The sequence below is a fragment of the Ornithodoros turicata genome, chromosome 1, assembly GCF_037126465.1.
Source record: "Ornithodoros turicata isolate Travis chromosome 1, ASM3712646v1, whole genome shotgun sequence".
NCBI classification, from domain to species: Eukaryota; Metazoa; Arthropoda; class Arachnida; order Ixodida; family Argasidae; genus Ornithodoros; species Ornithodoros turicata.
The window spans coordinates 62644402-62708968 of NC_088201.1; the positions used below are offsets into that span (position 1 = coordinate 62644402).

Consider the following 64567-nt stretch of genomic DNA (forward strand, 5'->3'; position numbering starts at 1 on the left):
ATTTCCATCCTGTTCTGACGGATCTAATGTGCCCTCAACCCACAATTGCATATGTTTAAAAGTTCGGTGACCATTGTCTAACTGCCCTTCTACGTATTGTTCTGATTTCACTCCTACTCAAATAGTGTTGTTTAATTGAATAGAACCTCTATAGTATCTGACAATTGTTTTGAATAAGTAAATTGTTGTGTTATGAAGGTCACACCTGTGTTTGCCCTCCAGTTCATTCCGCTCCCGCTTCTCCAGAAGTGCTCACTGCACCTGTCGCCCGTCCAAAACCCCAATCTTTCTTTTGCGCACACAGTTTGGACTCAGTCAGAGTAGGGTACGACCCTCGAGAAATTAAGTACTTGTTCTCGGGAAGATCGAAGCTCCTGAGTTCCCCCGCTGTGTGTGACATACTGCGAATTCGGGTGGTCATTTCGTGGTAACACGGCCTAGCGCTCGGAAATTGCTAGGTCGGCGCCCGCGCTGGATCACGTGACCTTTGCCACCCGATCATGAGTGCCAGGAATCTAGCGGTTTTGGACGCTTGGGTCATACTAGGGGCATCGCGGTCACTCGTCTTCGGGTTCTGTCATCTCGTATCCAACGTGAACTTCGACGTGCGGGCTAATCGGGGCCCTCACCACTCTCGCGAAACGGATGTGACGACACCGGATATAGTTGGGCAATCCACAGCCCGGCTATTTCGAGGCTGGGCGAAAAAAGAGCTAGCTGGCAAATTTCTGGCGCTCGGAAGGCGCCACGCGAACATGTGAGATCTGGCAAAACTGGCGAGAACAAGCGGGATCTGGCAAAAAAAGTTGCCACGAAATGATCACCCGCATTCCCCATTAAGGTTAGTCCAAGTTCGATCTTTGCATTTGTATGTGCAGATTAGTCTAAGTTCGCTGTTGGCAGTTTCCCGCGCGCGACTGTGCATTTTATAGTCGGATAACATTTATTTACAGTAGTTTATTTTACAACGGGGATTTCGATCCTTTATTTTGAGGCACACCCTGCGTAGCCAAGGGTGGTGTCTAGGGGCGTCGTACCTTTGGTAATGCATTTGGGAGAGGGAAACAAGGGGGTAATCGCCCTCCCCAATGTAAAGTCCCCCCCCCCCCCCCGAAATATTTCTCTGGCAACCACCCTGCTGGCACCACATCTGCAGAAAGAATGCCGCCGGGATTGCTACCCAGAATGTGTTCAACAGAACGGCGTAATATGTTACTCTGAACTGTGGATTCGGATGGATCGTCAATGAGGTTGCGGGCCGTGTCAGAGGATGTCTGAGTTTGCGTCCGCGGTTCTTCCATAAGATCACATTTGGGTTACCAGAGGAGGTGGCGTCCCTGTATACATGATCGTCCAGGATAGGATAAACCGGAACGTCGTATCTCCCCGCGCGATAGCTGAAAGACGTGGTCACTAGAGCCCTGCGCGGATGAGATTTTTGGCATCCGCATCGGACCCACATCCGCGCACACGTTATCCGCATCGGATCCACATCCGCAGCATACACAACAGTTTACATCCGTATCCGATCCGCTGAGCAAAACGCACCACCGCATCCGATCCGCAAAATCCGCACGTTTCGAAGGACGCGTAAAGACCGCCAGAAGCATGTTGGTATAATTTCGGATGCCTCCATGCTGTTACGGAAGGACTCACGACGACAAGCAAAGGTAAACAACAAAAGCGATATGGAGAGACTTCTGGAACGCGTGGAACGCTACCTCGTGAGTGCTCGCGCGGTTCGATACGCCAGAATGCCTCCTCTCCCGTCTTGGCCGTGCATGGTCAAAGGTGAACCCGAGCATGCGCTCGCTGTCGGCGCGCAATACAAATAAATTGCTGGTGGAAAAATTACAGCACGCGGTATATCCGCATCCGATCCGCTGCCTTCGCATCCGCATCCGACCTCGTGCCATCCGCATCTGATCCGCACACCGCAGAAAGTGCTAAATTTTCATCCGAATCCGCAAGTATCTTGCGGATATCCGCTTCCATCCGCCTTCTTCGAAATTGACACGACTTATACAAGTGTCCAGGACCGCATATAGGATCGTCTTCACTGCTTGATCTCTTCGAAACGTGTACTCTCTGTGGATACTCACACTTGAGTAGCTTTAAGTGCAGGAAGCTACCCGGGATCATCTTCTGGTCGACTGGTGCTTGGCACTTGGTGGGTGGCGATGATGGTGCTCTTAACAGCTTTCACTGGAAACATGAAGGCAAGCTTCTTGGTTGGTCCCGCTGGGGACCGCGTCAACAGCATCGTGGACGTAGCACGAAGGCCGGAACTCCGACCCATCCTATGGAAGGGCACCGCCTACGAAAGTCTCTTCAAGGTAATACTGTACATCAATTACTGTTCCATAGCGCTTGGAAGACAAAATTGCGCTCTTACTCTGTATCCTCGTATATGGGGCTACTCCTAATTTGTGCCTTTATTTTGCAATAACACGCAAATGCAACGGAACTGCTATCCCTTGATTTGACTAACACTCGCATTTTCCTACACAAATAAAGACGTTAATGACATTAGCCATGAGTACTGTAGTAGCTTCTGTTTATTACGCTCAGTCAATTGTTGTCAAAGGAGATCTTCTTCACTGCAGAAGTCTCCACTCGATGTGTATCGAGATATTTACCGACGGGTGGAGAAATACGGAAGCAACGTTCCTGGATCGAAGCTCTACTCAGAGTAAGTAACTCACATCATTTGACGGCAAAACTATTCTTCTCAAGGGACAGCCGCAGCATCTTCGTTAAGGGAGAATAAAGAGTTCACGCGCACGAGTTTTCCCTCAGATTTTGTCCTGTCCGTTACGTGCGTTTGTTACCACAGATATTTTTTTAGGAACCGTGCAGACAGCGTTTACACACGCGCAGCGGCGTTGTGCAGACAGAGCCCATCGCAATGGGGTTCCCGAAAGCTCCTCGCTACAAGAATGCATCCGCAACGTAATTACCAACGGTATTTGCCCCTACACATACGCCAACATTAAAAGAGAATCATGGGAATATACAGGTTGTTTCACCTAACCGTGATCAGAAATCCTAAAAAAAGTCCACGATTCTGAACGTTATGGGGTCCGCTGTTTAATTCGAGGGAGATTTTGCCATCACTTCTGAGCACTTGTCAAATTTAGTTCGCGAGAAATTGAATTTTCCCAATTGAACTTCGAAATTTGCCGAGTCAACCTGTCTCCTTTTTTCTTTTCTTTTGCAGAAACAGAAAGTGCATGCCGGATATAACCCATTGTACTGAAAAATACATTCACCATTACAATAATAATACAACTAATAAAAATCGAGAAAACGGTCGTTGCGAGGTGCGCAAATTGCCGGCCCCGCTCAGATCTCCGAAAGAAGCGTTGCGAAGAGGCTATGCACATGTCCTTCCACTTTTCGTTTCCCCAAAATCTGCTGATCACGGCAGCATATTTACAACGCAAAGTTAGCTGAAATAAGAGCGAGAAGGAAACAGGAAGGGGCCGGAGACCGTCTTTCTTCCGTCCCATCTTGCATTAACTTGGGAGAGGGCCAAGCTCGGCCGACAATTTGCGTACCTCGAAACGACGGTTTTCGCAATTCTTTTCGAACTATTACCAAAGTAGCAGGGAATGTATTTTGCAATGCAATGGGATAAATTTGACGTGCATTTTCTGCATTTTTCATTTGTATTTGTGCATTTTCTTTTTGTAAAAAACAAAACAAAACGAAAACAACAAAAAGAACATGAGGTTAACTTGGCAAATTTCGGAGATCAATTGAAAGAATTCAATTTCTCGTCAATTAGTTTTGATAAAACTGCTCGGAAGTAATGGTAAAATCTCCTCGCAGATAAATAGCGTTCACTCGTACAGTCTTAAATTTTTTTGAATTTCCTGCCACTCGTTAGCTTGTAACGACCGTAACGACGATGATGCGATTCAGCCCCCTGATTTGTTGAGAACGGGAGGCGTACACCTTTTTTGTGACACTTATGCTGTTCATAATTGTCACAAAAAAGGCGTACGCCTCCCATTTTCAACAAATCAGGGCAGATAACGATATCATTCGAGATTATGGTCGGCTAGGAGCGTGGTATGCGGTGAAGTTCATTTTTAAGAGTGAACGGCAAGACGGTTTTCGTCACCACCACCACCATCACTTTTAAGAATGTTGAGCCCATAATGTTCAAATAGTAAGATTTTTTGAAACGGTTTTTAGCAAGTTAGGTGAAACACCCTGTATAATATATATAACGCCCCCCCCCCAGAAACAACAACATAAAACATAAAGAAAGACGCTAACAAACAAACAAACACACAAAAAGCAATGAACTTTCAAAGATATGCGACGGATACCGCGCTCCACGGTGGAGAAAATACCGATACGTCAAGTTTACTGGTGAAGACCTTCGACGCGTAGCACGTTGAAGGTCAACCATTGCACAGAATGATACCGTTATCACTCCTGATCTGTGGAAAACGCGGGGCGTACGCCTTTGTGTACCAGTTAACATAACTGCATATAGGTGTCACAAAAAGGTGTACGTCTCCCATTTAACAAATCAGGGAAGAGAACGATGTCATTCGGAATGATGGTTGGTTAGGAGCGTGCTATGCGGCCAACAACGGCAAGCTACCTCGACCCCCCCTCTGTTTTAAGAGAGGCCCACTTCTGTGTGGCCAACAACGGCGAGCTGATTCAGTCATGCCCCCCCCCCCCCCCTCTCTCTCTCTGCTTCGAGAGTGTACACTCTTAAAAATGAGGGGTGTGTGTGGCCGTTGTTGGTCAGGAGAGCATGTACTGGTTGCGACACGCTTGTCTGAAATCAGCCCCCCCCCCCCATAGTTTATCCCATCTTAAATCTGCAGGTGTTACGAGATCATTTATTTAACACGTGCAACGCGCGGTCCACCTTTAAATACAATATTGGCACATCATTTTCGAAGGCAACCAAGGAAATGTATGCTGCAGAAGCACCGACAGGCGATTTCAGACAAGCGTGTCGCGAAGAAGATATCGCGGGAACACGAGAGTATCCGAATAATATACGTACACGTGTTACCTTATAATTAGGGTTCCGCGTATTCGGTTTTAATCGAAAAACACCGAAAAACATACGCCGGTAACTTTTTCCGTCATTTAGTTTTAAGCGAAAAACACCGAATAGAAATGAATGTCTGATGAAAGGGTAGGGGGCAATTATCGTTGCTTTCACGATTTAGGTACCACCACTGTGGAACAACAAAGTATTCCTTTTGTGATATCTCACAGGGACTAATTTTGCATTGGTCTCTGGTTTTAAGGATCTGCTGACGCGCACAGTTTTAAAATTACATTTTCGATTTATATTCGCCGATAACTGCAGGGTAATCCATGTACACGCCAAAAAAATCGTCGAAAAACGCCGATTTCACGAACATACATAAATAAACACCGAGAACCATACGTCGAATGCGCCCTAAAATAAAAACGGAAAGCGCGGAACCCTACTTATAATAACGGTACCGTGATGTTACACACAGGGGCGAATCTAGGATTTTCCCGAGGGGGGGGGGGGGCGCAGTGGACAAGTGCCACTTGCATGCTGGGATTGGTCCACTGAACCCTATGTTCAAGTCTGGAATTGAGGGGGGTCCGGGCCCCTGGACCCCCCCCCCCCCTACATCCGCGCCTGGTTACACGTAGGGTTTGTCTGCGTAGTGTGGCGACATGTTGCACGTGCCGCAGGGTAGGACTGCGGATAATTTGTAATAAAAGTGTACCCGCGCCTGCATGCCGTGCTCGCAACACCGCCATTTTGGTTGTTTTGACTGCGGGAATCGTACGTTTCGCGTTTCGAGTTATAACTCTGCTGCTGTGGTGAATGTCCTTATGAGCTTTATATGTACACAGCACGGTGTGCCACCTGCATTGAGTAATTGACGAGCATGACATGCCGGCGCCGGTAGGCTTTTATATAGGGTAACACCTTGTACGTTTTTATTTTCGCTCCGTTTGTATTTGTTTAGTAAATTTCACAAATTGTAACTTTATAGTATCTCGAAAGCAACGAGTTACTTTTGAGAGTATTTAGTATTCTACTCAAGCACGTTTCAAGGTCGAGAATTTAGTACTCTACTAACTTCCGTTTTTGCCTGGTACTCAGTAACTTAACTTCGACACTTTTTTGAGCATCTTGTATAAGCTTGGCATCCAACTCTCGGTCATGTGAACGAGCAACCTGACAATATCTTGTAGGACCAACTTTGCTGACGTCATCCGTGGAAAAGCGGTAATCATCAACGAAAAGCCCTCTATGCTGTACAACGTTGCCAAAGTGTGTGCCCGGTACAAGTCTCAGGGCCAGTTCTATTTTGCACGCAATCCTGTTTTGAACCACGGCCTGAGTATGACTCTTCGCAAAGGTCTCGACGTGCACATCAAACGAAACATCAGTCGAAAGTAAGCATAATTTGATCGACAATAAGCCGGTGTCGCCTCGTTAGCTCGAGGTATATATCTAAATGCATGCATTTGTGCAATGACACAGTTTTTTTTTTATTTACACAGGTTATTTGAAAGATCACTATGTTCAAGCTGCATTTTTACGTTTCCAGTGGAGATTGGAAATGAGCAGGAAGGCCGTTAACCTATTGTCTAAGTGAACCTTCGTTAGTATGACCCCCGTTAATCTGACCTGCTCGCTTTATGACCATTTTTCTTGGAAGCCGTTTCACCGCCATGTATATCCACCTTGTTAGTATGATAGTTCGCTTATCCAACAACGACCGAGATTTGTGACATGATTACCGAGTCAAACACATATATTATCCTCTGGTTATTATGACCGCGGCAGTTGACCCTCAGATTAGTCCCAAGGAAAGGCTACCAGGCAGATGCAGTAGTTTCTCCAGAAATCGACATCTGTGTGTGTGTGTGTGGGGGACCGCATAGGGGGACCGCCGGAGGACTATGCATAGCGCATTTCGAACAACCAAAGCGCTGAAGTGCTTAGAAAGGCAGTGACCACAGGACAAGGTCACACAGTGCTAATGACGCATGTCATCAGCACTGAAATGCTGGTGGTGAGCTGATGGTGAGCTGAGTGGGCCCCCACAGGTCACTGCGAAGGAGGCAAGCAAAGCACTAAAGGTTGCACTATTATTCTTTGAGCAATAGATGGACATTTATAACGAGTGCGTAATTCATGGTGTTATTGTCCGTTTAGAAAACTTGATTCTGATAATTGTTCCAAGTAGACATTGGTAACGGACTTTTTCAAAAATAAATCATCATAACTCCGTAGGCTTTTGTTCTGCGTTGCGGTCTGTCCGGAAGGTGCGTTTCCCGTTAGTATGACAATTCGCTTTATGACGAAATCGGCTGGAACGGCGAGTGGTCATATTAACGAGGGCTCACTGGTATATTAATGTGGAACATAATAAAGAATGAATCATGTTGCGAAGTAACTTGTGGCCCCCAGCAGGTTCATCCTCCTCATCTTATCCTGGCACTGCCCTATACGCGAAGTAGCTGAGAGACGCCTTGCAAGCATACCTTGGAATTATGATTTCTATGGTGGGAGTGAATGATCGAACCTAGTCTCTGTCGTGGTCATTACCTTTCTCTCGCTCCTCTCCCTCTGTTCCGTCTCAAGTGACATTTTCCTACAGCGTTCCTTGGTCGCCTATGGTGGTTCCTGACATTCGTTAGGAACCGTGGTCTTCCGTGCTCGCGCTTGCCCAGCACGGACGTTTATTCTGTTGCTCCTGCTTTCCCTGCAAAGCCTAGCCCTATTGCTTTCAAATTTGTGGCCTTCCTCGGCTCCAGCTCTGTAGGCCTTTGTGCCAATGGAGCGAGGACGGGACGGTCGCATGCCGGCCATGGACCGGCCACCCGACGGAGATGATCCCTCCACGATTCATCATCCGCCTCTACGTGAGCGTAGTCGCTCTCCGATGGTTCGAGACCCAGCAGCGGAACCGCCGTCACCTCCGTCTTCCGCCACCGCCAGACCACCTGTATCACCCCAAGCCAGCCTATCTCTATCACCGTGTTCTGGCGATGGAGGATTGACAAGCGTGTTGACGTTGAAAGGTCAGCTGTTGCACAATGATTGGTCCGAGACGACCCAAATGTACACCACTGTTTTCACTGATCCCGCGAATGATCAGGAAGAGGAGCAGGACATTGGGGATCCTTTTACCCTTGTCACGTACAAAAAGAACAGGCCTCAGGGCATCCCAGTTCTGTTCAACCGGTGCAACCGGACATGTCCTTCTGGAAGGTGAACCCCAACCTGATTGCGAAAGACATTCGGTCTGCTGCGCAGGAGCTAATAGCGCACCATCATGTAAATAAGGACGGCTCGATGTGCATCTTCGTCACCACGGAGGGCGCAGTCTCCAACCTCCTTTCACTTCGAAATGTCGCTGGTATTGACGTCGAAGTCAGCATCCCTTCGTCATATGTTAAGAACCAATGAAAAATCAATGACGTTCCGCTTGCTTATACCAATGAGGATCTCACCTCCTACTTAGAAGGCGAAGGCGTCATAGCGGCTCGTCGGCAAATGCGGTACGTCTCCAATGACGACGGCTCGGATCGCTACGTCCCTTTGAGAAGTGTGATCCTGACGTTTCAGTCCAGTCAAAAGTTACCTATGGAAGTTCACTTGGGATTCTCAATCCATAAGGTACATGAGTACGTAGAAGGCCCGCTACAGTGCTTTCACTGCCAAAGGTTTGGTCACCTCGCACGCAACTGTCGCTGGCCCCAACGCTGCAAAATTTGCGCCGGCCCACATAATTTCAAGGAATGCACGGCTCGGCGTCAGCCGAAATGTGCTAACTGTAGAGGACCCCACGTTGTCTCGCATTCCCAATGCCCTTATAAGCGCCAAGCTATCAAGCGTTTTCAAGAGTCTGTTATCAGCATGTCCCAACCTGTGAGAGACCATCATGCGTCCGATACTCGTGTGCAACATCACCGCCCCCATGTGTCTGAGGGCCCCGCTATGTCACCGCGGCCTTCTCGAATTGGACAGAAGTCCCCTCGTCAGCTTGATGGCGACGCAGCTCGCGTCTTCCACAGTAGTAATGGGAAAAAGACGCTAATACCACCTACACCTGACGCCGATACACCCCAGCTTTCACGGGCAACTTATGCTGAGGCTATACGAAGGCCTTGGAAATGCGCTACGCCGAAGCCAGTGGTTTCCCGACGATCGAAGCACGCACACACCGCAGTATCGAGTGACAGTACCACAATTTCTGTTCTCCTCCCTCTAGTTCTGGCCGCACTCAAAGCGATTGTGTCCTCTTTCCCTGCTGCTGCGTCCTTACCCGAAGTTCAGCACCTTCTTGCTGCGGTAGGAGTGCTAACATCCCTGCATGGACAGTCTGTATAGGAGAGCCACAGTGCTGCAGTGGAACGCGAGGGGCATTCGCAATAAGCTCCCCGAACTCAAGTTGTTTCTTCTAAAATATCCCATTCCCATACTTGCCATAAGCGAAGCGTACATTAAGGACGACTTTAGACTCAGCGGGTACAACGTATTTACATCTGGCAGCCAAGGCGTATCAAGGACTGTGCTTTGTGTTCGGAAGGACCTAACGGCTGCCCAATTACAGGAGCCGCATATTTCTTCCGCTGACCAAGTGAGATGCAAGGTTCGACTGGGCAACATTGTACTTACTGTTGTAAGTGTGTATCTCCCGCCCTCTATTACCTTGTCGCAGCAGAGCATACGGGACATATTTCTTGGGCTACCACCGCCGTTCCTGGTAGTGGGGGACATCAATGCCCACCATCCACGGTGGGGAAGTGCACGTACAGACAGGAGGGGAATAAGATGGGTTGACGTCATCGACAAAATGGACCTGTGTCTGCTCAATGATGGTTCACCAACGTTCCTGCGTAGAGATTTCTCAACTGACGTCCTGGACGTGTCCATCTGCTCAAAAGATGTTTCCAGGAGTCTCTCGTGGTCGACTGATGTCGATGGGAAAGGAAGTGACCATTTGCCCATCTACATTTCATGCGACAGGTATACTGGCCAACCCAGGACCAAATTTGTTAGGTTAATTAACTGGAAGGACTTTCGAACGTCTTGTTCAGAATTGGCGCAGCCGAACATGTCAGCAGAGCAGCTAACCGAAACGCTGACTACTTCTCTTCGATGCTGTTCGCGAACCGTAAAGGTGGCGACAGGACATATGGGAACTAATCCTCGCGTGGAACAACTACGAGCGCAGAGGCGGAGAGCTGAACGAAAGGCTAGACGATCGGGGCTGTTTCAAGACATCATAGAAGCCCGGCATACTGCCAGGGTAGTACAGAAGGAACTAAAGAATGTTGACAGAGAGCGCTGGCGTCAATTATGTGCAACGCTGTCGCCTTTTACTCGCGCTGACAGAGTGTGGAGCGTGGCCCGGAGTCTGAGAGAGACCCTCCCGCCCAAAAATCCTTTGGGAGTGCTAGCGCTGTCTCTCATGCGGTCCGAGAACTCTGTTGCGCTGGACTTCTGCAAGATTATATCCGCAAATTCGCAAGCTTCAAACACTGACGTATTCCGCGCTTCCACTTCCGAGATACAGGAGGCGATCTCACGAAGAGAACCAGTGGTGAACGAACAGATGGATATGGACTTCACATTGGGTGAATTCAGAGCCGCGGTGTGCCTGTCACGAGTACAATCGACGCCAGGTGGAGACGGAATCTCCTATCGAGCCATCCGAAACCTTAGCGACGGCTGTGTTTCCTGTGTGATCCATGTCTTCAATACATCATGGAGAAGCGGTGAAGTGCCGCAGTCTTGGAAAGATGCCGTAGTAGTCCCGCTGTTAAAGCCTGGAAAGCACCCATCTGACCTGTCATCCTTTCGTCCAGTTAGCCTGACGAGTTGTCTTGGTAAAGTCTTGGAGCGAATGGTCTTGCATAGACTGGAGTGGTGGCTTGAGGGTCATCGTACCTTCCCCGAAGAGATGGCAGGCTTCCGTCGGAATCGTAGCTCCATAGACTCTGTTCTCGATCTCGTCACCACCGTCGAGCAAGCAAGGAGCCAGAAGAAAATAGTCATGGCAGTGTTCCTGGACGTCAAGAGAGCCTACGACACCGTCAGTCATGCCAACGTTCTGCATCTTTTGTTGCAAGCAGGCGTTCCCGACAGAATGTTCTTGTGGCTGGCTGATTTTTTGCGCCATAGAACACTCTCTGTTCGCACAAAAGGAGGAGTCACTTCGAAAGTTGTCTTGACTCAGGGCGTACCACAAGGCAGCGTTTTAAGTCCTATCCTTTTCAACCTTGTAATGGCAGGCCTAAAGTCCTGTATCGCCTCTAAAGTCAATATACCTATCTATGCTGATGACGTCTGCATTTGGACTGTTGGGAAATCGAGGCCTGCAATCCTACGCCGTCTTCAGCATTCCCTGGATAACATCTTGCGGTACCTAACGGAGGCAGGCATGGATATATCAACTGAGAAAACAGCAGTCATGGCTTTTACTCGGAAGCATATGCATCGGTATCAGCTCTTCCTTGGCGATACGCCTCTTGGGCTAGTAGCACACCATAGATTCCTGGGTGTCATCCTAGACTCCAACTTGTCCTGGAAGAAACACATCGATCACCTGGACACAAAGGCACACCGGTGGATTTCCGTCATTCGCCACTTTGCTGGGCCGAAGTGGGGAATGAATGAGAAGTCTCTTCTGGCCATCCACAAAGCCCTAGTCCGAGGGACTCTGCTATATAGCCTACCAGTCTTGCACGGAATTTCACAGACGCAAGAACAACGACTGCGGTGTATTCTAGCACGGAGCTTAAGGGTATGTCTTGGCGTCCCGAGAGCCGCGGAAACGCGGATGGTGATAGCAGAAGCCCGCGAAATACCCATTGAAGTCTTACGGCAGAGGGAGACCATTCGCCATTACTTGCGCATCAGAGCACACCACCGCCGCCATCCACTAATAGCAAAAGTTTGTCGCCGGAAGCAATGTAACGCATACAACTGTTTCATGGAAGTGAAACCTAAGGTTCCCCCGTTTTCTGCAAGATCAGTGGTGCCCACGACGCCTCCGTGGTCGCTTCCAGTACCATCGATCGCATTGTCAATTCCTGGTCTTAATGTCAAACGAAACCAAGTGCCTACATCAGTTCTGAAACAGCTTGCAGCGGATATGATGCACAATCGCTATTCTGACCACACTGCAGTTTTCACTGACGGATTCTCCAGTCATGAATGTTCATCGTCTGCATTTGTTATTCCAACTGACGGTGTGTCACATGGATACCGTCTCTCACACCGCACATCATGAACGTCGGCTGAGTTATATGCTATCCTGTTGTTTCTACGTAAGACGCCCTGTGACGATCCGCGGGCCTGGGTCATCTACTCAGATTCAAAGGCTGCTCTTCAATGTATAGCCAACATGGGAATATGTGGATCGCTCGCCCCAGTTGTCACTGATATCCTCCATCAGGTTCAGCTTCTAAGCGATCACGGTCATCATATATCCCTGCAGTGGGTCCCGGGTCACTGTGGCTTGAGCGGAAACGAAGAAGCCGACAGAGCGGCAACGGCTGCCCAACAGTCTCGGGCTGTTGTACCAACGGTGTTATCAAGAGGAGACAGGAGATCACTTCTGAATGAGCTCATTCAGCCACTAGCTCGCCAGCAGTGGAGTCGGGACATCACTGACAGGTCTCTCATGTATTCTGTGGATCCCACTATGTCCTTCTCAGTTCCTGACCGTTTACCACGCTATTTTACGTCCCTCCTGCACAGGCTTCGTCTCAACGTTGCCTTCACTCCCCAATTCAAGTGCCGAATCGGATACTGTGACAGCTGCCTATGCTCCAAATGTGGCGTTGAAGCGAACATTGAGCACGTCCTAATAGAATGTAAGCTCTACGAAACGGAGAGGCGGCAACTCTGTGCTCAGCTGAGTGGTGCTAGCCGACAGACGTTCAACCTGGCTGCAATTCTTGGCCCATGTCAGAGCCATGTCCAACACCGTCGAGGACTTCTGATGTTCTTGGAGTTCCTCTTGGCTACCGGCTTGCTCCAGACGCTGTAGGGTCCACCCCTGCATCTCAAGGACCATTGGCGCTTCTTTCATGTGCTTCTTCCTTTTGTACGACGTATAGCGTTGCGCAACCAGACGACGGGAGTTCGAGTTGGACTTGCACATAACTTCATTTTCATATTTTACATCTCATGCTTCTCGTGTAATGGGGTAGGGTACTGCTCTCAAGCGGTGAATCACCCCAGGCCATAGTCATGATTTAGTTGTTGTTTGTTTGAATAACGGGTTCTCCCAATAAATAAATGCAACCAGCAGTACGATGCCGATCGAGGTGTCTTACGCGGTGCATACGACGGCTTCCTTCCTTTGGGACCCCGCAGTTTTATCTTCCAGACGCAGTTCATCGCTGTTGTAGCTGCTCACGTCGTAGAGCTTGCCCTTGATTCGCTCGCGGCGTTGTGAAGTGTGTGTATTTTGTGTTGTGCTTGCAAACATATGGTATCATCTTTACTAAACGTACTCAAACGGTAGGTACTGGTTTCGAAATAGTTGGGGGGGGGGGGGGGGTAGATTGCTTTCTTTGGTAGACAGCGACTGAACATACGGCAGCAAGGCGTCGGTGCGGTTCATCGAAATTGAACTGAGGGTCGCCTGCTGTCCGCAGGATCTTCCATCTCTTGTAGCGGAGTTGAATAGCAGGGCGTTAAAAGGCGTGACGAGGGCGAAACACTGTTCAGGAAGGTGATACCGTTCTGGAGCGCACGGGCTTCGTTGTGTGGCTTGTAAGGCCGGTAATATTGGGAATAAAGCGCTGCCCTTCAACCTAATGACGACGTCAAAACATTCGACGTCGAACAGCTTTCCCTTGGCGATGCTGTGTGTGTTTCGCAGCTTGTTACGCACTATATTTGCCGTATGAAGAACGAAGGCCGTTGGAGTAGTTCTTGTTGATGAATCTGCAGTCTTTCATTGTTGAGCATGTTTAGCGGCTCAGAGCATCAGTCAGGCGTGTTCTGAACCCTTCTTGGTTGTGACACCTCAATTACCTCTTTGCCTTCCACAGTGGGTCCCTATCTGTGGCCCCGTTTGGTCTTTGATGTGGAACGAGGACGGACAAATGAGCACTGCGTGAGTGCTAGGTCCGTAAAAACAGTGCCATAGCTGAAATCGTGGTTTTTGTGTCAGTACGGCTGTTATTAAATAATCGGTACACTGTATAAGACTTCGCTCAATTTCTCCTGGCATGGAGCTCAGAAGAGACAACTGCTCCCCGGCGTCCGCGTCTCGCGCCTATTTTCACTACTACATGATTTCTAATTTCTATGTCGTTAGGAAGTTTTCTCGAGAGGGCAATAGGGAGGACCTTCTAGGGGCCTGGTTATACAATTATTCGGAAGTACAGTTCTGAAAGCGTTCTTCTCTTCTGTGCTCGTTTGTGGGAGGATTCATGGCTATTTCGCAATTTGACACTTCTTAACCTGCAAGCTCTTCTTCGTCCTTGACTGAGGGTCTTATACGGACGACGACGATGCGTGTAGCTCGCCAATGTGAGTTCAACATCGTTTCTTCATTTCTCCCGCTGCTAGGAAAGCACTTACCTCATTTTCTTTATGTTCGAGAAAATATCGAGGCATTGTTTCCATATTTTTTGACAGAAGCCAGTAGCAAGAGAAACGGACGATGATGAAGTTGAAGATCACCGCGGCTACCACACCGGTGCCGTCAACCATGCCTTTCAATTATAGTTCAACGTGTACTTCGATCTCGTGCGCGGAATGATGCGTAGCTTACGCTGCTTGGCGTCAGACGACGGTCTGCGAACGCCGAGGAGCTCTGCATATAAGTTTTGCAACATCGACTGCTACATTCCTAGAGAACGAGACGGCGTATAATCTGCAGCGACTGCGTGTGTACGAGGGTGTGCTGAAATATGAACGCAGTCTTGTCACCATGGGCAAAAAGAGCGCTCATTTATATGCTTATGTTCCAAGTTGGGGGTTTGAAACACGAAGCGTTAATTTTTTTCTTATATTATCGACAGAATCATGTCTACCACAAGTATGGAATTTCCAAGTGCTGAACCCCGGGCAGTCACTAAGTTCCTGTTCCTGCAGAAGAAAACTGCAAGGGAAATCCATAAGTCGGCATATCACACAAATATTGAGTAACAACTAACAAGTGCATGCACGTCGTACTCAATGGTGAAGAAGTGCATGGTGTGCCAACTTTCAGCGTGGGAATTTTGAGACCGAAGATGCTGGAAGAACAGAAAGGCATTCAACATTGTCAACACCCGAAATTGTTGATCCTGTTCGTGATCTGATTTTGGCAGATCGGTGAATCTCGGGAAAAAGAATTGTCGAGACTCTAGAGAACGCAACGGGTTTGCAATTAATGAGTAGTTGGGTATGCGGAAGCTGTCAGCCAAGTGGGTGCCGAAATGTTGAATACCAATGAGAAACGACGCCGAATGGATACCTCGAAGTTGATTTTGCAGCATTTAAAACACTCAAGAGACAAATTTCTTGAACGGCTTCTCACAGTCGATGAAACATTATTTCATCGCTAGGGGCCAAACAACAGTCGTTGCAATGGCGGCACTTGGGTTCTCAGAGGTAATAGAAATTAAAGGCTGAAAGATTAGCAGGAAAGGTCATGGCCATTATTTTTGGGGAAAAGAAGGGTGTGTTATGACTGACTATTTCCAGAAGGGTGAACCAGTCACTACAGCATACTATAGCTTGCTGTGCCGGTTAAAGGAAACTCTGAAAGAAAAAAGGCGATGGAATTAAGCTACGGAACGGCGTTCTTTTTTTGCTGGGCAATGCACATGCTCACAAGGCTGGCGAGACGATGCAGGTCTTGAAGAATTTGGGATTTCAGTGCATCGATCATCCATCCGTACTCAACCCATCTCGTTCCATCTGACTATCGTTTGTTTCCAAACCCGAAAGAAAAGTTTGAAAGGCAGGAGGTTTTCGGACGACTTAGAGGTGATAGCAGCAGCGGAGAAGTATTTCAGCGATCAGGCGTGGGAATGTTTTCAAGTGTTAAGGGAACTTGAGGAACGATGTGCCAAGTGTGTTGAACTTCGAAGTGAATACGTCAAATTGTCCTAAAATTTCATGACTCTAGGCCGTGTTATTTTTAGACGGACCGATAACTTTTCAGCACGCCCTCGTACAGCCTCCAGTTATCTGATCTACCGCTGAATACGCTGCCACAACTTCTGCTCAAGTTATTTCGGATAAATGTAAAATGCAATTATTGCATCGATGTGAACCTGCATTCAAAGTTTTACAGCAAAGTTTTATAGATGCCTCGGAAACCGGAACTGCGAATGCTGAAACTCATACGGTTCTGACGTCACGGCACGCGTCTCCGCCAGTGAGGAAGCACGAGAGAGGTCACGTGCTTACGACTCCCAATGGGAGTGTCCGGAGCTCTGATGTCAGAGCTTGACGAGTACATGTGTTCGAGTGTTTATATCTCTCCAAGTATGACACGTAGAAAAATAATTCTTTTTGCAATGTGTGCATTAACCACATCTACCACCAAAGTATCCCAACCGCACGAGTTCGACGTGCAAAGTGACAGGCAGTAGTCGACGTGAGAAGGTGTTCCTCGCCGTTCCATTCTGCATGAGTCTTGCCCCCCCCCCCCCCCAAGAAAAAAAAAGCAGACTCCCATATTAAATTTCTTCACATTGGAAATTGGCATGATCTAGTGGTTGGCAGTGCGAAGCTGAATATAATACAGTCGACACCCGTTTATCCGGACTTGACCGTTCCCAGCGAAAATGTCCAGATAGCGGGGCATCCGGATAAGCGAGACACGATATTTTGAGCTTCCAAGGAGGCCCGTATTGCACATGAAACTGTCCATACTTCTATACACACGATTACCAAGTTCTCCTAAGCTGTTAGTTATGACACTAACTTGTGAAAAATTATTGTTTTACTCGAAACACACCAAAAGCAGTTCTGAGTGTATTTCGGGCACCTTGGAGTGCTTCATCAGTGTCGTCATCTGCTTCACGGCTGTCGTCATTGCAACCGACAATATGAACGATGTATTCATCAGAAATGATGGCACGTGTTTCGTCATGTCCGTCCACATCGTCCGTCCACATCGAGGTACTCAAGATCTACCGAAGGACTTTCTGTCTGACTTTCTTATTGAATGTCCTTCCTTCCTCTGCTGCTTCAAATGAGTGGACTGGTCGTCAGCCAGGCATGGGTACAATGGGAAAGGGGAAATCCTTGAAGCAGAGTACGGAGTAGTTCACTCTACCATAAAGGTTGTCGCTCCAGCTGGCGAAAACGTAGGTCGCACACTGACACGGACCCAAGACCCGGTAAGTGAAGCAGGTTGTTGCAACGTTGGGTTGTTGAGTATGCAGTACTTTCCTACAGTGGTTCCTGGAAATTCTTGTCTGGATCCGGAAGCTGAAGCCTGGATAAACGAAGCTAAAATGCATGGACTGAAATCTGTTCTCACGATTTTTGTCTGGATAGCACGGCATCCGGATAAGTGAAGCCCGGATAAACGGGGGTCGACTGTATACAGTTTTGATAATTTTCAGCGGTAGGGCTCAAAGGGCAACACTGTCAGAGATCAGGATGCTTATCCTCTCGTTTTTCGTCAGTGTTGTAGTTTGGGAATCAGTTGGCCTTCACTGTAGCACCATTGACGGCTTCCGACGCGGACAGTATCGGTCACGATCCTTTCTTAGTGAAATGACAGCACAAACTTATCTTGTATTGTAGCAAGAATTGCAGGGGCCTTGTCCTGAAAAAGGGTTAGCCGATATATTAAAGGAAGGGTCGCATCCGGAAACCCATCTATGAAGCCGATAGCACTATGTTCGTCATCGGGCGATAATCTAATTGGCTATTTTTTTTCGTCTGAAAAGTGCTTAGATATTAAATGAACGAGTTTTAAAGATCAGCGCCGCTACCGCAGACTCACAGCTTCACAGGCTGCGGCGGCATGACGTCACTCCCTAACCGGAGGAGCGAGAGAGCGGCGCTCAGAGGGGAAAGGGCCCGTCCAGACAGGCCGTAACTTTGTGAGACGCTGGCATGGCCGCGGCATTCCTTTTCTCAAGGCCGCGCCCTCAGTGGTTCTTAGGGAGTGACGTTTTCTCGTGTTTCCAGAGCGGTAATTCCGGCATATTCTCAACATCCGGCGCCTGCTCTTGTCATGTATTCCATCAAATAACAGTCAAGCCACGCCGCCATTTCGCGTGCGATTTTCGATACCGTGGCCAGTGGACCACGAGGAATAAATTGACACCATAGTTTCGAAATACGACTAGAACGGATGCGACCGTCCCTGTAAGCAGTCGATTCGCATGACTGTGCCTAACGTATAGTCGTTACTGTTTTACCACAGCTGCAATTCAGTTTGCACAGTTCCCAACATCTAACCGATAAGCGAAACCACTGTGTCTGATTAATATCCCATATGTTCTTCCAGAATTCGGGCTTTAAACGAAGCAGGTCTCATCAACAAGTGGTTGGATGATGTGCTTCGAGATTTCTCCCGTTGCGCAGACGCCTCATCTGAGAATCAAGTGAACGCAATGACCGTTAACGACATCAGAGCACCGCTTCTGCTTTGGTCCATCTTCCTCTGTGGATCTCTGCTAGCCATAGTACTGGAGGCCTTGGTTGCTTTCAAGCAAAAGCCCTCACGGATCAGGTGCCGGGAGGAGCGTCGGAGCTGTTGGAAGCGCTGAATCGTTCTTGCGAGATCAATGCTGATAGGGTAGTGTAGGGGCAGACTGGGACGGAAAATCCTCCCTGAAAAATATCTCAGACCGGCCCACGGGGGACTCACAATACTTATTTCTGGGTGGACGTGCCGTCTAGGGCGGCCCACGCGTGCATAGCACGTTCGAAAGTCGTCATGGTGACCTACGAGCATTGCTGGAAGACATTTCGTAATATTACATTATCATAACATGCTGAAACTGAAAACGTGTCAGATAACATATGCGGATCAACACTCGAACACGCACAGCGCAATACATTGCTGATGACTACATGCATAAGCGTTCTGGAAGAAAAAAATGTTGAATTACATGCGATTACTCACTTGCTTCTCCCTTAATAACTCCACTTTGCTTATGATGAATATCATTGTAGCTACCATGGCGGCTCACTGAGAATTGTCCTGGTAAGGTCTATGGCCAGTCCGCCCCTGGTCTAATGTCCGGTTCATTGGATGTTTTCGGGAGTGTAGTCAAAATTCGTCAAGGGAGAATCCTAAGCGGGGATCCAGATACCTACAATGAGAAAGGTGTACTCATAATTCAGCCTCGTCGTAACACCAACAGAGATGGAAACCGATACTTGTAACGTAGAATACGTTTTTTTCTGAGGGGTTTTTCTTCGGATTCGTCCATTTGCGTTGCGTCCGTCCGTCCGTTACTTCATCCTCGCCCCGGCGCAGCCATCCAGGCGACGTTGGAGTCGTGCTACAGCAGCTGCAGCGTCACTTCCTACTATTCTCACCTAAAAATAGACAAGAAGATCAACTAAACCGCGAAATAGTGACGTCAACGCTGTCAAGAAGAGAAGGGTTGTGTACGTGCATGCTGCAGTATTGGTAATGCAGAAACGTCAATATTCAGGCATGAAATGCCGCTGCAAACGTGCTCTTGCAGTTGCGCGTAGGATTGCATTGGAAAGAAAGTGCGCCGACGATTTCAGGCGACAAAGACGTATTCGATGTAGGAGGAGTTTGTGAAGCATTCATCAAGGCCGCTCACATTTTCTTTGGCAGGATTCAGGTTCAGTTTCAATCACAACGATTCAGGTTAGCATATTTTGCTATTTGAACGGGTTATTGCTGCAAAATATGGAGTCACGAAATAAACAATGAATTTCGTGGGTTGCGCGTGTGTGCAAGGTTACGGTGAATGTCGTAATTATTTGATATTTCTAATTTGCACGAAAAGTACAAAAGCGCAACATATCCTCTAGCTCACATCGAACTGGCAGCAATTACCAGAAGTGCTTTCTGCCTTAATAATCTCCTTGCTGGTCTCATTTTTATATGTAGTAAGGCTAATTTGAAACGCACTAATATTCTACATAATATTTTTTTTATTATTGCTTCAATGTGTCACTATCAGCTTCAGCTGAAGTGGGAATCATGCCCTCAAGCAGCATTTGTGCTGCTTTTTGGTCGCCTCCGGTAATATGTAACATAACGCAAATAAAGCTGAGTGAAATTGAATTGCAATTTTGCTTATACCACGCTCGTGTAAAAACAGCATCGGAAAGTATTAAGACCTACCTGGACGTCGCCTCTCCACATGGTTCCTAATGCCAACACGCCGGTCCCAGTTGTCACAACAGTATCAGCCCGTACTCACATGGGTACACATGGGCGTCGAAAGGTGGAGGCAGGGGGCAGTCGGCCCCCTTGACCAAAGACTAGGGGGGGGGGGGGCGTCGCCCCCCCCTTTCTGAAAGTACCGCAAGGCCCACGTGCGTCTTACGGCACTGGGCGACAACCCGGAAATGAGCCGAGAGCTTACATAATTCAGAGCTGCGGTTATCGCATTACCTACAACTTCTCTGGGTTATGTTATGTAGTAGTCAAATTGCATTTTACAAATACAGAAGAGAAGAAAAAAATATTGTGTGCAGTGGTATTCAGTGGTAAAAAAAGCAGTGGTATTCCTTTTTCACAATTTTCATCTAGGTTACCGCTACAGACTGCTATTTAGAGTACTGAGACCGATATATAGAGATGGGGCTGCAAAAATCGCCAGAACAAGATTTTGACAGCAAATACACGTGTGTGATTTGGATTGTGCATCCCCGTGGGACCAGGTACGAAAAACAGAATAAGACTAATCGAGGTTCATATAGGAGCATGTTGCTTTCTTCAAAAAACATCTGCCCTTTTTGTGGAACCACTAATTTCACAATCCCTTCAGATAAGTGTTGATGCCATTCCATTCCTCCGGTCACTACCATGTGTCTTTCGGCGCACGGTAAAGAACCCTCAAAGACAAAGACCCATGACTTTGCTTTGTGGATTGTCTTGTGGGCAAAGACAATCCACAGACCGACCACTGTGGCATCACTCATGATCAGAGTTGTCTCGCGACGTAAAGCCACGAATTATTACTACCATGTGTCATTCCCATTCCATTCTTAAACCGTTCCCACCGTTCTATTCATATTTGCAATGCAAACTGGGTGATTTCGGGATAATTTCACTACTGCAGTACCTGTCCTGCAACCCTAGTTTCTTTTTTTTTTTGTTTTTTCATTTCGAACTGATAGACGCGGGACCTAGCGATTGTTGCGTGAAGGTGAGAATTGAAAGTTTTGGCGCCTGAAACCTGACGTCAGTTAAAGAAGAAGTTACAAAATCGTACCAACGAGTCGTTGGTACGATTCTTTAACTTATGCAGCAATAATGACCATTTGCAGACGAAATCATAGGTTAGGTTTGGTTAGGTTGGGTCGGGTTGGGTTGGGTTAGGGCTCGACCCCCCTTCCGACGCCTCTGTGGGTACACATGTGCGGAAATCGCTTGCGGGCTGCCGGTGGGCGGAGCCGGCTGCAGAAGCGAGAACGTTGTCATTGGGGTGATGGTATTGCATAGCAACGTGCTATATGTGGTGAAGATACGCACCCACCAGATTCATCCACACAAAAGGTGGTAGAGCCAACAAGTTAAAATCGCCGTTTGAAGCCGACACAGACGGCGGGCTAGCTTGGTAGAGTTCATAGCCCCTTTAACGAATCAGAGCCGCCGCGATGCGAGTTTGCGCAAGGGTCATGGCAAATTTGAAGCGCCCCCCTCCCCCCCTTCTGTCGTTGCCGCCAGAACCTCTGTAAACAAAGAAAAGAAAACGCTTATTTGCACTGTCGAGATCGTAAAATCAAATTCTCCTCATTCCCGCTTCATACTGTCCAACTAACCTGCCAGGGCCTGCCGTTCGGCGCCCTCTCTGGCGAGGGCGCCCGGGCCGGCTGCCCCTCTCGCACCCCCGTCGCTACGGCTCTGTAACGAATACTCTATCATATCGCAAGTGGACGCTCTTATCCCTCCTGCCGTCAATGCCTCTAACATTGCAGTAGGCTTCGTACTCCAGGTGGAACAGCATGGTAAGTGGAAGCCCGTCTGTTCCTTTTCCCTAAAGCTGACCTTGCATGGAGCACGATACAGCAGCTTCAGCCGCGAGCTCCTGACAGTCGAACCCACCGTTTGCGCGCATCGATTCAACACTTTCGTTTTACAACACAGTACTTATTTTGAGCAAAACCATTCAAGATTCTGGTGATATTGTGATGGATGTCGACCAAATACCATCTCTGCAGAAGGTTCGAGATCAGGGTGCAGACGCGGCATCTCTCCAGTCTGGACTCGGTGGATGCTGATACATACTGTCTCACGCGGCCATGGAACGAAAACAGTTGTGGTCACGTTTCACGTGCTTCGTCACCCATGCATTCACGTAGGCTGAAATGCAGATAATTATGCAAAATAGTGACAGCAAATCTCTATTCGCGCCCGAACGACACACAAAGCCTTTGTTGTGATGAGATAACCCGGGCTTACACCGGTTTAAAATATTCCGCAGCCTTCTGGATTAGATCGGTACAGTCTTCCCATATAGGAAAAGCTTTAGTAGGGATGTATAATGGTTTTCGGCATCAAAGCGTCATTATCTCAACATATACGTAATCTTTTGTGCAGTATACAGGAGAAATGGTTTATAAATCGTGACGTATCGAAGCGTGACACAACAGCTTTTTATCTGTTGTTACTTCCGTTTTTCGGCAGCCTCCGTGTCATTTGTGCCGTGTCTAACACGTGCATGCATCTTCCCCTGCTTTGAATATCTCCGACCACTCAAAGAAAGGTGGGAGCATCCGCCAGAATATCCGTCGATGTCGACATCTGTAACGGACGCGTGTAACATAACACCCGTGGACAGCACATTCAGCTGTATTTGGGCTCAGACAGTCGATAGACATCGGCTGTAATTGTCAGAAGCTGGGAGTTATTACGAAACAGGATGGCGGCGGAAAAGTTCGGTATATGGGATTACACGGTATTTTTCGCCATGCTCGTCGCGTCGTCCTTCATCGGGATCTATTACGCCGTCAAGAGTTCAAAGACGCCAGCTCTACCAAGATCTATGGGAGTGATCCCGGTGGCGATGTCACTGATTAGTACATCTCTGTCTCCAGTTGCCATGTTGGGCATTCCGGCAGAGATGTACGTTTACGGTTTGCAGTTCGTTGTCGTGCAGTTAGGTCTGGTCGTTACGGTTGCTCTGACGGGCTATGTGTACATGCCCATATTTTACAACTTGGATGTCAGCAGTGCGTTCCAGGTGAGTCAGTGAATGTAGGCATCTGCCGGTATGTGCACTTGAGTCGTCTATTTCGGCCTAGGTAACTTACACGTAGTACTGCTTCTGCATTTGTTCTCCGCCCTCAGCTTAGGACGTCTTCTTAAAAAGAAGAAGTCGCAAACAATATCACCGCCAACATTGGTTAACGTTGTTCTCATTCACGTGTTATGTCGAAAAATGAAAGCAGAGAAGCACTTCAGCATGTTTCTCTGGCTTCATGTTATTCGTTAATTACATAGTGTGCGGTGAGCAGTTGATTGACTCATTAGTGACTCTTATTAGTACCTGGAGCTGCGTTTCAACCGGACAGTCAGAACCATGTGCTCCGTGGCTGCTTCATTTCAAATGGTAAGTTCATCGAATTAAACACCGACACGTGTCTCAGCGATTGCTCTGTGGAAATGCCCTAAAAAAACTGAGCTTCACCGTATAAGATCTTGAAACGGCGGAGGGGGGGGGGGGGGTAATGGCAGGCTCGGCTCGCCGTTGTTGGTGACACACAAGCGGGCGTCGTGACGACTATAGCCAAAACTGAAACGGAACTTTACCACATAACAGGCTGAAGGCCAACCACTGCACAGAATGTACCCTTATCACTCGTGTTTTGCGGAAAGCTTTTTGAAACAATTCACATACCTGCATAAGTGTCACACAAAAGGCATACGCCTCTCGTTTTCGACGAATCAGGGGAGAGAACGACGTCATTAGGGATGATGGTGGGCTAGGAGCCTGTTATGCGGTGAAGTTTCACCACCCTTCACAACAGCGAGCCCTTTCACCATCACCACCACCACCTTCAGCACCCTCTGTTTTAGGGGTCTAACACGCTCACGACTAGCCTCACGAGCCGCGGTTACATGAACGCGACAGCAACGGGTCCAGTTGGTTTATCGCAGCAAATCCGCTCTCATTAGGCCGTGCACTCTTAAAAATGAACTTCACCGCATAGCACGCTCCTAGCCAACAGTCATCTGGAATGATATCGTTATCTGCCCTGATTTGTTGAAAACGGGAGGCGTACGCCTTTTTTGTGTCAATTATGAACAGCATAAGTGTCACAAAAAGGCGTACGCCTCCCGTTTTCAACAAATCAGGGCAGATAACGATATCATTCGAGATGATGGTTGGCTTGGAGCGTGCTACGCGGTGAAGTTCATTTTTAAGAGTGTGCAAACGAATCTTCTAAGGAGCATTGATGTGAGGAGGTGCGATAAGTCAACTCGACCCCTTTCTGTCGGGTTCATGTAACTGCGGCTACTCAGGACCACATTGTTCTGTCTCCTGGATTGTTGAAATGTTGAAAATGATGGGGGGGTGTACACCCTTCTGTGACGATTTGTACATATATATCAATTACCCCAATAAGGCGTACACCCCACTCTCTCTTCAAATTATGGGCGGTGTATCATTGGACGTTGGTTGGCGCAGAATGCGTGATGCGGTGAAGCTCAGCCTTATCGTTTTCGATTTGCGGGGCGTACGCCTTTGTACGACAATTAACAAAGGTGCAAATTGTCAAAAAAGGCACGCGTCCTTCCCCCTCCTCAAACATGAACATGAAGTTATAACAAAAGTGATGTAAACGAATGCGAACATTTATTTTCGATATCGTCCCAGATAATCTACATGGCAATTGTCCTGTACGGCCCGGCCCTTGCACTTCAGCAGGGTAGGTTGTTGCTGCCTCTGTGGAATACAAGTAGATTTTCATTGAATTTTGATTGGTTTTTCAGTGACTGGAATTAATCTCTGGGCATCCGTGGTCTCAATTGGAGCCGTGTGCACTTTCTACACAAGTATCGTAAGTTTCTACATTTGGCTCGATATGTCGAGAGATCCCCTTCACCTGCATCGACAGCCTGTTCCATTCCACATAACTTGTAAAAAAAAGCAACATAAAAGTAAATACCGATTTACTCGCATAATTAACGCATTCCATCCTGTCTACGGCGCTACGTTCTTGGATAAAACATGTGCGTTAATTATGCGAGTAAATACGGTGTTTGGCCGAAAAATATGTGGTCAACGGTATTTATCTTCACAGAGATCTTGCCACCTGCTATAAAAGTAATTATCGAGGTTCAAAACAAGAAATTGAATTTTTCGGAATTATGTCATGAAGTTTGCCAAGTTGAAGCAAAGAAAGCAACATTTTACTCCTTCCTCCTTACACTCTTAAAACAAAGCTTCACCACAAAGCACGCTGAAGGCCAACCATGCACTCTTAAAAATGAACTTCACCGCATAGCACGCTCCTAGCCAACCATAATCCCGAATGATATCGTTATTTGGCCTGATTTGTAGAAAATGGGAGGCGTACGCCTTTTTTTGTGACACTTATGCTGTTCATAATTGTCACAAAAATGGCGTACGCCTCCTGTTTTCTGCAAATCAGGGCAGATAACGATATCATTGAAGATCATGGTTGGCTAGGAGCGTGCTATGCGGTGAAGTTCATTTCTAAGAGTGTGTTACAGAGTGATACTTGTATCACTCTTGGTTTGTCGAAAGCGCGGGGCGTACGCCTTTTTGTGACAATTAACATTTCTGCATAAGTGTTACAAAAAGGCATACGCCTCCCGTTTTCAACAAATCAGGGGAGGGAACGATGTCACTCGAGCTGATCGTTGGCTAGGAGCGTGCTATGTGGTGAAGTTCATTTTTAAAAGTGTAGGAACCTTGTAAGGAGAACAGAGTGTGGCAGCGTAGTTGGCACGACCTGTTCAGCGACGTATTCTCACGCCGCGTTTTATTGGAGGTAAGAACTCCTATCTGCATGCATTTAGTTACGGGTTTAATAGATGTAATATTGTTCTTCTAGGCTTCGTAATTCTATTTACAATCTATTGTCCAATTCTTCTTCTTCGTAACTTGTGCAGCGTTAATACAAAAACGCACTCTCTTTTGTATTCGGGCGAGTACACGCACCGCCGTCCAGATGCCTCTATCCGTCGTTACGTCATCTGAAGAATTGTAGCACCCAATCAGACGCCAACGCGGAGGTACACATAACGTTCTGCTTTACCCTCTTCAAGATGAGCTGGGGGGGGGGGGGGTCGAGGTAGATGAGCTTCACTGCATGGCACGCTCCTAGCCAACCATCATCCAGAATGACAACGTTCTCGTCTCTGATTTGTTGAAAATGGGAGGCGTAGCCCATTTTGTAGCCGCGCATAATAGGCTTCGCCTCTCGTTATCAACAAATCATGGGCGACAACGTTGTCATTCGGGAAGATGGTTGGCTAGCAGCATGCTATGTGCTGAAGATACGCACCTATCAAATTCACCTATACAAAAGGTGTCACAGACAACACGTTGAAATCGACGTTTGGAGCCGACTTAGTCGGCGGGCTCGCTTGGTACAGTTCATAGCTCCTTTAAGGCAGACGGGGTAAATCAAAACACATACTCATAGCTTTCCTCGAACAGCGTTAGTCGTGACGTTCCACACCTTGCGAGACCAACTACGACAAACAGCCTCGTACCACCATCCCCGGATCGTGCTTCCTTGACCTCATATTGCTTGGACAAGTAGTTTTGTTGTTGGTATTCTTTTTTTGCATGTTAGATGTTACACCCTGCATATGATGTACTCTTAAAACAGAACTTCACCGCGTAGCACCTGTGCGCCAAACATTACCACGAATTATAGTATCATCGCTTCCGATTCTGAGAGAGGGGCGTACTCTTTTTTGTGGCAATTTGGATATAGGATAATTGACAAAAAAAAAAGCGTACGGCCCCTCTCTCTTCGAGTCAGAAGCGATAATCCTATCATTCTTAGCAATACACTCTTAAAAATTAACTTCACCGCATAGCACGCTCGTAGCCAACCATCATCTCGAATGATATCGTTATCTGCCTTGATTTGTTGAAAACGGGAGACGTACGCCTTTTTGTGACAATTATGAACAGCATACGTGTCACAAAAAAGGCCTAAGTGAGTTCATTTCTAAGAGTGTAGTTGGCGCGCAGCAGGCAAACCTCACACTGTTATACTCTACGACACTCTACACTACTCTACTGGCGCGCAGAGTGCTATGCGGTGAACTTATCTTTTTAGAGTATGGGCAACGCTGTCCTGAATGGCATCGTATATACATCTTTTTGTGACACTTATGCACTATAAAACAGAACTTCACCGGATAGCACGCTCTGCGCCAACCATTACCACGAATGATAGTTATCGCTCGAAGAGAGAGAGAGAGGGGGGGTTATAGTTCTAAGAGAGAGAGAGGGGGCGTACGCCTTTTTGTGTCAATTTGGATATATGATAATTGACACAAAAAGGCATACGCCCCCCTCTCTCTTCGAATCAGAAGCGATAACCTCTCATTCGTGGTAAGTTGGCACACATCCTGAAACGAAACGGTGAAGTTCTGTTTTTAGAGTCTGTAGCTGTTAATTGTCACAAGAAGGTGCACGTCCTGCACTTTCTACAAATCAGGAATCATGACAGTATCACGCTGTCCAGTAGTTGGCTTCCAGTGTGGCATGTGGTGTGGTGTGGTGTGTTTTAAGACCCCTCTAGACCTTTGCACTCCCCGACGGACTCACGCACCCTCTACGCATCTCCACCCTTCATCCTCCACCCGTTTTTTGGCTATAGTCACGACTGGCCAACAACGGCGAGCCGATTCTATCATTACCCCCCTCCCCCTGTTTTAAGAGTGAGTATGGGAAATAATCTGGACCTTTACACCTGTATCCAGGGTGGCATCAAGGCTGTAGTTATGGCTGACGTAGTCATGAGCGCCATCAAGTATGTCTCTATCTTTCTCGTGGCTATTAAAGGAGCCGAAGACGTAGGCGGGGCTTATGAAGTCTTCAGGAAAAGTTACGACGGTGAAAGACTTCGCGTGAATGAGTGAGTTTTACTTTCTTGCACGTAGAATATATTCCTTAAGTAGGGACATTATGATGCATTTTGTGAATCTGGTTTCAGTTTCTCACCAGATCCAACTGTGAGACACTCGATCTGGTCACTGACGATTGGAGGAACTTTTCTGTGGCTGAACCTATATGCAGTCAATCAAGGTTGGGTCCAGCGTTACCTCAGTATGCCAAGTGTAGAATCTGTCCGACGGTAAGTATGATGTTGTAGTTCTACCTTGGACATCTTCTGATGTAACCCCATAATGCTAACCGAAGGAAACCGTTGCGCCCTATGAATTCGTTGAAGGCTTCGCTCGCAAACTGCGGTCTCTTGCCGAAAAGTAGCGAAATGTCGGAACGGCTAAACACACTCTAAAAACGAGAGCTTCGCCGCATAGCACGCTGTGCGCCAACCATTACCGCGAATGATAGTGTTATCGCTTCTGATTCGAGGAGAGAGTGGGGAGAACGCCTTTTTGGGGCAATTTGGATATATGGTAAGTGCCACAAAAAGGCGTACGCCTCCCTTTCTCCTCGAACCAAAGCCATAACCGTATCGTTCGCGGCAGTGATTAGCGCACTACACTCTTAAAAATGAACTTCACCACATAGCACGCTCCTAGCCAACCATCATCCCGAATGACAACGTTCTCGCCGCTGATTTGTTGAAAACGGGAGGTGGAGCCTATTTTGTTCCCATTATGCACGGCACAGAATAGGCTCCGCCTCCCGTTTTCAACAAATCAGGGGCGAGGACGTTGTCATTCGGGATGATGGTTGGCTAGGAGAGTGCTATGTGGCGAAGTTCATTTTTAAGAGTGTACGTGCATGCGGTGAAGTTCTGTTTTTAGAGTGCAGAGTGCGTAGTTCTTCTATTGTGCCAGCACTCGACATCCTTTTCACTGGAAACCACTACAATCTAGCATAATACGTATCCATCTGTCGGCCTGTGTCTGTGGCAAAGTCGTCGTGGTCCACGTGGACCCAGCATCAAGACGTCCGACGCGTCCGGGCCTCCGTCCCAGACTGGATAGAATATCGCCACCGACAATAACGATATCGGTGCAGACCTTTACTAGCCAGCTGTGCCACCGCTTCACCGAGGCGCCTTCTATATAGTGCCGGACATTGTAAGAACTGCTAAATAGCGAGCGAACTGGTGACTTCGTCTGTGTGTGTCTGTTCTCGTAGTCCCCTTGACTCCAAGTTTTACCGTCCTGAACATCAATTACCGTGATTACCGGAATAATTACCTGGCATCCCACGTCGCGTGATCGGCACCTATTTTCTCTTTAGTAACCATTAATCGGGTCATGCCAACAGAAAACGAAAATCAAAATCTTTTGCTGGACTAGGTACTTTTCACATGCAATCTTACATGCAGTCCTAGAAGAAGAAAAAAGTGTTGCTTGTACTGCTTAGAGGAATTCCCCGCCTTGGTTCTCACGAACCTTTTACAAGACTTCGGTGAATGTACTGTCATCAAACGTAATTATATCTAAAGGCGGATTCTTAGGGATTTTTTTTGTTTGTCTTTTACAGGGCTCTGTGGATAAACCTGTTTGGAGTTGTGTTCCTTCAGACTGCCCTCTGTTTTGTAGGATTAGTAATCTATGCCACGTACAGCGACTGTGATCCATTATTAACCAGAAGAGTGACTGCGCCTGACCAGGTAATGATTCTAATTGGACACGCCATCGGTAGCCAGGGTTTCGAACAGGTGCGCTTCAGGTTTGAGGAAAGTAGTTCCTCCCTCATTCACTTGCAGGGTAAAAGAAGGACGTTTCCCATAGTAGATCGAACAATGGAAACAACACTACGCATTTTACGTTGCGGTTTGAAGCGGTTCACGCTCGTACGTCTAAAAAAGAAACAACGCGAATGACGTCAAAAGAAACCACGTTTACTTTTCGGAAAAAGAAAATTTAGCGAACAAATCTTTTTGAAAGTGTGAATTGAGCGAAGTGAGGATTGTTCATTTAGTAACAGAAGTTCACCACATGACACACTCATGAACAACCAGCACTGAAAATGATATCGTTCTGTCTCCTGATTGTTGAAAACAGGAGGCGTACACTCTTAAAAATGAGTTTCACCGCATAGCACGCTCCTAGCCAACCATCATCTCGAATGATATTGTTATCTGGCCTGATTTGTTGAAAACGGGAGGCGTACGCCTTTTTTGTGACACTTATGCTGTTCATAATTGTCACAAAAGAGGCGTACGCCTCCCGTTTTCAACAAATCAGGGCAGATAACGATATCATTCGAGATAATTGTTGGCAGGGAGCGTGCTGTGCGGTGAAGTTCATTTTTAAGAGTGTACGCCTTTTCTGTAACACCTTACACTGTTGAAACAGAACTTCACCACATAGCACGCTCCTAGCCAACCATCATTCCGAATGATATCATTCTGTGCAATGATTTGTTGAAAATGAGAGGAGGCGCCTATCTGGGACAGATTATCTTGTCCCAGATAGGCGCCTCCCCCCTGTTTTGAACAAATCATGACACAGAATGATATCATTTGGTATGATGGTTGGTTAGGAGCGTGCTATGTGGTGAAGTTCTGTTTTAACAGTGTACGTAAACGCAAAGTGTTACAAAATTGGCGTACGCCCCTCGTCCTCAGCAAATCAGGAAAACAACCGCCGGGATTCGAACCTGAGAGGTAATAATGATTACTTATTATTGGTTGGACTGGTAACCGACCACCCATATAAAATAACGACCAGAAAACTAACGGTGATGTCACATGGCTCACCCCCAATGGATCATTGCCATATTCGCGTCGCCCCAAGCGGCGAAATGTCGAATGTCATTTTTTCCACCAGTAATCATGGCGGTGCTCATAGGGACTGGCACGTCGCGTGGGAAAATAGCGAGAGAAGAGTGCAAGAAGAATGCGGAAAGGGCGAAAGCTGTCTTCAACTTCGCGAAAAAGTGCAACAGGCAGTGTAAAGGTGCTCGTGTAAACTGCATGGTGAACTCCATCATCATCTCTGTTCTTCTCTGGTCATCATCTCTTAGCCACTTCGACTTCGTCGAAACTTACATCCCCATTTTTTTCTTTATCACATCATCATCGCAACAGGTAGTGTAAAGGAGTGCAAACGAAGTGCACGACAGGTGCTGCTCTCGTGCAACGTTCACTGAGCCCAATCGAATAGAAAAGTGTAAGTCTCAGATAGTGTCTCACAGACGTCTGCACTGCATCGCAAATTCCTGAGCAATTATTGTCTATAAATTGGCTCGAGGAGTAAAAACAGGCTCATCTTAACAAAAATTGATTGCCGGTATGCTCCATATCGATGATAAAACACCGCCAAAAATGGCAGCTACCCTATTCACGTCGTCTGCTCCATGGCGCATGAAACGTTGCACGAACGTCGGAGGCGGTGCAGCATTTTCGTGAACTCGTCCTGCACTACCGCTGCACTTTTTCAAATCGAATTTTCGAGTATAGTGCAAAGGTGCACCTCCGCTGGATCGAATACAGGGAACTTGCACCGTTTGCACTAGTTCAGAAAGTGTAGCCCAATCGAAGACAGCTAGTAATTAGGAGTACAAAGCGTCGTAAAGTCTCGGCGTCAAACGTCCACGTAACCTTGAAGCCGACGATCTCCCCCCAACTAACATGGCGACCGCCTGCAGGTGGCTACGCATGCGCATACGTTTATTCGGAAAACGTTCATTCCAGCTTCACATTTCGGTGGAATATAGGGCACCTCCTCGCATTCCTTCCTACATGATTATGCACTTCCAACACCACCTAGAAACAGAAACTGATTGCTTAAACGGCGTGACCTAACAATTACGAGTCCGCCAATTACGACCATGCTTCCGGCAGCCGTAGCTATGGAGGCGAGCCGCCATCAGCCGCATGGCCATCCACTTGTATAACCACAGAAGGCCTATGCTCGAAGTCGTCTGCGGCGAATGTGTACGTGCGAAGGAGTGCGTGTACCTAGGTGACCGTCCTCGGTACCTCAGCCGGTAACGTGCTGGCTTGCTGAGCTCAAGATAGCGGGTTCGATCCCGGCCGAGGGCGGTAGCAATGTGGGGGAGGTAAACATTGCTTCTAGCACCGTGTGTCCGAGCTTTCCGGCGCACGTCAAAAGGACCCCAGGTGGTCTAAATTATCCGCAGTCCCACCCTGCGGCACGAGCAACATGTCGCCACACTGCGCATACGTGTAACATCAGGGTACCATTATTATATTATTAGTGTATCTAGGTGGTGTTGGCACTTCAGGACGAGAAAATGAAATTACTGAGGCTATACTGAGGCGTACCAATCTAACGCCCAAGCACCCAAGAGTCACGAGAGTCCAGTATTTGACGAAAAATTGGATGTGTGTCTTCGGGTTTCGGAGCTTCTAGTAAAGTTACAAAAGTTCAACAGAAAGCATTATTCACTGCCTGCCATGCACAAAAATATATTCTCCTAGTGTGAACGAAAATACGCATTAAATGCGAAATAAATCGCAAAAAAATCTGGTCCCACCATCCTGACTTGATAGCAGTCAGCCTCCGTAACGACCTGCGACATTAAAATCTCTAGTTCTGCAATTGCAAATCTGTAGCTGCAAAGACCGTTATATTTTCATAAGCTACCATGCGACTTATAGTGGTCAACTTAACAGCCAAGACGCCTACTAATGACGCTATGAATTGCATTGTTGTGCAGCTCAGTCCCATGCATGTGATGGACTCCTTAGGTGCCTATCCTGGAATAACCGGACTATTCGTCTCTGGGATATTCAGTGGTGGACTAAGGTAAGAGAAATTTGAAGGAACCGGGCTGTTTACGTTTCGCTCACTTGGAGTGAACGTTGAACAGTGAACAGTGAACGTTCCCAGTGCAGTGTCGGCCAGTATCAGTTCCCTGGCGACAACGACAACAGAGGACATCGTTCGAGGTTACATAAAACGGGATCTGAGCCTCAAGGCTTCGGCAGCGCTCGTCAAACTGTTCAGTAAGTGGCCATAAAATCGCTCGAGAAAACTGCCTCAAAACTCAAGAATAAAATGCCTATTTCCCCCATATCTATGCGGTGAAATCTGTCATGTACACGGAAATATGAAACCCTGAAGTGGGGCACGATGCTGACACACAGTAAATAATGTTGGTGTACGGAGAAACGCCCCCCTGAAGGATTCATGGGACCGCTCATTCCAACGCAGTGCACGTCCCGCAGTCTCTAAACAGAACTTCACCCCATAACGCGTTCCTAGCCAACCATCATCCCGAACGACCCATGAATAGAAGACGAGAGGAGTACGTTTTTTGTGTGACATTTATGCAGTCTTGTTAGTTGTCACAAAAAGACGTACGCCCCGCTTTTCCCGCAAATCAGGAATGATAACAATATCGTTTTGTGCAGTGATTGACCTTCAGTGATGTGATGAAGTTCTGTGAAGTTTCTTGAGCAACAACACAGCGTGCGTTCCGAATGCCGCGTTATCCCACGGGGCATAGAATCATCGTCACAGCCAGATAGACTGATGATGATGATGATGATAATGATTCGAGTTTTTATGGCGCACAAGCAACTGAGGCCATAGTGCGCCAAGACAATGGTGGTTAGTGACTAGGTAAAAGCAGAAAGATTAGACTCAAATTAGCATTTCAGAAAGGTTCAAATATAAAATATGATACATGGTAAAGCTGGGTAAAATTATATAGCATTTAAATAGCCAATATCTTTAAACTAGTTATAAATTCTCATGAAGGGTAGAAGGGGCTCATCACCCAGCAACAAGGCTGGGTGAAGTGGCAACTGATATATGTAAAACTCTTGAAAGTGAGCATGACGATGAGGTTCATGTACAGGGCATGTGATTTGGATGTGCAGCACAGAGAGCTGCTCCTTACAGTGCGTGCATTCCGGTGGTTCCTCCCGGTGCAGTAAAAAGCCGTGTGTGAGGTGCGTGTGTCCTGTGCGTAAACGACTATAGCACCACTGCATGTAAATGATTCTTAAAACTATAGGGTTGGTTCCCAAAATTGTGTTTTTTGACAACCAAAGCTTGTTGTTTTCTCGTGTAGCCCACTCTCGTTGCCGCTTTACATTAATTTTCCTCCTCAGGACGGACCTAAGGTCCCGAGAGGGCCAGATAGGGCACTGACAGTATACCTTGCACGTCCCCGTGTGTAGATATATTTCTCTGGTGTATCGCCATATTTTCGAAGAACAACAACTACAGCTACACGCATGACGATGGGATGAGGCACTTCCGTAGGGTACATTGAATATCAAAACAATGAAGCTTTCTATACTATGTTTCTTACTCCCAAGCTTTCGTATAGCAGTCTATATTTCTTCAGGTATACACGAAGAAATGTAGACCGATAATAAAAGCTACATGAAAGCAGGATAAATATAAAGCAGGATAAAGCAGGAGTGGAAGATCTGCATTGGTTAGGCGTCCTATTTTACAGCAACACCGCTCCGAAGGCGGTTGGAGTCTACCACACGTTTCCATGAAAGATGAAAGTCACTGAAAAGGTTAGCCAGCTGTAGGACTCGAACCCACATCTTCTGGATTGCCGGCATTCAGTTCCTTCATGTTCACACGTTTCCACTTTCTGTAACTTACTCGCCTTGCGTGCTGTCCTTTAAACTCTCGATGACGTCCACCACCCTGCATGCGTGCTAGCTTTGTTCTGGCGGGGACACTTTCGGAGGACCCTTCTTCCGAGGGGTCTCGGTAATATCACGGTCCTTCTATGCAAGAAGGATAGATTCTAGATAGTCTAGATACTAGATTCTCTGCTATCTAGATGGACCGTGGTAATATGTACCTACCCCACCTTTGTTTCGCCTTCGCGTTTCTACCGTGTTGTGGTAGATCTGTTTAAGCGGGTGAAGGACCAAGCGCCAAATGTCGCGATCGAGACCACTGCTGTGTCGCGGATTTGTGAGTTGATCAATGTTGTTGAGGTATGTAGTAATCATTAGTCTCAGTTGGGTTTAACTTGGAGAGACGCTGGTTCAGTTTGTCTTCCAGAGATGGTGCGTGAATTTTTATAGAAAGAAGCGTGGGGAGTCCTCCCTACACAGGACCACATAGGGAGTTGGGCTTGGGACCAGCAGCTCCTTGTGTGCCAACTGCCGCTCTGTGGAAACGATCCTGCACGTTCTTGAAGAGTGCGTCGTTGCTAAGACATTTTGGTCCTTAGTTTGTCGGGTTTTCGCCTTTAAGCGCCGCGTGGAGAGGCGCGTCTCCAACAGGTTTTTGTTGTTAGTGGTATCTTTTGCCCGCTTCGTGTTGTGGCGCAACAGGTGCAGGGCCGTCGCCGAGAGTCGCAGCATACGTGTGATGTTCCCTCTTATCTGGTCGTTGCACAAGTATATTGTGGTGCACTGAGAGGCACAGTTGATTGGTGCTAGGTGAAGTAGAGTTCTTGCGCCGTTGGTCTACTCGTTATATTTCTCTGAGGAACGGTCGAGTGGTCGTGCATGTTTACTGGTTTCCCTAGGTTTATCCGATAGTGAGCGTTTTAATGTAGCTGCGTCTGCCTTGTAGTATCTACCTGACTAATAAACAACTTCCTGATCAGCAGGTTAAACATAGAAAGCTGAATTGTTTTATATTTATTGTGCCTGCACCATTGAGGACGTGACTTCGACTCAATGTATACTCTAGAGGGATGCCAAAAACGGAGGCCAATTACTTAAGGTTTCTCTGATGTCAGACTTTTAGGCTTTATTTGTTCGAACGGCTATCACGGCTTTTTTTTATGCAAGAATGTGACACACACAAATAACCAAGGAACTCTTAATTGACATTTCGTCGCTTACTTCACTTCCTTCCGCATTTCTTGAGCGTGAAGGCGCGTTTTTTTACCTGTACAGCGGCCTTCCCCACACATACGTATCTATATTTGTTGAAGAGCGCTGCACAAGATGCCCCTGAACCTCCTTTTGATGTTTTTCTGTACGATTGAAACGCATTTCGTTTAATTTTTTATGCAATAACTATCTACAATGAGGAGAATTGTTTTTCAGGAAGAAGTAGCTTTTGCCGAGAAATGTATGTGTAATTCCCACAGTGTTCCCGAGAAAGAAGCAAATGCAAGTTGTTCATACAGTACACCAATGTTGTTTCCATTTCTCCAAGTGAAGTCAGTGCAGAAAAGGGTGCTATGAAAGGGTGCCTAATGTCGTTGCCTGGGTGTATGACCTGGAGATAAGCTTTAGAGCGACGTCGCTTTTCTTACGGAGACGTCCGAGTTTGAAATATCTTGCGCTCAAGTCTTCTTAGCAGAAATCGGTAGTGAACTCGGTCGGAACAATGCCCTGAACAACAGAATGAGCGAGAAAGTTCCGATCCCTTTTCATATAGTCCATGACTGTAGAGGAGAATATTATTAGTGTTTTAATACCGTCACTGTGAGCATAAGGATGTAACTTGAAACTTGTCTTCCCTCAAGCGGTGCTCTTCGCGGTGGTCATCGTGGCAATGGTGTACGTGGCTCAGCTCATGGGAGATGTACTGCAGGTAGAAATCCTCTCCGCATAATCCTTTCTGCTTCCTATACTCCCGTTGCGATATATTCAACGCGACCGAGGCAAGGAACGGCAATTGACGAACGTTGAGAGGTGTGAGTTTGGTTCCCACCAGTGATTCGCTGACTCTTCATCAACTGCCGTTCCTTGGATCGTTGCTTCGGCGTTGTTGAGGCTTAAATATTGTGTTTGTCCTCTAATTGTTAATTCGGTCCTGGCAATTCGCGTTCCTACTTGCGTAACGGTTACATGACATGTTGTCGTTTCAGGCAGCCCTTTCTGTAGTTGGCATCGTTGGGGGTCCCACAGTTGGAGTATTTACGCTGGGAATGTTCGTGCCCTTCGCAAATTGTCTTGTAGGTAAACACTTTGACACTCCGCATAGTTCTGCACCCACATGATGATGGTCCGCCGAAACTTCTTTCTTCTTTCCCACATGTTCGGGGGCTTTTGTTAATGCATAAATAGATTCATTCTAAGGCATCAAATCGGGATTTACGTGGTGCAGTTGCATGGCATCACGACGCTCTCATGGGAGAATGGGAGCGAATTGCAGTGGGTGGGAGAGAGTGTGCTTTCTTTGCAACAGATTCTGATTTACCACTTCTACACTCTTAAAAATGAACTTCACCGCATAGCACGCTCTTAGCCAACCATTGCCACAAATGATATCGTTACCTGCTCTGATTTGTTGAAAACGGGAGGCGTACGCCTTTTCTGTGACAATTATGAACAGCATAAGTGTCACAAAAAGGCGTACGCCTCCCATTTTCAACAAATCAGGGCAGAGAACGATGTCATTCGATATGTTGGTTGGATTACAGGTGAAGTAACTGCCGTTCCTCTAACGGTCTTAGGTTTGCCGTCTGCCTACACTCATAAAAATGAACTTCACCGCATAGCACACTACTAGCCAACGATCATCTCCAATGATATCGTTATCTGACCTGATTTGTTGAGAACGGGAGGCGCACGCCTTTTTTGTGACACTTATGCTATTCATAATTGTCACAAAAAAGGCGTACTCCTGCAGTTTTCAACAAATCAGGGCAGATAACGATATCATTCGAGATGATGGTTGGCTAGGAGCGTGCTATGCGGTGAAGTTCATTTCTTAGAGTGTAGGGTATCACACTCTGAAAACAGAACTTCATCGCTTAGCACGCTGTGCGTCAACCATTGCCACGAATGATACACTCTTAAAAATGAACTTCACCGCATAGCACGCTCCTAGCCAACCATTATCACAAATGATATCGTTATCTGCCCTGATTTGTCAAAAACGGGAGGCGTACGCCTTTTCTGTGACAATTATGAACAGAATAAGTGTCACAGAAAAGGCGTACGCCTCCCGTTTTCAACAAATCAGGGCAGATAACGATATCATTCGAGATGATGGTTGGCTAGGAGCGTGCTATGCGGTGAAGTTCATTTCTTAGAGTGTAGGGTATCACACTCTGAAAACAGAACTTCATCGCTTAGCACGCTGTGCGTCAACCATTGCCACTAATGATACACTCTTAAAAATGAACTTCACCGCATAGCACGCTTCTAGCCAACCATTATCACAAATGATATCGTTTTCAACAAATCAGGGCAGATAACGATATCATTCGAGATGATGGTTGGCTAGGAGCGTGCTATGCGGTGAAGTTCATTTTTAAGACTGTAGGTTTATCACTTCTCATTCGAAGAGAGAGAGAGAGAGAGAGAGGGGGGGCGTAACCCTTTTTGTGGGAATTTGGACAAGTCTTCCAATCAGAAGCGGTAACCCTATCATCCGTTGCAGTGGTTGGCGCACACTGTGCTATGCGGTGAAGTTCTGTTCTTAGAGTGTGGTAGGTATACACGCTTGAAAATGAACTTCACCACATAGCACGCTCCTAGCCAACCATCATCCCGAGTGATCATTGTGACCCCATTATCATTCGGAATGATGGTTGGCTATAGGAGCGTGCTATGCAGTGTGTGTTTTACAGTGTATACGTATGCAAGGACAAAAGCATGAGGTACACTGTTAAAACAGAACTTCACCACATAGCACGCTCCTAGCCAACCATCATTCCGAATTATATCATTCTGTAGATTGATTTGTTGAAAATGGGAGGAGGCGCCTATCTGGGACAGATTATCTTGTCCCAGATAGGCGCCTCCCCCCTGATTTGAACAAATCGGGACACAGAATGATATCATTCGAAATGATGGTTGGCTAGGAGCGTGCTATGTGGTGAAGTTCTGTTTTAACAGTGTATGACTGCCTGCCAACAATACATGCGGGTACTATTATTCTACACGTGTAGAGAAAAGAAAAAGAAATGAAAGTTGTTCTGAAGTATTCGCAGTCTGATTTGTGATTTCAATTTGTAAGACTATTCAACATTTCAGCCGAACGTCAACTTTTTTGCACTTTTCAACGTCTGGGTTTGCTCAACAATTTGCTCAACAATTTTTTCAGACTTTACGATCCGATCGGTTTACGGTTGGTAGTTAAAACAAAAACCACACTTCGACCAGTCACGTATTTCTTTCTTAAAGGAGCAATGAGGTGACATTTATCGTGGTTCGAAGCCTCTCATTCGCCAATCTATCCATCGGGAGTCACCATGCAAAATATTTTCGTTCTGCGGTGTATTGTCACCATACGCAGCCAAATTTCCAAAAACAGTCAAAGAAAGCAGCCACGGACGGCCGACACGATCCTCGCGTGACATCGAAAAGTTCGCGTTCATTTCTTCTCTGTTTGTTTCTTCTCAGCTTACGCGCTGCTTATATATCCGCTTGAGCTGCGCAGGGTTACGTCACAAGTCACATGTCAGGGGAATAGGCTACGTCACGACTTACCCTCCTCCTTCCCTCATTCTCCGATTTGCTCTTTCCAAGAGTGGAGGAGTTTCGAAAGGTGTGCGGAACAGAGGCCTCGCGCGCGAGTTTTAGGGGCGCGTTCCTGGCAGCACGTGAGCACAGCAGTAACGCGGTGCCGCCCGTGCTTGTGCGATGAGTGGCGCTATGATGCTACGGTGCTCACGCGCTGCCAGGAACGCGCAACTCAGGTCACTTGCGCCCGGGACCTTTCACAAGACCCCATTTTATTCATTGCCGCAGACAAAAAAAAAAAAAAAAAAGAAGGGGGGGAGGTCACCTTATTGCTCCTTTAAGAGAAAAGCCACCGCTGTTGAACGTCGAAAAATGAAAATGCTCAGCTTATGTCTTTCTTTCGCACGATCTGCCTTCCTTCTCGACGCTGACAAGGGCGCCATTGTGGGTCTGATCACTGCAACTGGCACATTATGCTGGATTGCAGCTGGAGCCTTTATTCGACGACCGCTCGCCCACAGGCCACCCGTGTCCGTCGAAGGGTGCATCAACATTTACCGTAACATCACAGGTCTCAATTCAACAGTCTTACCGACCGTGGACGTGGACCTGCACAAGTGAGTTCAAAATATCTACTGCGTATACGTACGACAGTTTGTCTCTGCGCATGGGAGAGGGTAAAGTTTTGGAAGAATCACGTGACGACGTGTCTGTCCACTCACTAAGACAGCAATAAGGGGGTGTTCTTAGACCGACGTGGGTCCACAAAAGAAACCATGTGCGCCTCACCTTGAAATGTTACCCCCTTATTTGGGAGAGGGACCAATGAGGTTGCGCCGCGGTTAATAGGGGAAAGAGAGAAATTGGGGAGCTACGCAAATAGCTGACCTACTTGTATAGCGTGTTGGAAGAGGTTCACATATCATGCACGCGAGTGGAGACGAGTCATAACAGAAGCAAGCCCAGAGATAAAAACGGCAAGAAGTAAAGGAAAAGCCTCAGGTCAGGTCTTTCGAACAGGCACTGTTCTTCCAATGGGCCCATGTTATTTTATAACCGGTGTGAAAGCTCATTGGAACGTTCTAGTACACTCTAAATCATTTTACACTTTAAAGGGTGTAAATCAAAATGTTCATGGCGCACACCTTTTAAGGTGTATTTTAACACCCTCATGGCAATTGGGGTGTAAAGGGTGTAACGCCGAATAAAACTGCTGGGTTCGTGGCAATATGCTGGTAATTGTGTATTCACAATTACCAGCATATTGCATATAATCACATTGAGGTCCATATATGTATGCACATCAAAATGATTAAATGTGTGCAAACATGCACAGCCGACAAACAGACAATCATGTATGGCATGGCAGCTGTGCATGGCAATGAAGCATGGCAGCTGTATATAGCCTTTCGTGAAATTGTAGACCTCTCATGAGCAGGCACCTCCCCCATGTGCATGTTAATTACTTAGAACGTTGCATTTATTCGTTTCTTCAATGATTTGCAATGTGGTACCCACAGATATCTAACCCCTGTAAAATGCATTACACTGTTCATTAACCGCAACTCATCAGAATATTTGGTCCTCTCCTAGCTCGATGGTGTATGCGTTTCGAAGGGAAACTCTAGCATTTGAAAGTTGTTGCTAGAAAAACTCGAAATTTTAAGAACATAACCCTTTCATTAGCAAGAAGACATAAATTTTATCAAATGTATGTGTGGTCGCAACCCTGCATCAGAAATGCCACATCTACTGATGGTTCCAAGGAGATACTACTTCAACATGCCCCAGAAGCAATTCAGAGTTACATTCATGACCGTGATATTCACGTAGAATCTATAGTCTATGTGAAAAGTGCAGTTGGTAATGATAACACATTTGCTGGTGGCTGTGTTGTTGCAAAATAATCTTCCGAGGAGGACTTACCCGTGTTCGTTGAGATTGCAGGCATATATGTTATTAACTCTGATAAAATTTTTCTCATACAAACATTAACTGCAGTTGAGTATGATGAGCACTGTCATGTATTTGTTCTGTCTCGCAATGAGGAGCAACGTGTTCTAAGGAATTTAAGCACTATCTCAACAGATCTTCTAAATCTGCATACATTATCAGATGGTAGACGTGTTGTAAATCCAAACCACGCACTTTTGTAATGTAATTTCCCGTTCCCTGCTGTTGTATATATTTACTTTTGTTCATGTGAACGAAAATAAACATACTCCCTTTATACACCCAGGCGACACACTTATGACCATATTTCACCTGAGGGTGTAGTACACCATTGTTACACCCTCAGGAACTTCCAAAACAAAGTTGTAGGGTGTGAAAGGGGTGTGATCTTTGTTAATACACCTATTTTACACCTTTAAAGGTGTGAAACGATTTAGAGTGTAGTGGACTGATTGGCAAAAGGCAAGCCCATTAAATACGATTGTATAAACCGGCTCCTTCTTTGCAGTTCGGGCATCGAGTTTGCATACAAGCTCTCTTATCTATGGTACAGTCTGATAGGAGCATTCATTGTAATGGCCCTCGGTTCATTCATCAGTCTTCTTACAGGTGAGTGTTTCTTCATTCGTCAGGTCTTGTTAGGTTGCCATTTTGCTGTCTTGAAGCCGGTACTTCAGTTCGGTTCAGTGCGGTTATGAACTTAACAAGAAGAGAAAGAAAACAGGACACGCTGTGAATTCTAACAGGATTGCGGATTCGCTTCCGGCCGAAAGCGGTGTTAATGTGGGGAACCTAGACATCTAAAAAGGGGTGTCTCGCCACCATTGTACACCAGATCCTCGTCACTTACCAGGAATCTACAATAGCAGGTCATAGTATCATACTGCAGTGGATTCCGGGACATGCAGGCATTCGCGGCAACGAAGCTGCAGATGAGGCAGCGGACATAGCGCATATGACCTCAGCGCAATATATTGTGCCGTACTGAAAGGCAGATGCGACACACCTGTTGAGATCCGTCACACCGACAATCCTTCGGCAACAGTGGCTAGATTGTCAAGCTCAACCTGTTTCTCTTCGTCTACTCGTCTTCTTCGCCGAATGGATCCGGAGTTGAAGTTCAGTGTCCGACAAAGCCTTACTCCAGAGTGCAGTCACTTCTTCACCGATTTCGATTAAGCGTGCCGTACGGGCGTCAGTTTCTTCACAAAATTGGGAGGGCCAACAGAGCGAACTGCTTAACGTGCGCCGTTGTGGAGGACACAGAACACATCATTATCCATTGTAATAGACATGCTCCCCATCGTTCATCATTGCAGGCTGCTCTCGACCGACTGGACGATAGACCTTTTGACATTGTCAAGGTGTTAGGTGTCTGACCCTTCAGCAAGTTGACGTTCCGCACATGTTATCGCTTTCTATATAATTGTGGCCCCGCGGCTACGTTTTGGTGCACTATTAAAATAGAACTTCACTACATAGCACGCTCCTAGCAAACCACCAATGATATTCTGTGTCATGATCCGTTCAAAACAGGAGGAGGAGCCTATCTGGAACAAGCATAATGTGTCCCAGATAGGCCCCTCGTCTCATTTTCAGCAAATAAGGACACAAAATGATATCATTCCGAATGACGGTTAGCTAGGAGCGTGCTATGTGGTGAAGTTCTGTTTTAACAGTGTGGGTGCGTGTGTTACTACACGTTTATGTTTTTTTGCGTTGCAGAATTGGTCGGGTGCCGAATCCAATTTCTTCATATATATATTTTTTTTAAATTTACTTATCAACTCATCAACTAGACATCGATGAGATTTCACGTGGACGTAAAAGAGCACCAGGTGGCCGGGATTATCCTATGTCCTACACTGTTAAAACAAAGCCTCAGCACATAGCACGCTGAAAGCCAACTATTGTACAGAGTGATGCCTCTATTATTCGTAATTTGCACTCTAAAAGCAGAACTTCGCCGCAAAGCACGCTCTGCGCCAACCGTTGCTACGAATGATAGGGTTATCGCTTGCGATTCGAATAGACAGCGAGGCGTACGCCTTTCTGTGTTAATCCAAACTGACACAATCAGGCATACGCCCCACTCCCTCTTTCGAATCATAAGCGATAACCCTATCATTCGTGGCAATGGTTGGTGCAGAGCGTACTATACAGGGTGTTTCAAAAAACGTGTCATTCGGACTTTATAAAAAAACGGGGCGATGGAAAAATACGGGGTAAACGGCATTTGTGTGGCAACTGAATTTGCCATCTTGCAAAAATATTTTCATTTGATTTTATTTAAAATAAATTGAATTTCTTTAATTGAACTCCAAAATTTCCCAAGTCAACCTAACGTTTTTTTTACAGAATTAGAGAGCCTGTAGCGAACTTAGTCAGATCCACCAAGAAATCCGCTCGATATTGCAAATGGAACTGCCCAAAAAAAGTCCCGAAATTGAGGCTTCAAAGTTTCGGGTATTCAACGGCGCACGAAATCAGACGCAAAGATTTGTGGAGAGGAGGACTTGCTCCTGCCCACATGAAAGATAGAAGGTCGAAAAAAAAGCAGGGCGGGAAAAAAGAGGCGGAATCATTTTTGTTTGCCGCTTATCAACGTATGGTGGAATGTCACCCGCCTTGTTATCGGCGCGTCTTGTGCTGGACGCCGGTCCGGCGATAAACTGTTCTAGCTCCATGGGGGCAGGAACATGTCCTGCCCTTCGCGCATCTTTGCGACTGATTTGGTGCGCCGTTGAATACCCGAAACTCCGAAGCCTCAACTTCGGGACTTTTTTTGGGCAGTTCCATTTGCAATATCGAGCGGATTTCTTGGTGGATCTGACTAAGTTCGCTACGGACTCTTTAATTCTGTAAAAAAAACGTTAGGTTGACTTGGGAAATTTTGGAGTTCAATTAAAGAAATTCAATTTCTTTTAATTAAAATCAAATGAAAATATTTTTACAAGGTGGCAAATTCAGTTACCACACAAATGCCGTTTACCCCGTATTTTTCCGTCGCCCCGTTTTTTTATGAAGTCCGAATGACAGGTTTTTTGAAACACCCTGTATATGTGGTGAAGTTCTCTTTTTAGAGTGTGTGGAAAGCGCGGGGGTACGCCTTTTTGTGATAATTAACATACCTGCATAAGTGTCACAAAAAGGCGTACGCCTCCCGTTTTCAACAAAACAGGGGAGAGAACGATGTCATTCGGGATGACGGTTGACTAGCTCCGTGCTATGCGGTGAAGTCCTATTTTAAGAGTGCACCCTGCACTCTAAAAACTGAACTTCACCGCATAGCACGCTCTGCGCCAACCATTGCCACGAATGATAGGGTTATCATTTCTGATTCGAAGAGAGAGGGAGGCGTACGCCTTTTTGTGTCAATTTGGATATATGATAATTAATAATTGACACAAAAAGGCGTGCGCCTCCTTCTCTCCTCGAATCAGAAGCGATAACCCTATCATCCGTGGCAATGGTTGGCGCAGAGCGTGCTATGCGGTGAAGTTCAGTTTTTAGAGTGTGCGGCACAGATGTCGATACTGACGTACAGACATAAACTCTTAAAAATGAACTTCACATCATAGCACGCTCCTGGCCAACCATCATCCCGAATGACATCGTTCTCGACCCCGATTTGTCGAAAACGGTAGGCATAGGGCACATTTGTACAAAAAAGGCCACACCTCCCGTGTTCAACAAATTAGGGGCGAGAACGATGTCGTTCGGGATGATGGTTTGCCAGGAGCGTGCAATGAGGTGAAGTTCGTTTTTAAGAGTGTAGGTTACTCACTGCACGTGTAGAACCACTTAGATCACGCTACGCAAGACGACTTCACGACCATAGAGAACAACAGAGCCGCAAACCCTGAATCATTTAAAAGGCCACACAAATGGCCTCATAAGTTGACGTCGGCGAATCACTGTCCAGTGCTGCAATAAGTAGGGTTCCAGGTTTTCGGATTCATCGGAAAAATCCGAAAACCGGACGTGGCAGGCTCGGCCTCGTAGAATGTCGTAGTGGTTTGTGGGCACTAAGATTCATGTTTGTCCCAGTAGGGAGATACTCCATGTAGCGTCTGTTTGTGTCCATTTTATCCTCGTAGTGCACGTGGAATTATTGTGAAATCTCTTAGTGCTTGTGCATCAGCTACTTCCTATATGATATATAAATACATAGCTTTTGTAAGGACCGAATGCCACTTAAAGCCTGAACAAGTTCTCGTTAAATGTTGAATCTTATGCACGTTCTCATTACTTTACAGTTCGCTGTACAAGATCGGCTGCCGTAGACGAGAGATTACTTAGTCCATTTGTGAGCCGCCGGAAAATGAGATCTGCAGGAGCGAAAAAAGACGGCTGTGTGCGTACCCTTCCACTCTTTTGCTACAGTAATGTGCCTTCACCGCATAGCATCAACGTTATTTCGTATTGAACTAGTATATGTGTACATAAGCGGCTAGGCATTATATCAGACACAGGACAAGTAAACTTGTGACGGGTCACGTGACGCAAAAGAAGGCAGGAAGGTAGCCAACTGTACGACACAATCCAGCAGCTGAACAATTCAGAGGATTTGCGTTCTGACATATAGCATCGCACTATAGCGCGTAAAATGCTTGCAAAGCGGCGCTAGCGCTATAATTTAGCGGAAGTTCGGTGGTCGTTTCCGGTCTCTCCCATGATGGCGCCTCCGGAGTTCGACTACATGCGGACGAACAAGTTTCACCAATTGATTAAACAGAAAATTACCAAACATTTTGGATGACAAACTCACCGGTTCCAATGCGGTCGCCATGCCATGAAATGCGGAAGCAAAACAAATCCACGACTTCCGCGACGTCATCGCTGAAAGAGCTCCTCATTGGCCAACACGAATCTAGTGCTATTATTTGCGCTGAATCCCGTTCGAATCCCGGTGCCGGCTGTGCTGTCTGGGGTTTTTCTTGGGTTTTTCTCAGACGCTTTCAGACATGTGTCGGCACAGTTCCCTTACACTCTTAAAAATGATCTTCACCGCATAGCACGCTACTATAGCCAACCATCACCTCGGATGATATCGTTATGTGCCCTGATTTGTTGAAAACGGGAGGCGTACGCCTTTTTTGTGACAATTATGAACAGCATCAGTGTCACAGAAAAGGCGTACACCTCCCGTTTTAAACAAATGCCGGCAGATAACGATATCATTTGAGATGATGGTTGGTTAACAGCGTGCTATGCGGTGAAGTTCATTTTTAAGAGTGTAGAAGTCGGTCCAAAACGCACATTTCCCGCGGCGTCAGTCAGGACGTTGCCCACCTATGTGAGGCCGACAACGGCGAGCCTATAGGGTAGGGTGTAGTACTCAGGCACCATAGACGAGCCCTTTCACCACCACCACCTTGCGCTGAAAAAGTTGACACGAGCTCAACTCCAGCAAGCGCCATTTTTTAGCTGTTTGCAGAACTGCGACGAGGAAAATATAGCGCTATTTTCCAGCGTTACATAGCAAATCGCTATATGTCGCAACAGGCCTTTAGTCGTCACTGCTAAGTTGTTGCTGCTGGGGATCTCCTTGTCCGAAGACGACGATATTAACTATTCACGCTCACCTTCGTCACGCACCTGAACCAGCCATTAGATCATCGCTTCTTTCTCGGCCGTCCTATATCAGCCAATGAGTATGAGACTCCGGAGTGAGACTATGCCGTTAACTTGACGCCAACACAATAGGAATGGGATTAATCGGTTGTGTCGTTCTTGGTTTATGAGCGGAAGAAAGCGCAATTTAATACCCTAGTCACACGGCAAACTTAATGTATTAAACGGAATGGCAGTAACCTCACCTCCTAACCAACCATCATCCCGAATGACATCGTTCTCTCCCCTGATTTGTTGTTGAAAACAGGAGGCGTATCCTTTTTTGTGACAATTATGCATGACATAATTCTAACAGAAAAGGTGTTCGCCTCCTGTTTTCAACAAAGGGCTTCCTAATCAATCATAATCTCGAATGACATCGTTCTCTCGAACGATGTCATTCGAGATTATGATTGGTTAGGAGGTGAAGTTACTGCTATTCCGTTTAATGCATTAGGTTTGTCATGTGGCTGTGGTATTGGCCTTCCCACTCCTTCTCAAAAAGCGCGACAATGCGGAGAGGCCTCGGATTGGTCTCCTCAAACGATCTCCCGCGGTGAATGGACAAATTGTTTGCGGAGGCCAACGAGAGCCCGCTCCGCATTGCCGTCCTCCTTGAGAAGGAGAGGAAGAGGGAAGGCGGAAATTTCGTTTTTTCTATCGATCATAAATCATGCACGCCACAACTGAATAAAGTAACGGCATCTTTCATTAGGCGAGGAGAGATTTGTGCCCCTTGATTATGCCATCAGATCCACACTGCGGAAAAGCAATAGGAAAAATAAGACCACTGAGAGCAGTTACGGTGATGACCAACAATATTTTTGTCCGCGTCAACACCGCGAAGAAACTGTGGCTATGAGCGGCGTACAGACGTGGACAGATGGAGAGAGGAATGCGGGAAGGAGTGGGGACAGGGGGGTTAATATGCGTCCTGGCCCGACTTCAGGGTAGAGCCCTGCACCATCCGCGGATGGAAGCGGATATCCGCGGATATCCGCAAGCTACTTGCGGATTCGGATGAAAATTTCGAACTTTCTGCGGTGTGCGGATTGGATGCGGATGGCGCGAGGTCGGATGCGGATCGGATGCGGATACGAAGTCAGCGGATCGGTAGCGGATCGGATGCGGATATACCGCGTGCTGTAATTTTTCCACCAGCAATTTATTTGTATTGCGCTGCGACAGCGAGCGAACGCTCGGGTTCACCTTTGACCATGCACGGCCAAGACGGGAGAGAAGGCATTCTGGCGTCTCGAACCGCGCTAGCACCGACGAGGTAGCGTTCCACGCGTTACAGAAGGCTCTCCGTAACGCGTTTGTTGAAATGTTTACCTTTGCTGGTCGTCGTGAGTCGTTCCGTGACAGCATGGAGGCATCCGAAATTATACCAACATATGCTTCCGGCGGTCTTTACGCGTCCTTCGAAACGTGCGGATTTTGCGGATCGGATGCGGATGGTGCGCTTTGGTCAGCGGATCGGATGCGGATGTAAACTGTTGTGTGTGCTGCGGATGCGGATCGGATGCGGTAACGGTTGCGCGGATGCGGGTCGGATGCGGATGCCAAAAATGTCATCCGCGCAGGGCTCTACTTCAGGGGGTACTGTGCCGATATCCGTCTGGAAAGTCTGCCGGTAAGGAGATCACCAGCAGTAACTTTCTCTTTAATACAGGAATTTTCATCGAGCGAAGACTTCCTGAACGACAAGCCAAAGTCCGCAACCTCAGATATTTTCTTCATACCGCCACCAGAGGCTGGAACGACTTCGCCGGTATCGTAGTGTATGGAGAATGAAAAAGAAGAAGATGAAGGACAATATGGAGAAAAATAAATGTAACACTGCCTACTGCGTCACCATCACGTGTAATACGCATATCTGACGCATAATTCGTGGCTTTACATCAGGGACAACTATGACCACGAGCGACGTCACAGTGGTCGGTCCGTGGATTAAATTTGCCCCCTGAGGTCCTGTAACGTGCGCCGAAATCTTGGCACACGCTCCTTGCAGAGGACAAACTGTCCTAACACGTGCCATACCATAAAAAAATTTCGATGTGGGCACACGAAACATAAACACAGACAACTTAATTCACACCCTGCAATGAAGTCGCTGGTATATGCGCAGTGCGCGAAAGCGTGCAGACCGACAGCAGCGCCTCATGCGCTGAAAGGTGGCATTCCTGGAGTGAACTTGTAATCCTTGTTTTCCAACATTCAAACCTCGTTCTGCTGCCGAATTTAACCCTTTTAGCGTGGAATTTAATCCTCAATTCTCGGGGTTATCTTTTCATTTACTCTTCCCACTACAATGCGATAGTATGGGACTGCCTGCATGATTTATGACGTGTTATGACTATTTCCTCGTTTACAGCTACAAATGGACTTTTTATGACTACGATTACTCTATGTATTGCAATAGGATAGTATGAGACTACCTGAATCATTTATGACCTGTTATGACTATTTCCTTGTTTACAGCTACAAATTGACTTTTTATGACTACGACTACTCCTTGCACTGCAATGGGATAGTAATGACAACCTGCATGATTTACGACCTGTTGTGACTATTTCCTGGATTACAGCTAAAAATGGTTTTTTGTGCGACTACTGCTACTATATGCACCACTATATGAAGTTATGGGACTACCTGCATAATTTATGGCATGTTATGGCTATTTCTTTGTTTACAGCTACAAATGGACTTTTCATGACTCCAACTACTCAATGCACTATCATAGGATAGTATGGGACTACACTCTTAAAAATGAACTTCACCGCATAGCACGCTCCTAGCCACCCATAATCTCGAATGATATCGTTATCTGCCCTGATTTGTTGAAAACGGGAGGCGTACGCCTTTTTTGTGACAATTATGAACAGCATAAGTGTCACAAAAGAGGCGTATGCCTCCCGTTTTCAACAAATCAGGGCGGATAACGATATCATTCGAGATTATGGTTGGCTAGGAGCGTGCTATGCGGTGAAGTTCATTTGTACGAGTGTACCTTGTATAAGGAAGCAGGAGACGTCCGTAAGGATCGGTAGCAAAGCTTTTATGACAGTAATGGCGGAAAAGAAGATCGAGGGCGGAAGCTCACGAGCTCCCGTGTTCCCACAATCCTGTCGTCTTCCTTAACATTCCCCGGCGCGGAAGTACAAGTCAATCAGCTTCCAATTTGTAGAGAAGTTGTACTGGCCGGCTTACGGTTTTCCCTCCTAGTAAGTTGATTCTACAGGATCTGACCCTTCCATCTGGGCTCTGTGTTACGTGACTCACACGTCCTAGAGGCCACAATGTTCGCGGGCTTGACTCTGCAGCAATGAGGTCCCCGACGGCGACGCTGTGTGATGGTACGGGCTTGCAGACGTTGGCCGATCTCAGGAGGAAGATTACGTTCTAACCAACTTCTTCCACCATTGATGAATTCTTCCCGATACATCCACCATCGTCTCAACTGTTGCGCCGTCGATGTTGTTCCGGCTTCGGGTTTGCGCCACGGAAGCGCGGTGAGCCTTTGCCCAACCAGAAAGTGTGACGGCGTCACGGCAGAAAGGTCGTCTGGATCTTCAGACAGATACGTCAAAGGTCGAGAATTCATCACCGCCTCCACCTCTGTGAGAACGGTAGCGAGTTCTTCGTAGCGGAGGGCACTTCGACCCAGGACTGTACGCAGGCAGGTTTTGGTACTGCGAATCAGGCGTTCCCAAAACCCACCCCACCATGCTCCTCGCTCCACTATGAACTTCCAGGTTACCCGTCGTGCAGTCAAGAATCCGTTTACCTGAGCGTTTTGTGACAACCCGGCAGGGGTGAGGTCGCGACTGGCTCGCTTGAATGTCCGAATATATAGTGGCGGGTACGCCCCGTCTTGATACGAACCTTCTAAGAGCCATTAGGAAATCCTCGGTAGACATAGACTTCGTCAGCTCTAGGTGAACAGCCCTAGTAACGGCACAGGTTAAAATCAGGATGTAGCACTTTCTTCCGCCGCCTTTTGAACACTTGTAGTACAGTGGACCCGCAAAATCGGTGCCTGTCACTTCGAATGGTGCGGACTGTGACAAGCGGTCTCATGGTAGCGGAGCGGTAACTTCTGTGCACGCCTGAACTTTTGCTCGTCGGCAAGTGCGACATCCATGGAGGATCCTTTTCACAGCCTGACGACCACGGAGGACCCAGTACTCTTCCCGAAGCGCGCCGAGTTCTCCTGAACTCCAGCATGCGGAAGCCTGACATGAGCCCTAAAAGAGCAGTGAACGGGTGGTCAGCGGGAATGACGATGGGATGCTTCTGGGTTTCTCCAAAATCGCTGTACTGAAGGCGGCCCGTCAAACGGAGAACGCCATCGTCATCATGGAAGACAGACACATTTTCTAAGGACTTGTGCGCCGCGGGATGAGAACCGAAAATTTGACGCTGTGCCGCTGTGATCCAGTATGTTTCCGCTGCAACTACCTCGGCGTCCGTCAAAGGCCCCCTCCTTTCGGCTGTGGTATGCCTACAGTTGTGCAGGAATCTTGACACCCTCTCAGCAGCCGGTGGAGCGAATTGTATTTGGCAACGTCCATTAGGGTAGTAGTAGCCAAGATGGGTGCACAGCACGCCGTCTGGGCCTTTGCTTCGCTTCGTACATCGTCGCAGGGTTCATCCAGAGTACGCCACGCTGGAGGCCAAGACTCTTGATCCATAAGCCACGAGGGCCCCTGCCACCACACACTGTTGTTCAGCAATTGGAGGCATGAAGTGCCTCTCGAGAGAAGATCCGCGGGATTTTCTTTGCCGGGGCAGTGGCGCCACTGACTAGGCTCCGTACCAGCCCGTATCTCCGACACCCGTTTCTGTACGAAAGGTTTCCAGTCGTTCGTCGATCCGTAAATCCAGTAGAGTGTTATCTCAGAGTCCGTCCACAACTCAGTAGGTACGGTGGACAGAGATAGCGTGGTCTGTAAGAACCTCATAAGCCTGGTCACGATGACGGCACCCATTAGCTCGAGTCTCGGTAACGAGACCGTTTTGACCGGGGCCACCCGAGACTTTGCCAAAAGAAGACCCGCACTGTAATGACCGTCCCTGTCGAGCGCCACCGGGTATGCGGCCGCACCGTATGCTCGCGGACTCGCGTCGCAAAACATATGCAGCGCGATGCTGATCTCCGACATCTTCCCCCCGAGCCGCCGTGGTAACGAGACGCGAGACAATAAAGGCACCTGCTGGCACCAAGACAACCACGCTCCCATCAGGACTTCTGGTAGTTCTTCTTCCCAACTCATCTTGGAGAGCCAAATCCGTTGTAGCAAAATCTTGGCTGTCAACACGAAAGGCGCCACGTAGCCCAAAGGATCATATATGCGAGCCACTGCTTGCAGCACGTACCGTTTGGTATTCGACCGTTGCTCCAGGAACTCCCGGTATTGACTTCAACGGATGCCGAATTTCATCTGTCTCGATATCCCAAACAATTCCTAGGACCTTCTTTAGTGGCGATGTGGTCGAACTTCCTGTCCCATCGACGTCGAAGGTAGCCCGGAGATGAGCAGTATTGCTCGTCCACTTAACCAGATTCATGCCCGCGTCGCGGAAGATTTGCCGCGACTCGTGGTAAACAGTAAGTGCCTCTTCCGGCGATGAAACACCAACAGTCGTCCACATAGAAATGGCTGGAAAGTAAGGCCGCCGTGCGTGGGCATGTCTGTTCTGCTGCTCTCAGGTGGTCACGTATAGTGGCAGCGAGAAGAAAGGGACTAGACTTGGCTCCGAAAGGCACGCGTGTCATGCGCTAAATTTCTACTGGAGGCAACGGTTCGCCTGCCCGTGGCGTCGTGGCAAACCACAGAAAACGCAAACAATCTCGGTCAGCACTGTCCAGCACGATCAGCAAAAACGCCTTCTCTATATCCGCTGTGAGAGCCACATGATAAGTTCGAAACCGCAACAGCAATTGCAGAACGTCCGGGTTAAGGTTAGGGCCGGCGTGAAGAGCTTCGTTGAGAGAGAGAGAACCGTGAGCATTCGACGAGGCATCAAACACAATTCGAACTTTTGTTATCTCGCGGTCCCTTCGGACGACTGCGCGGTGTAGCATATAATAGAGAGGCCCGGCCGCCGACTCCGATTGTAGGACCCGTTCAGCGTGTTGAAGACGCAAATACTGCCGTATGGTGGAATCATATTCTTCCAGCAACGTTTGTTCTCTCCATAATCGTTTGATGGTACTATCCAGCCTCTGGACCGCCAGCTTCTTGTTGTCACCCAATGCTTCAGGTCCTTCAGACTTCCAAGGCAAGCGCACGGTGTAACGACCGTTTAACAACTGCGCTGTGGACCGGAACTTGCGCAGGACAGTGTCACCGTCGGAGTCCGCCGGCATTCCTGCCTGAGCCTTGAACTGTCCACCCAAACAGAGTTTCAACTGCCACCAAGTAATCTGATAAACGGGCAGTCGGTCCAGTCACAACTCCCCAATAAAAGTCCGCTCCAATGAATAAGGAAATATCGGTGGGAGATGAGGGCTCGTCAGCAAGCTGTAGACCCATGTTCTTGACGTGTTGCGCTGAGTGCGAATCGAGGAGAGGCAGTCCATCGGAGCAGATGTCGGGGTATCAACCGCCTCGATTGCAATACATGTGGCCGAAAATTGTCTGCGCAAGACAACCCGCACGCAGCTTGACGCAGTGTTTCCAAGGGCCCCAACATGCAAATCTTCGGATCGAAGCAGTGTACATCCGAGCTTCGTCGACATACCCTGTCGAATAAAACTGCGTTGGCTGCCGCCATCCAGAAGTATGCGTGTGAGATTTCTCCGGCCATCAGTTCCTTCAATCCACACCTTGGCTGTTTGTAGAAGGACCGCCGCGCCTGGCAAAACGGCAGAGGATGAAGAAAGAGACGTAACAACAGTTCCCGTAGACGCATGCACCGTCGACGGCTCTTGTGCTGCAGACTGAGACGACTGCGGGGACTGCTCAGTGCTGGATGAGTTGACTCCCGGGCACAGCTGAGTAAGATGAAGTCTATGGCAGGGATCACACTGCAAGATCCGCTTACCCTGCAATTCTTCGATATGTGCGACCGTCGTCCGCAAAGGAAACACCTGCCCTCCCGGCGCAGGATGAATCGTACTTCCTCAGGGCTCAAACCAGCAGTGCAGCCCTCCAACCGATGCTGTCCGGACTTGCAAAGCACACAGGTAGGAGTGCTTGGGGCAGCCATTGCAGGTGCTGGATCTGAGACAGACGACGCGGTTGCTGTCAGCGAAGATGCAGAGGCTGGGGTCGGCTCCCTGCGCTTGGGAACGTCATCTGCCTCCCTTCGGGCTCATTCCCGACGTTCAATCTCACTCTCCAGGAAATCTAATAGGGATGATAAAGAGTCGCCGTTGGTGTCCTTGCCTTTGTCCTTGGTTCGGTAGAAGTCCATTTCGAGGTCCCTAGGAATCTTCTTCAAGATGACCTGCCGAAGCGGAATGGCGTATTGGGTTGTTGTAACATTTAAGCTCTCCAGATTTCTCATGCGCACTGTAACAGTCTCGTGGAGCTCACGCAACCCCTTTACGTCGGTGCTGGACTGAACAGTCCTGACCTCGAAAAGGCGCCCCATGTTTTCGGTCACAAGAAGGTCGTCCTTCCCAAATCGCTTCTGAAGTATGTCCACGGCAGTCGTGTAGTTCTCATCGCTAATTGAGAGACCTTCAATGGCACGTGCTGCTGGCCCAGAAACGAGGGAAACCATGGTACTTCAGCTTGTTGACATCAGTGAGACGTTAGTTTTCATGAATACTCGCACGGAACTGGCCCCAGAACCCCTGCCATTTAGATAGGTCGCCGCTAAAGGTGTCGATCCGCAGCTTCGGTGGAGTGACTCCGGTAGAGTAACTCCGATCTCCTGAGGAGGATCGTTGAGGTCCAGTAGCATTAACGCCGTCACTTGCGGGAGCCAAGGATCGGGGTGCGGTCGTGGAGTCTAGTGCGGAACACACTTGAAACTTGATCGCAGTGACTGACTCGAGGTATTGGTCGCAGGAATTACACTCGCTCTTTATCAATTCCTCCGGTATGAGACCCTGAACCTCCCGGTACTTTTTTTTTCAAGGTAGTCCACTGCGTTTCCAGAACCGTCAAGGTTGGCTTCAGTTGCTCTCTGGGAAGAGGGGTCGTAGTCAAAAGCGTCTTTAGATCGTTGACCGTTCGGGTTATCGACGACCTGGCCTGACTTCGAAATTTCCTTATGCGATCAAGATCCTCCATTTCCTAACCAGCGATGCGAGTCGGTGCGTCCTTATAGCCTACTCAATGCTTCCTAGTCGTAAGCTGATCCAGCGAGTCCCGGGTTTCGGCACCAGTATATAAGACCTGTGATGACCTACATGATTTATGACCTGTTATGAATATTTCCTTGTTGACAGCTGCAAATGGACTTTATATGATTACAGCCACTGTATGCAATAGAATCGGATATTATAAGAAAACCTGCATGATTTACGATTTGTTATGACTATTTCACTGTTTACAGTTTTGCATCACTACTAATGCTTTATCCACCACTATAGGCTCGTGTGGGACTACCTGTATTTTGTTGAGCTGTTATGACTATTTTCTTGTTTACAGCTATAAATTGGCTTTTTATGACTACGACTACTCTGTGCACTATAATGGGATAGTATAAGACAACCTGCACGATTTATGACCTGTTATGACTATTTCCTAGTCTACAGATACAAATGGATATTGTATGACCACGGCTGACAGAGTCTACGAATCCCTGTAGCAAATGACCTGTTTACTAGTTCCAAGCCAACAGCTAAAACTTGACTGCGCATACACGTACTTGCGAGTATTGTTCGTCCATAATAAAGCAAAAAAACAAAAAAACAAACAACAACAACAACAACAACAAAAAAAAAAAAAAAGAACGATTGCCTCTCAGAAACGTCGCCTCTCGGTGCTGTCAACGCTTTGGGACCCATTTTCGTGGTAATTGGGTCTATGCCTACTTTGTACATTACAATACGTTCGTGTATGACCATCTCTATGAATTACGCCATTACCATTCACCTCTGCAGTGCTATAAGCCGGGCGACGGAACCTACGGGCAATGCCTGTCGCCTTGCTTTTCGTGTATGCAGCTATGAATCAAATTTCATCAATCAAAAGTTCAATCAAAGTTCAAAGTTCCTTGGTATAGCGTGTGCCTCCGTGGCTCTTGCAAGAATTGTAACTTATACTTCTCCATCTATTCGCGACACCAGTGAACTATAGGTGGCGCGTGGCGCCCCGAAATTCCAAGATGGCGGACGAGTGCAGGTGTCCCGAGCCAAGAGAGCGTAGGGACTGTAGTGTCGACCGAAGTATGTTAATCTATTTCAGTTTTTCATATGCAGAAATTGACGTGCTTCATGACAAAGAAATTAATTTTGTCTTCTGGTTATCTCATACTGTGCCAGTTCAACTCAGAGAAGTTGGAAAAAAGTTTCCGTCGTCGGAGTTTGTTTACAAACGTGAGTCGAACGAACGAAGGAGGCATTTTAGAATCTAAGAAGGCAAAGCAGGGATTAGTTTCTTAAGAAGCGTGACTTAGCAAGTATTTTGGAATGTGGATTAGTAGTCTGCAAGGTAAGGCCATTTTTGAGTTTCTCCTCCGATAGTCCCGTAGTATGTGAGTGCTGCAAATGAACAACAGCTCCGTATGAAGTGTAGTGTCTCTAGGAATTAGGTAGTTCTTCTCCGAACTTTGATGCTCAAGTAATCGTCAAAAATTGTGATGAACAAGTTAACGTACACATGGGCATTTGCAAGAACTCAAGAACTTTGTTTGGTTTGGTGATGACAAAACGTGCTCATATGACGTGACGTTTGCATAACTCTGACTGCATGTCAAATGCATACGTGAACGATACATATTTTGAAATCCCGTGGCACACACGCGTATATCTGACACTTTGTCTTCACTTAACACCATACATGTGCAATTATTTAACATGCCATATGTTGCGCGGCGAAAATCTGAGCGCTGCAAACATGCTCTGGCACAGTGAAGTATTCTTTTTCTGCACTGCTCTTGGTATTCACGTACAACTTGGTTGATACTTTTATCTTTGCGAGTCATTCGTTGATACGTGTGAGACACCAGACAGAAGCTTTCTCTCGCAGAGAACACCCATAGTGGATGCTTGTCTACGCCGCATTAGTACGGTGATATTGTTTACTTAGCATGACGTTTGAAAATGCCTACATGTCAGCAAGACAAAGACATGCCGGTTCCTTGTTCTGTATTCCGAAGATTAATATTATGATGAAACCGCGGCGACACAGTCGATCACGAAAGTGTGCGATGGGTCAACACATATGAGAATTCCGTTCTTCTTGATTAGGAAATGATGAAAAGAAAGCGTGGCGTATTTCCAACATGCTGAGAAGAAATTCGTACTGCAACATTCCTGTTTTCGATTTCGATACATTCTTTGTAGCCGGCTTTCTGTTCATAAGCAGGAGAAACGTGTTCTGCTGTACTGCTTCCCTGCCCCGACGCGATCTCGAACCTGCACTCGCAGCTTTTCGAAATCTACGCCAGGTAGCTACGGCTTCGCTGGAGTCGCGAATAAGCATCACGGAGTTTTTGCAGCTAGTCTCTTCTTCACGTTAGAAAGCGGCATGGTCCAGTTGATGGCAGTGCGAAGCCGAATATGATATATCGTTTTGATAATTTTCGGCGGTATAGGGCTCAAAGGGCAACACTGTCAGAGATAAGGATATTTATCTTCTCGTTTTTCGTCAGTGATGTAGTTTGGGAATCAGTTGGCTTTCACTATACCATTGACGGCTTCCGTTGCGGACACTATTGGGCAGGCTCCATTCTTAGTCAAATGGAGCAAAAACTTATCTTGTATTGTAGCAAGAACGCAGAGGCCTTGTCCTTCAAAAGGGTTAGCCGATATATTAAAGGGACGGTCGCATCCGGAAACCCATCTATGAAACCGATACCACTATGTTCGGCATCGGGCAACAATATACTTGGCTATTTTTTTTTTCGTCCGAAAAGTACTTAGATATTAAAGAAGCGAAGCTTAAAGATCAGCGTTACTTCCGCGGCTGCAGAGGCTCCGGCGTCACTCCCAATCGGAGCGAACGAAAGCCACATTTTAGCGCCCGTTAGGCTAAGCAGGGTGGACACGACTGAACAGCACATTGGTTATTTTATTATTAGGCTAGTCCAAATTCAGTATTTGCATTCCTATGTCCAGGTTAGTCTAAGTTCGGTGTTGGCAGTTTCCCGTGCGCGACTGTGCATTTTATAGTCAGATAACATTTATTTACAGTAGTTTATTTTGCAACGGGGATTTCGATCGCTTTATTTCGAGGTACACCCAAGTTCAGCTAACATAAAAAAGTTGAGTATATGAGCGCCATAAACCGGAAATAAAATCACATCACATAAAAATGCAAACTCAAATTACATATGAGTGCGGTGAAAGAGACGGTGAGCAATTGTCCGGCTTTTGCGGTTCTCTACGTGGTGAGCAATTGTCCGGCCTCAGCAGTTTTTTGGTGAGCGAATGTCCGGTGAGCTGGATGGTGGATGTCCTGGATCCGTCAATTTTGATTTTGACATGGTTGTGGCTCCGTAATAGCGTGGTAACGTAAAAGTAACTCGTTACTATCGAGTAACGGGAACGTGTTCGTTTTGCCGCTTTGGTAACGAGTAACGGTATTTAGTTCATTTTTTTCGGTAACGTGTACAAGTCTGCTTGGAAGTAACGAGTTACTTCTATACGTTACATTTGCATACCAGACAGCAGAAATGAAACAATGAAAGCATAGTTAGCTGAAATGTACGCCAGCTCAGCAGGAATCTTGGTCAACTGTAATTAAGATGTCTTCGGTGCGTTTCACACTATCGGCCTCTTCCCTCGAGAACTGGTGAATAACCGCGCGAAGTACATCAAAGTTCGTGTGGAGGTACTCAACCGCTCTCAGCCACGTGCCCCAACGCGTCAAAATCGGTTCGGGGAGAAGCGGGGTGTCAGGCAGTGTCTTTGAAGGTCTTCACCCTTGGTGTGTGCCTTCAGAAACACCTTCTTTACGGATGAGATCAGCTTATTCACGTCTGTGAAATTGTTCCTGATTTCTTCTGCAACACGATGCAAAGCGTGCGCGAGACAGGTGACGTGTATCATTCTGGGAAAGAACACTTTTAGCAATGTTGCAGCGCGATGCGTTGCAGCATGTATGCTGCAGCATCAGGTATAGAGAAGCAACACTTTGTCATCCTTTACTCCAGATGGACACAAAACTTCGATGGAATCGTTGACAAAGTAAGCCACCGTGTCGCCGTTTGTCTTTTCCAGTGGCCTGCAGGATATCAAATACTGGCGACTGCTTTGATCTGGATTTAATTTTCCGACGACTATGTTGGCTATATACAGGCAATTTGCATCCGCGGTATCGTCCACCTCAATACAGATGCCGGAATCTCCTATTACAGAACAAATGGTACTCAGTACTCCTTCGTACGTGGAGCCCAAATAATTTTTTCGCAGCGTCGACTCGGCCGAAATTTTTGTATTGCAGTACTTCTCCAAGAAGGTCTTGAAGACGGAGTTCTCGAGCTTCGCCCATGGTATGTTTGCTGCAGCAAGTACCGCACACAAATCGGCGTGCAGTTCACCCTTCCTTCCGTCCTACACAATCCTTAAGGACGTCGCCGGAAAGTCCTTTGTGCAGTTGAACTTGTGCGTGGCTGTAGCAGCATGTTGCTCTAGGTGAGATTTTTTCTCGCACGGAACCTGCAAATCGCTGACCGATTCTTACGCTAGACAGAGGAACATCTCACGGAACTGAACTGCTGAATGTGAGCACGCGGAAGCAAACTCTGCACTTACTTGCTTTCCGCACGGCTGACAGAGCACCACAACTCCGTCAGTGGTGTAGCAGTTAAAACTCTGAATCCACGAATTAACCAGACTTCGCCTGCCCGTCTTTATTTTTGGCATTGTGCAATGCGTGCAACCGTCCGTGGACCCCACGTTGCAATGTGTTGTGCAGCGTCCACGCGTCAGGACGACCGACGTCAATGGAACGCGTCGTTCTCGCCGTCGCAAACATCGAAATAGGCATTTATAGGCACAATAGGTTTTTTACATGAGATCCTTATCACTCAACTCGTGATCTTGTATCAAAAAGGCACTATATGGGTTCGTGGAAAAAAATAGGCATTTACCTAAAGATCTGTGGGAACTAGCTAGCAGACAGCCACACAGGAGGAAGCCCAGAGGTCAACTGTTTATTCGGGCGCGTAGCGCGTGCCCGCTGTTGCGATGGACATCGTAGTCATCGACGGTAGGTGGTCGCCACAGGTACTCCCCCGCCCAGACACAGCGGCAGCTGTGGTTGCAGGTTGCATGTTGTGGGGAAGTTTGCAGCAGAAGCAGGAGCCCGCGCTTGTGCAGGCGGGTGGGAGCTTGCGAAAGGAAGGTGGTGATGACGCAGCATGGGATGGAACGCAGATGGGTGATGCGATGATGGGAGGCAGGTGCGGTGCTGAAGGAGTCGCTTGAATCGCTTTGAGTCGCGTGAGTCGCTTTGAGTCGCGTGAGGGGCTTTGAGTCGCGTGAGTGGCTTTGAGTCGCTTTGGAAGAGCTTGGCGATGTGCGCCAGAAGGTTTGCGAGGCCGTGAAGAGAGGTTGACAACTTGGTTGTAGAGAGGTTGAAAGCCGTGTTGGCTGCGCGTGTGTGGTGTTTTTCGCCGCGCTGATGAGCTGCCGAGACGTCGGCTGCAGGGAGGGTGACGTCGGCTGCCATGACGAGCGCGACCGCTCGGCGAGCACGCGGCTCTGGTGTCATGGCCGGCAGGTGATGGTAATGCGGTGGTAATGAGGTGGCGTTGGTGCGAACCTTCCAAGCTGACCTGATGACGGGGTGCTGACGGCGATGGCTGCCGAAGGTGGAATTGGCGCATGGTGGTGGTGTGCCGTGCGGTGAGTGACCTCTGTTGCCGGGTGGAAAAGGCAGCTTCCTCCTGGGAGTGACGTTGAGTGGGCCTGGGAAGCTTGGTGCAGAAGATGGAGAATTTAGGGTGGTAAGAAGGCCGAATAGTCCGAGGTGTTCGAATGTTCGGGTCACCAACCGTGGGAACTACACTCTAAATCGTTTCACACCTTTAGAGGAGTAAAATAGGTGTATTAACAAAGATCACACCCCTTTCACACCCTAAAACTTTGTTTTGGAAGTTCCTGAGGGTGTAAAAATAGTGTACTACGCCCTCAGGTGAAATATGGTCATAAGTGTGTCGCTTGGGTGTAGGAAGGGAGTATGTTTATTTTCGTTCACATGAACAAAAGTAAATATATTCAACAACAGGGAACGGGAAATGCAGTACAAAAGTGCATGGCGTGGATTTACAACACGTCTACCACCTAGTAATGTATGCAGATTTAGAAGATCTGTTGAGATAGTGCTTAAATTTCTTAAAACACGTTGCTCCTCATTGGAAGACAGAACAAATACACGATAGTGCTCATCATTCTCAACTGTAGTTAATGTTTGTATGAGAAAAATGGTATCAGAGTTAATAACATATATGCCTGTAATCTCAACGAACACGGGTAAGTCCTCCTCGGAAGATTCTTTGGCAACAACACAGCCAACAGCGAATGTGTTATCATTATCAACTGCACTTTTCACATAGACTATAGATTCTGCGTGAATATCATGAATGTAACTCTGAATTGCTTCTGGGGCATGTTGAAGCAGTATCTGCTTGGAACCATCAGTAGATGTGGCATTTCTGATGAAGGGCTGCGACCACACATACATTTGATAAAATTGATGTCTTCTTGCTAATTAAAGGGTTATATTCTTAAAATGTCGAGTTTTTCTAGCAACATCTTTAAAATGCTGGTGTTTCCCTTCGAAACGCATACACCATACAGCTAGGAGAGGACCAAACATCCTGATGAGTCACGGATAATGAACAATGTAATGTATTTTACAGGGGTTAGATATTTGTGGGAACAACACTGCAAAGCCTTGAAGAAACGAATAAATGCAACATTCTAAGTAATGAACATGCATATGGGGGAGGTGCTTGCTCATGAGAAGGTCTAAATTTCACGAAAAGATATACACAGCTGCCGTGCTTCATTGCCCATGCACAGCTGCCACGCCATATATGATTTTCTGTGCATGTTTACACACATATTTAATCACCTTGATGTAAATACATATATGGACCTCAATGTGATTATATGCAATATGCTGGTAATTGTCAATACACAGTTACCAGCATATTGTCATGAACCCAGCAGTTCTATTCGGCGTTACAACCTTTACACCCGAACTGCCACGAGGGTGTTAAAATACACCTTAAAAGGTGTGCGCCATGAACATTTTGATTTACACCCTTTAAGGTGTAAAACGATTTAGGGTGTAGCTAGCAGACAGCCACACAGGAGGAAGCCCAGAGGTCAACTGTTTATTCGGGCGCGTAGCGCGTGCCCGCTGTTGCGATGGACATCGTAGTCATCGACGGTAGGTGGTCGCCACAGATCCAAGGTCTACTAATGACCGCCTTCATTATTTTGCACAGGGTGTCGGAGCGAACCGAAAACCGGAACCGAAAACCGAAAAAAAACCGCTATTTTGGTGCGAACCGGAACGGAATCGAAACCGTATACGTTTTTTTCGCTCAGGAGGGAAACCGAAAAATATTTTTAACGGTTTTCGGTCCAAGAAAAAACTTCGCCGGTTTGAACTACGGACAGGCGAATGAAACAGACGTCGTGTGCTCTGAAGTCATGTCACGGATACTATACGAGGGTTACTGTTACGGTGGAATGTATGTCGGTATACTATGACCCTTAGGCTCCCTTTGTAATGATTTATCGTTCGCGCACGCACACAGACTTAGAGGTACATGTGACTCTCTAGCAATGTGCCGTAGTGTTCGTTTTAATTTGATCCCCCCAAACTCTTCCCAACTAAACAGCGACCCAAGAGGGCTGCATAATGGCTTCTTTATCGGTAATGTCGCGCAACGCGTCCCTTGTCTGAGAGCAGCTAAGTTGAATACATTCACGTATACGCGAGGGCAAGCCCGTGCGAAGTGGCAACTCTTTTGTGGACAGGACACGAAGAAAATGAAACGGAGCCGTCGAGCGCGTTTGTGAGTGAAGGTGTTCCTCGATTTGCGTCGTATATATACTCGTGCGGTGGTGCTTGCTGGCTAGACATTCGCAACAGACATTCGGATGGGACGCGATCGCTCCAACCCAGCAAGAAAGTACAGGCTGTGTGCAGAAAAACGTAACCCGCATTTTTACATGTAACTCGTTGTCTACTTAGCCGAGGAACTTCCGGTGGCGCACGACGGCGTATTTATGCGTGCGAAAGCTACAAAAAAATCCTGGAAGCCATACTCAGTGTAAAAAAATAAACAGAGCGCGAAAACATGGGCTTCCATGCATTAGAATAGGGCGGTCATGACAGTGCATGGTAGTGCATTTCGGTCTCAGGAGAGTTATGTGCAGGCACCGCTAGGGGTACTGCCGATGAGTATCCAATGTGGGACATCGTTTCGATTCATGCACCGATAGCTCCCCTAGCGGTACTTGAACACAACTCTCCTACGTCAACCATGTTGCCCTTTCACATACACCCTGTTGTCCACCATGTTGCCCTATTCTGGTGCACGGAAGCCGACGTTTTCGTTGTCCCCTTTATTTTTTAAGCCCAGTATGGCTTCCACAATTTTACTGCAGATTTCGAACGCGTAAATGCGCCATCATGCGCCACCGAGAGTTCGTTAGTTAGGTAGGCAACAAGCTATGGGCCTAAATGTGGGTCACGTTTTTCTGCACACACCCTGTACTTTACGTATGACATCACGACAAACAAGTCCGTTTGTAGCATGCGTTTCAAGAAAGGAGAAAGCCCATTTGAACAGACAGTAACCTACAGGAACCAGGAGCTACCAATTTCACAGCTGTCTATTAATATTAAATACCATGTATGCGGAATAAACGGGTTTACATTTTGTAACATTGATTTTTTGTTGTGGGGATGAATATTCCCAGCAGAAGCGGAACCGGTTAATAACCGGTTTTAACCGTTATTTTTTTGCTCCGGAGCAGAACCGGTACCGGATCGTTTATGATGTAACCGGAACGAAAACCGGAACGAAAAACGTTTCGGTTCGACACCCTGATTTTGCAACAATGTTACAGAAACAACATTGCAATGTTGACATAACATTGCTAGTGACCGGTTATTTGACATTGTAGCAACGTTACGAAAGCAAAACTGGAGGAGCACTATACAGCGTTGTATTGGTGATATATGTGCTAGGTAGCATACTTGGTATCCATCCAGGGACGGCTTCAGGGGGAACGGTACCGACAGTCGTCTG

The 64567-nt window shown here is 47.2% G+C and overlaps 1 protein-coding gene across 1 annotated transcript; it reads left to right on the plus strand.

The window, feature by feature from the left end:
• The first annotated feature begins 23566 nt into the window (after positions 1 to 23566).
• Positions 23567 to 48986, plus strand: LOC135399563 (sodium-coupled monocarboxylate transporter 1-like). Its single transcript, XM_064631300.1, has 14 exons — positions 23567 to 23736; positions 25006 to 25057; positions 25122 to 25189; positions 28101 to 28255; positions 28334 to 28474; positions 29806 to 29935; positions 32953 to 33041; positions 33126 to 33241; positions 36703 to 36770; positions 37048 to 37134; positions 40028 to 40209; positions 42054 to 42154; positions 45805 to 45902; positions 48837 to 48986. The coding sequence occupies exons 1-14, from the start codon at positions 23707 to 23709 to the stop codon at positions 48942 to 48944; spliced, it is 1425 nt and encodes a 474-aa protein (XP_064487370.1). The 5' UTR covers positions 23567 to 23706; the 3' UTR covers positions 48945 to 48986.
• Positions 48987 to 64567: the final 15581 nt, after the last annotated feature.

Bases quoted from the DNA above. Each gene is read 5' to 3' on its own strand.
- LOC135399563 (XM_064631300.1), top strand. From the start codon at position 23,707: ATGTGCTCCGTGGCTGCTTCATTTCAAATG. The intron at 25,190-28,100 runs GTAAGTTTCTAC...ACCTGTATCCAG, and splicing joins GCACTTTCTACACAAGTATC to GGTGGCATCAAGGCTGTAGT. The intron at 28,475-29,805 runs GTAAGTATGATG...TGTCTTTTACAG, and splicing joins AGTGTAGAATCTGTCCGACG to GGCTCTGTGGATAAACCTGT.